Source organism: Meles meles, unplaced genomic scaffold, assembly GCF_922984935.1.
Source record: "Meles meles unplaced genomic scaffold, mMelMel3.1 paternal haplotype, whole genome shotgun sequence".
NCBI lineage: Eukaryota > Metazoa > Chordata > Mammalia > Carnivora > Mustelidae > Meles > Meles meles.
Genome location: NW_025721582.1, coordinates 1,492,721 through 1,564,809, shown reverse-complemented (window position 1 = coordinate 1,564,809; position 72,089 = coordinate 1,492,721). Strand labels below are relative to the sequence as shown.

At 38.5% G+C, this 72,089-nt stretch overlaps 1 pseudogene; it reads left to right on the top strand.

The window, feature by feature from the left end:
- The first annotated feature begins 16,914 nt into the window (after positions 1-16,914).
- LOC123936519 lies at positions 16,915-68,767 on the top strand (annotated as a pseudogene).
- Positions 68,768-72,089: the final 3,322 nt, after the last annotated feature.

Below are 72,089 nucleotides of genomic sequence, written 5' to 3'. Positions count from 1 at the left end.
CTGTACCCTAAAGTGAGCTGATTACCTACCAAAGAACTCCAACCACCCATGAAATCAGCCTGAGATCAGAATTATACATGTCTGGATCTCTACAGGAGCAGAAGACGCCAGTGGCAGGTAAAGCAGACTGGGAGCATCAGACTGATATCAGAAGATAAACAAAAGGGGGGAGGGAGCCACCAGAAGTGACCCATTGGAAAGTAATACCCCAATATGAGAGTGCCCGGCGTCTGGGGACCAGCATTAACTTGGAGTCTGGTTGAAAGCACTCAAAAAACAAAGAGCAAAGGATCAGGGGGGAAATAGTGGGAACCTGGGCGGTTAGGGTCAGGGACCTAAGTCCCCGGACCCAGGACAGCCTCTCCTGGCGCTGAGCCAGAGAGAGTGCGGCGGAGAAATCAGGTCTCTGTCCCTGAGCCGCCAGTGTGCCTGAATGCCAGCCCGCCCAAGAACGAGTGGGGTCTTGCTCTCGTGAGAGGCTGGGAGCCTGGCCAGACGGCAATCCTGAAACGCGCACATCCCACACCCTCCCTTGGGATAGGTGCTCATAGGCGCTAGCCTGGAGCTCTGGCATCTGGAAAAACCAGACATTCCCAGCCCAGGAAAGCGGGAAAACCTCAGTGTGCAATCTCTGCTCAGAACCTCTCTGGCAGTCTGGAGCTGCCCAGACAGCCACCGCTGCCCTGCTTTTGGGTACAGCGAGGAGCTCCTGCATCCCCAGGGACAGTGACTCAGAACCAACTCTGCCAGCATCTCTTGCAAAACATTCTGAGGCTTCTCTCTGAGAGGGAGGTCGGGGTGCAGTTTGCTCTCCTCTAAACTTCCAAAAACCATCAAAAGCTGTCAAGGCGAGAGAAAGCAGATGAAAGAACATAAAAACCCCCAGAGAACAAAAGCCTGAAAAAAAAAAAAGTTACCTCAGAGCCTACCCCCTTGAGGGGAGCGGGAGGACCTAACTCAGGGAACATCATTGTCTGAAAACCCATGTGGCAGACCCCTCCCCCAGAAAACCAACCAGGAAGGAAGAAAAAAAAAAAAGACTACAAGAGAAACACCACCACTACTTCATAAACACAACTTTTATTTTTAACTCTTTACCAATATTCTGTTTCTTTTTTTTATACATACAGAAAATTTTTAACCTATTTACCACCACACTGAGATGTCCAGTACATCAAATTCTTTAATAACCTTCTAACCTGAACTTTTTGACAAATACACCCATGTTTTTCTTTTGCTTTTCTGTTTTTTAATTCTTTTTTTAATTTTAACTTAGTTTAGCCTAGTTTATTTTTTTAATTTTTATTTTCTATGATACATATAGAGTTAAACTTCAAGGTAATCCCCTTTCCCCAATCAATGCTACCACTATAGGCAAACCAGTTTCTAATCCCCTTGTAACTTAGGAAAGTTGAGTCCCTTAACAAAATCATCAAGATACCTTCAGGAAGAATCAAAATAACCTTCCTCGCCCACACTGAGAATTTATAACCACTCTCCCAATTTTTCCTTCTGTCAGTGTTTCTGTGCATTTGTGTTTGCACTGATAATATATAAATCTTATACTTGGGGTTCTTTCTGATGAGGTTCTTCCCTTTTATTTGGTTATATATATATTTTTTTCTCTTGTCATATACTTTTATCAGTCTTGTTGTTTGTCTGTTTTTGTTTGTATACTTCACAAATCTTACTCTGTGGCCCATTTGGGCTGAGCCTTGTCTTTTATCTTCCCGTTTTTTCCTATCTCTCTCTCTCTCTCTCTCTCACTCTCTTTTATTTTCTTTTTTCTTTTCCCTTTTTTTTCTTCCTTCTACTCTATTTCTTTTTCTTTTCTTCTTTCTTTCATTTGGGTGGGGAATCCTAATTGCACAGAAGCGTTCCAGCGTGCACATTGACTGCACCACAATCGATAAGTCCAGCTGCATCTGTTCAGTCGTCTCTTACCAAAATGACTAGGAGGAGGAATACCCAACAGAAGAAAAATACAGAGGATGGACCTTCTGCAACAGAGCTAATGGCTATCGACATAGACAATATGTCAGAAAAAGAATTCAGACTAACAATTATCCAGGAAATAGCTAGGTTGGAGAAAGCCATGGATCACCAAACAGAATTGATTAGGGCAGAACTGAAAGCCACCAGGGATGATGTTCAAAATACTCTCAATGAGTTCCAATCTAATCTAAATTCTCTAAAAGCTAGGGTAACTGAGACAGAAGATAGAATTAGTGATCTGGAGGACAAACAGATAGAGAGAAAGGATCAGGAGGAAGCCTGGAACAAACAGCTCAGAAGCCACAAAAACAGAATCAGGGAAATAAATGATGTCATGAAATGTTCCAATGTCAGAATTATTGGAATCCCTGAAGAGGAGGAAAAAGAAAAAATTCTAGAAGATAGAGTGGAAGAAGTTGTCTATGAAAATTTTCCCAATCTCACGAATGGAAACAACATTCATGTACTAGAGGCAGAGATTATCCTCCCAAGATTTTAGATTCTCGAAAGTCCTCACGACACCTTATAGTTAGAATGAGGAATTATGTTTCACGACAGACTCTCTTAAAATCAGCTAGGACAAAGAAGCTCCTTACCTACAGAGGAAAGCCCATTAGAATAACGTCAGACCTTTCCACAGAGACCTGACAAGCCAGGACTGGCTGGCAAAATATATTCAGAGTACTAAATGAGAAGAACATGCAGCCAAGAATACTCTATCCAGCAAGACTGACATTTAAAATGGATGGAGAGATAAAGAGTTGCCAAGACTGGCAAGGCTTAAAAGACTATGCAACCACCAAGCCGACACTGTAGGAAATATTAAGGGGGGGTCCTATAAAAGAGAAAAAAATCCTAAAAATATCATTGAACAGAAATATAGAAATAATCTACAGACAGAAAGACTTCAAAGGCAACACGATGTCAATAAAAACCTATCTCTCAATAATCACTCTCAATGTGAATGGCCTATATGCGCCCATAAAATGACACAGGGTTGCAGATTGGATAAAACGACAGGACCCATCCATATGTGGTCTACAAGAGACCCATTTGGAACCTAAGGATAAACCCAGACTGAAAGTGAAGGGATGGAGAAGCATCTTTCATGCCAATGGGCCTCAAAAGAAGGCCGGGGTAGCGATTCTCATATCAGATAAATTAGTTTTTAAACTAAAGACTGTAGTTAGAGATACAGAAGGACACTACATAATTCTAAAAGGGACTATCCGCCATGATGATCTAACAACTGTGAATATCTATGCCCCAATATGGGATCACCCAATTACATAAGAAAACTATTGATCAAGATAAAGAATCATATTGATATGAATACAATAATAGTAGGAGATCTTAATATGCCTCTCTCATAAATAGACAGATCATCGAAGGAGAAAATTAATAAAGACATAAGAGCATTGAATGAAACATTGGACCAGACGGACCTCATAGACATATACAGAACATTCCACCCTAAAACAACAGAATACTCATTCTTCTCAAGTGCACATGGAACCTTCTCCAGAATAGACCACATACTGGGTCACAAAGCAGGACTCAACCGATACCAAAAGACTGACATTATTCCCTGCATATTCTCAGATCACAATGCTGTGAAACTGGAACTCAATCACAAGGAAAAGTTCAGAAGGAACTCAAACACCTGGAAGCTAAAGACCACCTTGCTTAAGAATGCTTGGATCAACCAGGAGATCAAAGATGAACTTAAACAATTCATGGAAACCAATGAGAATGAAGACACTTCGGTCCAAAACCTATGGGATACAGCAAAGGCGGTTCTGAGGGGGAAATACATAGCCATCCAAGCCTCCCTCAAAAAAATGGAAAAATCCAGAACACACCAGCTGTCTCTACACCTTAAAGAACTGGAGAATCAACAAGAAACCAAACCAACTCCACAAGCAAGAAGGGAAATAATCAAGATTAGAGCAGAGATCAATGAGGTAGAAATGAGAGATACATTAGAACGTATCAATGAAACTAGAAACTGGTTTTTTGAAAGAATCAATAAGATCGATAAACCATTGGCCACACTAATCCAAAAGAAAAGAGAGAAAGCCCAAATTAATAAAATTATGAATGAAAAGGGAGAGATCACAACTAACACCAAGGAAACAGAAACAATCATCAGAAATTATTACCAACAGTTATATGGCAATAAGCTAAGCAACCTAGATGAAATGGATACATTCCTGGAAAACTACAAACACCCAAAATTGAACCAGGAAGAAATTGACAACTTGAATAGACCGATATCTAGTAACGAGATTGAAGCAGTGATCAAAAACCTCCCAAAAAACAAGAGTCCAGGACCTGACGGATTCCCTGGGGAATTTTACCAAACTTTCAATGAAGAAATAACACCAATTTTCCTCAAGCATTTCCAAAAAAATGAAGCGGAAGGAAAATTTCCAGACACTTATTATGAAGCCAGCATTACCCTGATCCCCAAACCAGGCAAGCCAGCATTACCCTGATCCCCAAACCAGGCAAAGACCCTACCAAAAAGGAGAATTTCAGACCAATATCACTGATGAATATGGACGCAAATATTCTCAACAAGATCCTAGCAAACAGGATCCAGCAGCACATTAAAAAGATTATCCACCATCACCAGGTGGGATACATCCCTGGGTTGCAAGGTTGGTTCAACATTCTCAAATAAATCAATGTGATAGAACAAATCAATAAGAGCAGAGAGAAGAACCACATGGTCCTCTCAATTGATGCAGAAAAAGCATTTGACAAAATCCAGCATCTGTTCCTGATGAAAACGCTTCAAAGTATAGGGATAGATGGAACATTCCTGAACTTCATAAAATCTATCTATGAAAGACCCACAGCAAATATCATCCTCAATGGGAAAAAGCTTGCAGACTTACTGTTGAGATCAGGAACACGACAAGGATGCCCACTCTCACCACTCTTGTTCAACATAGTATTAGAAGTTCTAGCAACGGCAATCAGACAGCAAAGAGAAAAAAAAAGGTATCCAAATTGGCAAGGAAAAAGTCAAACTCTATCTCTTCGCAGATTACATGATTCTTTATATGGAAAACCCCAAAGACTCCACCCCCAAACTACTCGAACTCATACAGCAATTCAGTAACGTGGGAGGATACAAATTCAATGTACAGAAATCAGTGGCTTTCTTATACACTAACAATGAAAATACAGAAAGGGAAATTAGAGAATTGATTCCATTTACTATAGCACCAAGAACCATGATACCTGGGAATAAACCTAACCAAAGAGGTAAAGGAACTGTACTTGAGGAACTACAGAACACTCATGAAAAAATAGAAGAAGACACAAAAAGATGGAAGACTGTCCCATGCTCTTAGATTGGAAGAATAAACATTGTTAAAATGTCTATACTGCCTAGAGCAATCTATACTTTTAATGTCATTCTGATCAAATTTCCACCGATATTTTTCAAAGAGCTGGAGCAAATAATCCTAAAATTTGTATGGAATCAGAAGAGACACCGAATTGCTAAGGAAATGTTGAAAAACAGAAACAAAACTGGTGGCATCACGTTACCCTATTTCAAGCTTTACTACAAAGCTGTGATCACCAATAGAGCGTGATACTGGCATAAAAACAGACACATAGACCAGTGGAATAGAGTGGAGAGCCCAGATATGGACGCTCAACTCTATGGTGAAATAATCTTCGACAAAACAGGAATAAATATTCAATGGAAAAAAGAAGGTCTCTTCAATAAATGGTGCTGGGAAAACTGGACAGCCATATATAGAAGAATCAAACTCGACCATTCTTACACCGTACACCAAGATAAACTCGAAATGGATAAAAGACCTCAACGTGAGACAGGAATCTATCAGAATCCTAGAGGAGAACATAGGCAGTAACCTCTTTGATATCAGCCACAGCAACTTCTTGTCTCCAAGATATGTCTCCAAAGGCCAAGGAAACAAACGCGAAAATGAACTTTTGGGACTTCATCAAGATCAAAAGCTTCTGCACAGCAAAGGAAACAGTCAACAAAACAAAAAGGCAACCCACGGAATGGGAGAATATATTTGCAAATGACAGTACAGACAAAAGGTTGATATCCGGGATCTATAAAGAACTTCTCAAACTCAACCCACACAAAACAGAGAATCACATTGAAAAATGGCAGAAGATATGAAGAGATGCTTCTCCAACGAAGACATACAAATGGCTATCAGACACATGAAAAAATGTTCATCATCACTAGCCATCAGGGAGATTCAAATTAAAACCACATTGAGATACCAACTAACACCAGTTAGAATGGCCAAAATTAGCAAGACAGGAAACAACATGTGTTGGGGAGGATGTGGAGAAAGGGGAACCCTCTTACAGTGTTGGTGGGAATGCAAGTTAGTGCAGCCACTTTGGAGAACAGTGTGGAGATTCCTGAAGAAATTAAGAATAGAGCTTCCCTATGACCCTGCAATTGCACTGCTGGGTATTTACCCCAAAGATACAGATGTAGTGAAAATCTGTACCCCAATGTTTATTGCAGCAATGGCTATGGTCACCAAACTGTGGAAAGAACCAAGATGCCCTTCAACGGATGAATGGATAAGGAAGATGTGGTCCATATAAACAATGGAGTATTATGCCTCCATCAGAAAGGATGAATACCCAACTTTTGTAGCAACATGGATGGGATTGGAAGAGATGATGCTGACCGAAATAAATCAAGCAGAGAGAGTCAAGTATCATATGATCTTACTTATTTGTGGAGCATAACAAATAACATGGAGGACATGGGGAGATGGAGAAGAGAGGGACTTGAGGGAAACTGGAAGGGGAGATGAACCATGAGAGACTATGGACTCTGAAAAACAACCAGAGGGTTTTGAAGGGGCGGGGGTGTGGGAGGTTTAGGAACCAGGTGGTGGCTAATAGGGAGGGCACGTACTGCATGGAGCCCTGGGTGTGATGTCAAAACAATGAACACTGTTATGCTGTAAATAAACAAATAAACAAATAAAAAAAAACCTGCCAGCCTTCTTCACTTCTTTAGGTCTCAATTTGGGCCATTATATGCTGATAATAAAGCTGCTTTTTTCCCCTTCTAGTTATCTGTCTCATCTAAATTGAAATCTTAGTCCAGCTAGAAGGCCTTGAAGGGTCGAGATAAGAATTTTCTTTCTCGACAACTATCATATGATCTCCCTGTATGAGGAATTCGAGATGCAACATGGGGATTTAGGCGGGTAGGAGAAGAATAAATGAAACAAAATGGGATTGGGAGGGAGACAAACCATAAGTGACTCTTAATCTCACAAAACATACTGAGGGTTGTTGGGAGGAGGGGTTTGGGAGAGGGGGTGGGGTTATGGACATTGGGGTGGGTATGTGCTATGGTGAGTGCTGTGAAGTATGTAAACCTGGCGATTCACAGACCTGTACCCCTGGGGATAAAAATACATTATATGTTTATAAAAAATAAAAAATAAATAAGAAAAAAAAAGAATTTTCTTTCTCTACTATAACATTACATATGTTAAAAATAGTGTTAACATTCCTAGGACTCTCAGTTTTGTCATCTGTGAAATGAGAATTAACTAGTTCATTCCAAAATTGTGGTAATTAAATCAGAAATCATTTGTAAGCATGGTGCATATTGTGGTTCCCTTAGATTTCAGAGGCTCAACATATAGAATAAAAAAATAGAAAAGTAGAGAATCAGGATCTTTTATATCTTATTTGTCAAATGTATGATAGATTCCATTCTTGGTTTCCATCAATTAAGTTTTTTTTCCTCTTTTACTGGACACTAGTGCTGTTTTGTTCATAGTAACAAGACCTAAAAAGCAGTAAGTAGAAATTGTACATATTATCTTGGACAGGTTGGATGAGTAGTGCTCTTTTTGGTGTTTTGAAGATATTTGAATGCCCCTAATGCTCTGTCTATGGAATGCTTGCCTATACATTGGTTTTCTATTGCTGTATAACAAGTTACCACAAATTTCCTGCATGTTGGAGGAGGTCATCAAGAGCATGTGACTGTCAGTTGACCCTGGAAGTAGACCTTGGACAATGGGATGCTTGTCACCCTCTCCCATGAACTTGGAATGTACATTTTGCTTCGTGTTCCCATGGTGGGAGCTATTCGAAGGCTATAGCCGTGAAAAAGAAACATGCTGTTTTGACCATCTGTACCCCATATGTGGCTAAACCAAGTAAGGCCCCTGTATGTACTTTTAAGATTCTGGTGGGCTAGCATAGAAATTTACTTGTCCTGCAGCCACCCAAGACAGGTCTCATATGGAAGTTCTCTTGCTCCTTAAACTTGCCATCTGCCAGTCTGGAGTGTTTTGCCTCTATCTTTGGTCTCTGCTCGCCCTCTGTATATGGGGCCATTTTGAAAACCACCAGTGCTTTAAAATATCTGTTTATTACCTGAGATCTGTAGGTACGAAGACCAAGCTGATGATGCTGGTTTTCCTGCCCAGGGTTTTACAAGGCAAAAAAACAAGTTTTAAGCTGAGTTGCTTTATCACCTGAACTCAGATTATTTTCCAAGCTCACATGATTGTGGCTGGGTCGAGTTTTTGGCAGTTAGAGGGCTGAGCATTTTGTCTCCTTTCTGGCTTTTAGCCAGAGGTCCCCTCATCTTTTGGAGGCAGCCTGCATTCTTTGTCCAGTGGCCCCCTCTGTCGTCAGAGCCAGTGACAGAGAATTTCCTTCTGATGTTTCAGATTTCTCAGGAAACCAGTCCACACAGTCCAGTCACGCAGAAGGGATTCTGCACGTTCTTGTCTGTTTCTAATGGGCAAATTCTTTTTTCTTTTCACTTTCCATTAAAATCCTCATCAATTAGTGAGATCTGGGTATAAAATGTCTAAAAGTTTGTATCTTCAGGATATTTGAAGCGACCAAAGGGTATAAAGAGAGGAAACAAAACCATAGAAGCCTTTTTTAACATGTTCAGTAATTTTTAATCCATCTTTCCTTTTTCGATCTTTTTTTTTCCTTAGCTGCATTGATTTGTACTTTTTTTTTTTTTTTTAAAAGATTTTATTTATTTATTTGACACAGAGAGAGAGGTCATAAGTAGGCAGAGCAGCAGGCAGAAATAGAGGGGGAAGCAGGTTTCCCGCTGAGCAGAGAGCCCGATGCGGGGCTCGATCCCAGGACCCTGAGATCCTGACCTGAGCCGAAGGCAGAGGCTTTAACCCACTGAGCCACCCAGGCGCCCCTGATTTGTACTTTTTTTAAACTGAAAGATAAAGTAAATTTCAGGTCTAGTGAATAGTAAACAAAACTGTTTTTCTCTCATATTTTCCTAGTAAGGTCCTCAGTACTTGGCCCCATTAGTGTTTACTGTAGCTTACTGTTCTCCAAAACTTTCAAGTAAATATTATGCCATTGTGCTTAAATAATAGTTTATAGAAAATAGAAATATAGAAAATATAGAAATATAGAAATATAGAAATATATATAGAATATATAGCTATATATATTAGAATATATATATATAGATATATATATATAGAATATATATATATATAGATAGAATATATATAGAAAATAGAAATATAGAAAATATAGAAAAAATAGAAAAATAATTAATTAAATTATTTTTCAGTCATGAAAGTGGTTTTCTTGGAAGGTTACGTTTAGTTTCCAGCTAACAAGTTTGTAATCTTTCAATATTAATGTATAAAGTAGAACAAACTTTATATTGCAGTTTGGATGCTTAAAAGTTAAATCAACACTATTAAATTTCAAATTATCAACTAGTAAGTCCTAAATATAATTTTTTTAAACTTCTGTGATACATACATTTGCCTTATTTGTCTGAGACATCTGAAAATTCTTTGATATAACAAAGATATGGGGTAGGGGGAGGCAATCTACCAAAAGATTTGTTGGTATCTACAGATCACTTAATGTTGGATTTTTCAGTTTTGCATTTTCTTTTTTCTTAGAAGAAATTCTCCAAGGGAATAATGAGTATTCTTATTGAGCATCTTTATATACTCTATTGAACAATAAAGATAAATAAGCATATGTCAGTAACGTCAAACAAAGGACACTATGTGCTCTTCGTGGTGAAGTTTGGTTCTTGACAGTTTGGTTCTCTAAAGCAAATAGAATTGGGAAAATCTATTCTGTATTGTATGGCTCACAATGAAAATCCTGGGGTAAAAAACAGAAACCTCAGCAACTTCAAAACTTCAAAATTACAGACAAATCTCAACCCTGAAGTCAAAATGGATCCAGTAAGATGGACATCCAACAGGATTATAATAAGCTGATTAAAGCAGCATTGAGGGAGCCAATGGGGGAAGTTCCGCAGAATTATCATGGATAGAATTAGCAAATGAATATTTAATTCTCTTTTTAAAAAGATTTTATTTATTTGATATATACAAAGAGATAACAAGTAGATAGAGAGGAAAGCAGAGAGAGAGAGGGAAGCAGGCTCCCCGCTGAGCAGAGAGCCTGATGTGGGGCTCAATCCCAGGACCCTGAGATCACAAACCGAGCCAAAGGCAGAGGCTTAACCTACTGAGCCACCCAGGCGCCCCTGATCACTTAATTCTTATGGGGTATTGGCAGTGACCTCTATTGGAAGGTATTTTATTAATTAATTAATTAATTTATTTATTTATTTATTATTTATTTTTTAAAGATGTTATTTATTTGACAGAGAGGCAGCAAGAGCAGGAACACAAGCAGAGGGAGTGTGAGAGAAAATGTAGGCTTCTCGCTAAGCAAGGAAGCAGATGTGGGGCTCCATCCCAGGACCCTGGGATCATGACCTGAGCCAAAAGCAGACACTTAATGACTGAGTCACCCAGGAGCCCCTGGAAGGTATTTAAAAAAAATCAAATTAGATAGTTCTTATCTTTGAGGAATGTATAGTAACGTCTACACAAACCACCTAAAAATATTTGCAGTACATCTTATAGTCATGGCTATAAAAATGGTAACAGGTATTGCTCTGAATTAAAGATAGTCTGAAGGGCACCTGGGTGGCTCAGTAGGTTAGGCGGCTGCCTTCAGTTTGGGTCATGATCTCATGGTCCTGGGATTAAGCCCCATGTCGGGTTCCCTGTTCACTGTGGAGCCTGCTTCCTCCTCTCCCTCTATCTGCAGGTCTCGCTGCTTTCTTTTTCTCTCTAATAAATAAGTAAAATCTTTTAAAAAAAAATAGTCTTAAAAAAGTTTGGTCATCCTTGGCCTAAACCTGACATGCTTTGAACAACCCTCATGCTGGATTGGTTTGAGTTGCTCCTAGATTTCCTCCTGAAGTCCCTCATGATACCAGAATCAGACTATGTTTTGCTGAGGGTGATAGCATCAAAAAAGATGACACAAATGCTCCACAGTTTATGTTCTTTATGCTTTAATTTACATTTAAAAATCTAAATACTACCAGAAGACATAGTCTTCATTATTTAAAACTTCATAGATTTAATTTTATTTTAATAAACTTAAACATTTGCCTTTTTATTGTTGTTACGAGCTAAGCATAGGCTCCTAAACTAAATAGTTCATTAATTTTTGTGTCAGCCTTGATGCGATTTACATGCATACAAATGAAACTAAACTACCCCAGGGAACTTGTAGAGGGTCAGTTTCAAATCCATGAATTAATGCGAATGGTAAGGTTACATCATTTGGGTATAAGCTATAAGCTTTGGAGAATGGTGAACAAGCAATCAAGGTAAAACAGTCCTGGTGCTTCAATTATTTATGAAAATGAGATCCTGTCATCTCTATTCCAAGGTGCTGTTGCAGGAGATAGAGCAGGGGCACTATAAAGGTCAGTGTGTGTCTAGGACCAGCCTGATGTATGGGCAGAAAAACTCCTCTGTTGCATCTTTATTCAGAGGAAATCCACAGGGCTTTCATTTGACCTGCTGCATTTCTAATATTTATTGCTACTATAACTTAATATTCATTTTATTGTCCCAAATATCATTGCCCTTTTCATCTATTTCTGTACCAATGTTGGCAAAATGCCAACCTTGCATAGTCATTTAAATAACAAAAATAAAACTTCTGTCCTACATACTTTACAAAATCCAATCATTTGTTTCCTTGAAGAAAATTGCCTATTTATTATCCATTAACATGTGAAGAAAATTAGTTCTGATTGTCTGGTATGGTTATATCAGGGTGATAATGGGATAAGATTCAGGAGACCTGGCTTTTGGTGCTATATCTTTATTAAGTCATTTCAGCTAGCTGGGCACTCTGCCACCAATCTCATCAATCCCCTTGAGTCTTAGAACTATTTCTTCTTTTTGTCATTCTTGGAGACAGGATTTTGTCATCTCACTGCAGGATTCCTGTGAATCCTGCAGTGAGAGGAACTCCTGCCAGTTCCTCTGCATCTTTTTATTTCTCGTCATCCACCTTAACAGTCCAGCAAGGTTCAACACCCTGACATATTTTACTGTTTGTGTAGATTTTACTTTAAATAATTCTGTATGTTTACTGTAAAAGCTTCATGGCATTTGAGAATAGCCTGAAACATTCTTGAGATGAGGGATGGTTGAAAAGGTTTTTGAAAGGAGGTGTACTTTCTGCAGGGTCTTTAAAAAAAGTAGAATTTGGGGCGCCTGGGTGGCTCAGTGGTTTAAGCTGCTGCCTTTGGCTCAGGTCATGATCTCAGGGTCCTGGGATCGAGTCCCACATCAGGCTCTCTGCTCAGCAGGGAGGCTTCTTCCCTCTCACTCTCTCTGTCTGCCTCTCTGCCTACTTGTGATCTCTCTCTGTCAAATAAATAAATAAATAAATAATCTTAAAAAAAGGTAGAATTTACCCAGGAACATTTTCTAGGGGAAGAGCAATGTCATGAGAAAAGTTTAAACTCACCTGGCTTTTTCAAGCAGTGGTGAGCAGACTGAGATCAAAGTCCCAGCATCTATGGGAGATAATCTTGTTGAGTGGTGCTAATCTAGATGGTGTAGGAGACAGGGCTATGGTGCTAAATGGTAAGCCTTAGGGAATGGAATATGGGAGGGAAAGATTAGTTAATATACTTTGGTTTCTAGTGATAACACAAGTCCAGTCTAGCTTAAAATACAAAGTGGGAGAGAGGATTTTTACTGGCTCCTATAACTAAGAAGTTTAAGGGGAACATTGGTATTATGTCCTTCTAAGCTCAAACAGCTGTACTTAAGAATACTGGAAATCAAATTCTTTCCCCTTTCTTCAGTGCATTCCCCTTTCCTTTGTAACCCAGAAGAGTTTTGCCATTTTGTTTATAAATCCACAGCTATTGCTTTCTAACTGTTCTAGCAAATGCCATCCCCCCCAATCCACTGTAGAGGAGGTTGCTGCTAATTGGACCTGACAGGATGTAGAGCTCCAATGGTCATATACGTATACTTAAAGATGAAGGTGGTAGGATCTGGACTTATTTTCTCCATCAAATAGACTAAAGGAGAGCAGGACTGACCTCCACCCTCGCCAAAGGGGAAAAAAAAAGTCCTTTATCAGAGGGAGGGGTATGCACAGTTGAAATGAACAGAAGTCATTCTAGGTTTTTCAGCAGGACACCGAGAAAGAACTGTGGTTAACTGACCTATGCAAACTTGGCTGTTCAGAAATTTACAAGAATATATTACTATAGTGTGTGTTAGTTAGAGATAAGTGGACTATATTGCACACACAGCCCCCCACAGCCCCCCCCATGAGCCACTTCTACAACCATGGGGTTGCAACCAGTGAGTCTGTACAAGAAAAGCAACACTCAGGTTACATTCTGCTAAATGAAAAATAATAATAATAATAATAATAATAATAATAATAATAATAAAAGGATGCTAAATGTACACATATTTATTTTCAAGCCAGTGAAAAACTGTCATACTGTCCCTTCTCATAGCTCAGGGGTAGATGTGTTCTCCCTGAGGCATCTGGTGAGCCTGTACATGGAAGGTCTTCTCTGGAGCAGCTTCCATGGTATCTCCCAGCCCGGATTCACCAGCCTTCTACTTGCGTGTTGTCTGCCTGTCGGTCCACCTATCAGTAACCAGTGCTGTTACTGAACTTGCCCTTGGGAGTCCTACCATGACTGCAAGATGCCCTCACTGGTAACTGTCAGGAAACTTTGGTGAGGGTGAGTCTGGAAATGAGGTGGGGCATCCCTGGGCACTCACAGCAGGATCCTGGGTAGGAAGAGAAAGCAGGAATGTGCTAGGGCCTGGGGTTCTGCTTTCACTAGGGGTGAGGGTGGGAGTCTAGAGTTTTCGCAGGTTCACTCCTTATTGGTGAATGTAAAATATGAGGGTTAGATTTTAGAGCATGAAAGAGAAAAAAAATCAGCCAGGGTCTTAGGCTGGGGCAGATGCGGGTGCTTCTGAACACTTTATCCAGTCCTGTGGCCAGTATTGAGCTCAATGGGGATAGTCCTCTCTGAAGTGGACGTCTTTGCAATCAAAGCCAAAGTCAGGCACTCATATCACACAGAAAAAAGCCAACCATTAGGGCTTATACTACATTAGATCAGGTGACTAAGTCATTGTTGAAGTAGAGTGACACAGGACTAATGGGGATCTAGACCTTGACCTGCTGTAATATTTATTATGTGGACGTTTGCCAGACTGATGGCAGGGCAGATCATTCTAACCAACCGTTTATATGGAATACCTCTTATTTCACCAGTGCAATATGATTTTTGACCCCTGACACTCTCTCGTATAGAGTACGGTCATATTTGAGGCCCTCAGTTTTACGACCCTAGGTCTTGTTCCTGTTCAGGCCACATAAAATGGTGACTATCCTGAAAATGTGTAATAAAGTTAATTAAATAAAGACATCATAGCTTAAATCTATTTATTTTTCAAGTTGCAGTGGGTGATCATGATATTAATTCACTGGGTCATTACTACCTTTTTAAAATGAAACTATAGAAAATATCAAGAGAGAATAAAGTAAGATTTTTTAAAATAAGACATGTAATGAGTGTGAGGATTGTTTTGTGAAACTTTAGTTTTGTGTCATTATCTTATCTCTCATTAAGTATATTTTTGGTGGGCTACTGTTAAAAAGGTTGTGAAAGCCACACATTTAAAGCCTGAGGACATTTTATTCCCTTATTTTGTTACTGGCACAGCTGCTGGTTAGAATACATATTATATAAATACATAGTGAATTCTTATATTTTATCATAGTTATTTTATAGGGTTTTATTAAGTTAAACTCAAGTGTGTTTATATTGAATCTGTAGATTATTTTTACACAAAATCATCTGAATTTATCATAGAATAAGTGGGATATTGAATTAATTATATTTAAAAGCACCTGTTCCTCTCTTCTCTCTCACTCACTATAAGGCTTTTCTCCTTCCCTCTCCATTTCTTTACTAATAATTATTGAATGGTAAGTGCTTTATATATATTATGCCATTTAATCCTCTGCCCTTGAGGTGTTATTGTTCCCATTTTACAGATGGAGATATTAAGGATTAGAATCTTGACAGTAGTTTTCTCAACATCACTTAGTATTTAAGCCAGGCAGTTTGATTCTATAGCCTGCTATTTGACTGATTTTTATTTTTCCAATATAAAAAACCAAGTTGGATCACCGCATCAGTGCTTTTTGGATCTAATTGCCTTGAACACAGAGAACATAGGGAAGGCGAGCAGTGGAGGGTTTCTATCCCACTGAATCACAAACGCTTTACCCTGCAAATTTCATGTTCTCGTATCTCTAGGGCATTGACTTTAGGGATTACAGGCAAAGACATGAACAGGGAGATAAAAGATTGAAAGCGAGCTGTGCACCTGATCACTCAACAAAGAGCAAACAGACAGTGTCATGTAGGCCATATTCTGTTGAAAGCCCCTGTCCACCCTCTCCTGCTGGCCATGTTGACCCAGCAATGACCCATGAGTCAACCCAGGGCAGAGGGTACAGCCAGGATGAGGAGTACTGGGTTTTGTTTTTGTTCGTTTGTTTGTTTTTTTTGTTTTGTTTTGTTTTGTTTTGTTTTGTTTTTTAAACTTGAGCTCTCTAAAGGCTCTACTTTGGTCAGAAGCTTTCAGTGACGTCCACAGAGAAATGTGATCTTTCATCTTTATTGTGTGTGTTCATTTTTATTCCTCTTTTGTTCTCATTGTCTGCCTGCAAGGGTCTGTTTACAATAATCCATTCCTTTTTTCTTAACACCTAAGTAGTAGGACTGTTGTATAAATCTCTCCCCTCCAAAAAAAAGCACAAACAAACATGTAGACACTTATCAAAAGTAACAAGGTAATTGTAGGTCATGACTACTCACATTTTGTACATCTTTTTGTAAACTATTTGAGAACTATTAATTCCATAAGTGCATGAAAGTGAAAGACATTGTCATCAGTCTGCCCCAGAGCCTTTTGCGTAGGAGAAGAAATGGACTTTGTGAAGCAGTTCCAGAGAATCAGCACAAATCCCACTATGAGGCCTTCAAGAAGACCAACCTGAAGTCAATAATTCAGAAGTAGCAGGAACTGTGGCAAAGTGTGTTTGCTTGGATACGTGCTTTTGAAAGTTTGTGCTGATACTCTACTTTAAGGGTCTGGCTAGCCAGATTGAGCCATTTTGTTGCAAACTGGAATTGACCCTGCCCCTCCCAGAGAAACTTACTTTCAAACCCCAGATATAGTGGTGGGCCAGGCCGGATGAAGACATCCAATCAGTGGGGCGTGCATGTATTTACTATGGTAAATTGAAATTCAGTTGGCAAGCCGTATTGCCGACCTAGCATGACTGTGCAGTTTTCCCTGTGTATTGCAATCTCATTGGCCGCCTGTGTGTGGGCCGGGCTCGACCACCTCTATAAAGGTTAGTCTGTGAGGCTGGGAAGAGTAGTCATCCAGAGTGTCGTGAGCATCGTGCGTGTCGTGCGCGTCTTAAGCATCGTGGTCTTCAGGAGAAGCATCATCATCAGGAATGGCGGGGTTGCTGGGGAGCGGCTTTGCTGGAAAGCAGCGCCTCCGGGAAGGGTCGTCATCAGGTAGGGTAGACCTCGGGGAGTGGCGTCATCTTTGGGGAGTGGCCTCGTCGTCGAGGAGCGACCTTGTCATCGGGAATGGGCCTCGCCATCGAGAAGCAGCATCGGCGTCAGGTAGGGTCATTTTTGGGTAGTCCAGAGCGGCAACGTTGGGCTCAGTGTCCTGGTCATTGTAGCCTCTTTGAAAGAGAGGGCCCCGACTGGTTGGTTTGATTTTCAATGCTTGGCGTGAAATAAAGCTTTGCTGGACTTCTGCTTTGCATCAGTCTTTGATCATGGACCCTAACACTACTAAAGGAGATGTTCAATAACTGGAAACTGGGTCAAGCTTTAAATCTTCTGTTTGTCATTCTGAAAAGTAATCCTTATAAATGGCTGGTTTGGCAACAGACAGCACATTAAAACTGATACTTGAGTGGCCAGATCAGTTAGGCCTCTTAAGGCAGTACACATGAACAATAGCACAGTTGATCCTTAGATGGACCCTTTGAGGGCACAACCAATAGAAGTAACTACTAGTAAATGGGTACATTGGCATGTTGCCTTTTGCCATAGCTATTCTTGGAGAAAAGGTGACAAACATGTCATGAAATTGGGGCATGTGCTTAAAGATGGTTTTCCATGTTTCTGCATAGGAAAGGAATTTTTACATTAAAGTTAAATAGAAAACCAATTACTAGGCTCTACTTGATATATCAAAACCATAATGATTGTCACAAAATTGAAATACAAACCTTAGTTTTTTCCATTATCTGGTTTAATTTGGGGTGTCTAATGCGCATATTGACTCTCTTCGGCCTCTTGTCTCTCTTTTCCCTGTCTCTCACCTCCATCTGCCTGTGTGCCTATGTGTCTGGTTTCAAAGCTCCTCTGCAGCTCCTGGGTCAGATTGGAAAGCTGCATCCATATTCGGAGGGCAGGGAGAGGTGGAAGAAGCCCGTGCTTCAGATCAGTAGTTGGCAGGTTTAATAAGCAAGGAATTTACATATGAGGCTTGTCTTGCGTGGCTATAAAATGAGTCAGTCTTCAGGCCAGCCTGCCAGAATCTTAAAAATTTATGCAGAGACCTTAACTGGATTTAGTCATGTATATAATTGTCTAGGTCCTCTCAACACCACAGCATTATCTCAAGGCTTGTGTCTGTCAGACAGCCTCTAGGAGTGGAGAAGGCAGATGGGAACACACAGTCCAAGGACCAGGGGACAAGGGATGGAGCCTCCAATGTTGGGATCCAGGTCATGGGTCATCTGGTGGCCACTTCCTCTGAATAACCTCCTCAAACACTGTTTCTCTTCTCTCTGTGTGTCTCTCTGAAGACTGTCCAATCTACTTACTCATCCAGCTCCGATTTCAAATTGATAGGGAGATTTTTGTTTTGTATACATATGTGGTAAGCAGTCATCAGAGCTAGGTTTTTAGTCTGAGTCTTGAGAAGTCTGCTTTGTTGCTTACCCTACCAAGAATGTGGCATTCCCTTTACAAATGTGCACAAATAGTGCTGGGCGGCAGCTTGAGAAGGTGGGCTGTCCTTGGCTTCTACACCTGGCAATGTCCTTTCCCTGTCAACATTGAGAACTGCAGATTGTTCTCGGCCAAATATGTGCTTCATTGTTTATATTTCTACACTTATCTTTTGTTTGTAACTCTGAAAAGAGAAGTTATCTTACAATTAGGTGTGGTCACCTCATATGCAGACTTTTCTAATTCTAAAGTTAATTGCTTTCTTAATAAGGCAAATAGGAACACTGTGAATGAATTTGAGCAATACACGGTACTGAGTAGCCTTGAAAAAGTTTTCCCAGTGGTTTCTGGAAAGTGTGTCCATTTTGTTGTCTGGAGTGTTTATGTGTATCTCACACACCTACAGGTAGAGCATTTGCCCATAAATCTTCCATTTGGTTTGCATTGCTAACAGTTAGTGTCCTAAGAAATAAGTTTTTATAATTTAAAAGGGGGAATGGATGGCGTATCTTTTATATCCCTTCTCCATACTCAAGAATTTAAGCTCAGATTCATAATATCAGTAGTACTTTAAATGTAAATGCATATACTTGGTGTGACTGTCTGCTGGCTGTTCTGCAAGTATGATTTGTGGACCTTTCAGAGAGTCAGAAAGATTGAACTATTTCCTAATAATGGGAGACATTACTTGCCTTACTCATTTTATTGATATTTGCACTGATGCAAACATATTATTACCCACTTCTGCATGAGTCAAGGCATTAGCATCAACCTGTTCTTGTCCAGGTGTTTTTACTGCAGTGCACTCAGAGTGCACTTAAAAAATCAAGGGTAAATTTCCCTTAAAATCCTCACTGAAGCAGTAAAAGTTATGAGTTTTTTTAATTACCAACCCCTGAATTATTAACCTTTTGCTCTTCTGTGAAAAAGTGGGAACCATGCATCAAGCAGCTTTGCCATATACTCAAGTATGATTGTACATCATCTGGGGGAAAGCACTAGGGCAGTTGCTTGAGTTGTGACTTGAGCTGGTTGCTTTCTTCTGTGTTAACACCAATTTTGCTTGGAAAAGAACTGATGAGTTTATACTTGGGTATTTCCATACGTTCTCTGAAACAGACAAGGTAAGTTTGTCACTTTATGATACAGTAGACAGGGACACCTGGCTGGCCCAGTTGGTGGAACAAATGACTCCTGATCTTGGAATTGTGAGTTTGAACCCCCACATGGGGAGAAGAGATGACTTAAGAAAATAGAAATTAAAAAAGGCAGTTGACTGTGTGTGTTAATGACAAAATTTGAGTGTTGAGTTTTGAATTCTGGAAGACTTGTATTTTCCATATTAAGTTTGACAACTTCCCAGGACTTCAAGACTGTTCTGATGAGATGGATGGTAACATTAATAATGAATATGACCTCTATATACTGTTTAACAAAAAGAATCAACATTTGGGAAATCAGCCTGATTCAAATTACTTTCAAATTACTAATCTAGGATATTATGAAATTAGTCATGGGCAAAAAAATCCAACCAATTTTAATGTAACAAAATTGTATTGATATAGTTTTAGATCCATACTGTAACTTAAAACAAATAAACAATACTTTTCAACTTTTGGTTTAGTATGAAAGAATACTGAAAAGCTACTAAAATACCCCTCTCTTTTCCAACTACATATTTGTGAGAAACTAGTTTTTCTACATAATCTTTAATCAAAATAGCATATGGAGCAGAGAACCAAATAGGAGACTGAGACTTTCTCTCTTTAAGGCCTGTAATTCTAATATATATATAATATAAAAGTATATATATATACTTTTATATAATAAAAGTATATATATGTGATTTATATATATGTATGTATATATACATATATGTATATATACATATATACATACATATATATGTGTGTGTATATATATGTATATATATATGATTTATATAATATATATGATTTATATCATATATGTATATAAATCATATATATATATACTTTTATATAATATATATAATATATACTTATATATATATTATATATATATACTTTTATATAATATATATATTATATATACTTATATATATATATACTTTTGTCATTTTTGAAATTTTGGTAAACAGATATTTTTCATAAAGACTTAATATATAATGGGTTTATATTTATTTTTATTTTTTTCCCATTTTATTTATTTTTTTCAGCATAACAGTATTCATTGTTTTTGCACAACACTCAGTGCTCCATGCAAAACGTGCCCTCCCTATTACCCACCACCTGTTCCCCCAACCTCCCACCCCTGACCCTTCAAAACCCTCAGGTTGTTTTTCAGAGTCCATAGTCTCTTATGGGTTGCCTCCCCTCCCCAATGTCCATAGCCCCCTCCCCCTCTCCCAATCCCACCTCCCCCCAGCAAACCCCAGTTTGTTTTGTGAGATTAAGAGTCATTTATGGTTTGTCTCCCTCCCAATCCCATCTTGTTTCATTTATTCTTCTCCTATCCCCCTAACCCCTCATGTTGCATCTCCACGTCCTCATATCAGGGAGATCATATGATAGTTGTCTTTCTCCGATTGACTTATTTCACAAAGTATGATACGCTCTAGTTCCATCCACGTCGTCACAAATGGCAAGATTTCATTTCTTTTGATGGCTGCATAGTATTCCATTGTGTATATATACCACATCTTCTTTATCCATTCATCTGTTGATGGACATCTAGGTTCTTTCCATAGTTTGGCTATTGTAGACATTGCTGCTATAAACATTCGGGTACACGGGCCCCTTCGGATCACTATGTCTGTATCTTTAGGGTAAATACCCAGTAGTGCAATTGCTGGGTCATAGGGTAGTTCTATTTTGAACATTTTGAGGAACCTCCATGCTGTTTTCCAGAGTAGTTGCACCAGCTTGCATTCCCACCAACAGTGGAGGAGGGTTCCCCTTTCTCCGCATCCTCACCAGCATCTGTCATTTCCTAACTTGTTAATTTTAGCCATTCTGACTGGTGTGAGGTGATATCTCATTGTGGTTTTGATTTGTATTTCCCTGATGCCGAGTGACGTGGAGCACTTTTTCATGGGTCTGTTGGCCATCTGGATGTCTTCTTTGCAGAAATGTCTGTTCATGTCCTCTGCCCATTTCTTGATTGGATTGTTTGTTCTTTGGGTGTTGAGTTTGCTAAGTTCCTTATAAATTTTGGATACTAGCCCTTTATCTGATATGTCGTTTGCAAATATCTTCTCCCATTCTGTCAGTTGTCTTTTGGTTTTGGTAACTGTTTCCTTTGCTGTGCAAAAGCTTTTGATCTTGATGAAATCCCAATAGTTCATTTTTGCCCTTGCTTCCCTTGCCTTTGCCGTTGTTCCTAGGAAGATGTTGCTACGGCTGAGGTAGAAGAGGTTGCTGCCTGCATTCTCCTCAAGGATTGATGGATTCCTTTCTCACACTGAGGTCCTTCATCCATTTGGAGTCTATTTTTCGTGTGTGGTGTAAAGAAGTGGTCCAATTTGATTTTTCTGCATGTGGCTGTCCAATTTTCCCAGCACCATTTATTGAAGAGGCTGTCTTTTTTCCATTGGACATTCTTTCCTGCTTTGTCGAAGATTAGTTGACCATAGAGTTGAGGGTCTATTTCTGGGCTCTCTATTCTGTTCCATTGATCTATGTGTCTGTTTTTGTGCCAGTACCATGCTGTCTTGATGATGACAGCTTTGTAATAGAGCTTGAAGTCCGGAATTGTGATGCCACCAACTTTGGCTTTCTTTTTCAATATTCCTTTGGCTATTCGAGGTCTTTTCTGGTTCCATATAAATTTTAGGATTATTTGTTCCATTTCTTTGAAAAAATGGATAGTATTTTGATAGGGATTGCATTAAATGTGTAGATTGCTTTAGGTAGCATAGACATTTTCACAATATTTATTCTTCCAATCCAGGAGCATGGAACATTTTTCCATTTTTTTGTGTCTTCCTCAATTTCTTTCATGAGTACTTTATAATTTTCTGTGTATAGATTCGTAGCCTCTTTGGTTAGGTTTATTCCTAGGTATCTTATAGTTTTGGGTGCAATTGTAAATGGGATTGACTCCTTAATTTCTCTTTCTTCTGTCTTGTTGTTGGTGTACAGAAATGCAACTGATTTCTGTGCATTGATTTTATATCCTGACACTTTACTGAATTCCTGTACAAGTTCTAGCAGTTTTGGAGTGGAGTCTTTTGGGTTCTCCACATATAGTATCATATCATCTGCAAAGAGTGATAGTTTGACTTCTTCTTTACCAATTTGGATGCCTTTAATTTCTTTTTGTTGTCTGATTGCTGAGGCTTGGACTTCTAGTACTATGTTTAATAGCAGTGGTGATAATGGACATCCCTGCCGTGTTCCTGACCTTAGAGGAAAAGCTTTCAGTTTTTCTCCATTGAGAATGATATTTGCGGTGGGTTTTTCATAGATGGCTTTGATAATATTGAGGTATGTGCCCTCTATCCCTACACTTTGAAGAGTTTTGATCAGGAAGGGATGCTGCACTTTGCCAAATGCTTTTTCAGCATCTATAGAGAGTATCATATGGTTCTTGTTCTTTCTTTTATTAATGTGTTGTATCACATTGATTGATTTGCGGATGTTGAACCAACCCTGCAGCCCTGGAATAAATCCCACTTGATCGTGGTGAATAATCCTTTCAATCACAAGAGGAAAGCTGGAAAGAACCCAAATAAATGGAGACTAAACAGCATCCTTCTAAAGAATGAATGGGTCAACCAGGAAATTAAAGAAGAACTGAAAAAATTCATGGAAACAAATGATAATGAAATCACAACAGTTCAAAATCTATGGGACACAGCAAAGGCAGTCCTGATAGGAAAATATATAGCGGTACAAGCCTTTCTCAAGAAACAAGAAAGGCCTCAAGTACACAACCTAACCCTACACGTAAGGGAGCTGGAGAAAGAACAAGAAAGAAACCCTAAACCCAGCAGGAGAAGAGAAATCATAAAGATCAGAGCACAAATCAATGAAATAGAAACCAAAAAGAAAAAAAAAAAAACAATAGAAAAAATCAATGAAACTAGGAGCTGGTTCTTTGAAAGAATCAATAAGATTGATAAACTCCTGGCCAGACTCATCAAAAAGAAAAGAGAAAGGACCCAAATCAATAAAATCATGAATGAAAGAGGAGAGATCACAACTAACACCAAAGAAATACAGACAATTATAAGAACATACTATGAGCAACTCTCCGCCAACAAATTTGACAATCTAGAAGAAATGGATGCATTCCTAGAGACATATAAACTACCACAACTGAACCAGGAAGAAAGAGAAAACCTGAACAGGCCCATAACCAGTAAGGAGATTGAAACAGTCATCAAAAATCTCCAAACAAACAAAAGCCCAGGGCCAGACGGCTTCCCAGGGGAATTCTACCAAACATTTCAAGAAGAACTCATTCCTATTCTCCTGAAACTGTTCCAAAAAATAGAAATAGAAGGAAAACTTCCAAACTCATTCTATGAGGCCAGCATCACCTTGATCCCAAAACCAGAGAAGGATCCCACCAAAAAAGAGAACACAGACCAATATCCTTGATGAACACAGACGAAAAATTCTCGCCAAAATACTAGCCAATAGGATTCAACGGTTTATTTTTATTTTAAAGTGTTTGAATTTGGGGCATCTGGGTGCCTCAGTCATTATGCATCTGCGTTCAGCTCAGGTCATGATCCCAGGGTCCTGGAATCAAGCCCCATATGGGCCTTGCTGCTAAGTGAGAAGCCTGCTTCTCCCTTTTCCCCTGCTTGTGTTCCCTTGCTTGCTGTCACTCTTCCTGTCATATAAATAAATAAAATCTTTTAAAAAATAAAATGTTTAAAATTTTCTAGTCTTTGTTGTGGTAAATATAAATACCTTATAACTTACATAACTTTTGGATCCTCAGTAACTTTACACTGTACACTCATTTTGAAACCAAGTGATTTTAAGAATAGCTGGTCTAATGTATTCATGTTGAAGTAAACGATTTTTTTAAATAACAGAATTGTAAGCATCATAATGGAGGTCACTTAATGAAAAAAGAAATTAAGTTGACTTAACAAGAATATACGAAGTCAGTTAATCTATCACAAGTAATATCTTACAATGGTCTAAATATGTAAAATCTCTTAAACTGTTCTGTTCTCAACCAAGTAGGGCATCAGTCTCTTAATACTACTTCCCTTTTAATTCCAAAGTCAGAATGCATCAAAGGAGCAAGACTGGCATCAAAAAGATACCATGGTCTTGATTTTAAATGAATATCCCAAGTTAAGAATTTTTTCTCTTACACGGCCCCAGCTACAGAACCCATTCCTCTTGAAATGTCAAGGAAGTACACTTTCTTTGAAAGCCAGACATTTCCTTCTGAACAGAATGAACCACTCCTACTTCTAATTGAGAGGTGATTGTCTGAGAAATTAAAGGGATCGAAAGGATTTGTAAGATGACCTAACTCTCCCCAGAGCGCAGATCCAAGTGTGACCCCTGGGCATTTGGTATCTAACAGGGGTCATACTCTGCCCTCACCACGGGGGTCAGAGGAAAGGAAATCATGTAATTGTAACTGCATAACCTTACTTCAGTAGTTCATAGCTATGGCCTAGATGAATTTTCACGTTTTTTTCCCCTATCCATACTATAATGTAGTATAATATAAGTATTTTGTATATTTTCATTACAGATTTAGACATGAACCCAGGAGAAAATCACTGAGAAAGTTGGATGCATCATACTAGATTCCTTTAGAGTTCTATTTAAAATATAGTGTCCTAGCTAAGAGTGTACCCTTGACTCAAACACTATCTCTATCACTATCACTTACTGACCTTGGTTAAAAGGGAGAGTTGCTTAACATTTCCTTGTCTTAATTCAGTCTAGTCCTATAACATAGGGACAATAATCGCTTGTACAACTATCATAAGGGCTTTTTGAAAGTTAAACTGTGTCTGTGTGTGTGTGTGTGTGTGTGTGTGTGTGTGTGTATTTGGAGTAGTGAATAGAACATAATAAAATTTCAGTCAAATTGGCTAGTATAGTTATTGCTGCAGTGCTCTTATCTTATAACGGGTCTTTTTGCCCTTAGGAATTGTTTAAAAAATAAGAAATTGGCTGGGACTCTTTTTTTTTTCTTCTATTTTCTTTTCCACATTTTAAAAAAGATTTCATTTATTTATTTGACAGACAGAGATCAAAGTAGGCAGAGAGGCACACAGAGAGTGAGAAAGGGAAGCAGGCTCCCTGATGAGCAGAAAACCCAATGCGGAGCTGGATCCCAGGACCCTAGGATCATGACCTGAGATGAAGGCAGAGGCTTTAACTCACTGAGTCACACAGGGGCCCCTTTTGTAAGTTTTTTTTTTTTAATTTATTTTCACTGTAATACTATTCATTGTTTTTGCACCACACCCATTACTCCAGGCAACACGTGCCTCCCTAATACCCACCACCTTTTTCCCCCAACCTCCCAACCCCTGCCCCTTCAAAACCCTCAGGTTGTTTTTCAGAGACCATAGTCGCTCATGGTTCATCTCCCCTTCAAATTTCTCTCAACTCCCTTCTCCTCTCCATCTCCCCATGTCCTCCATGTTCTTTGTTCTGCTCCAGAAATAAGTGAAACCATATAATACTTGACTCTCTCTGCTTGACTTATTTCACACAGCATAATCTCTTCCAGTCCCAACCATGTTGCTAAAAAAGTTGGGTATTTATCCTTTCTGATGGAGGCATAATACTCCATAGTGTATATGGACCACATCTTCCTTATCCATTCATCCGTTGAAGTGCAAATTGGTTCTTTCCACAGTTTGGTGACCGTGGCCATTGCTGCTATAAACATTGGGGTACAGATGGCCCTTCTTTTCACTACATCTGTATCTTCGGGGTAAATACCTAGTAGTACAATTGAAGGGTCATAGGGAAGCTCTATTTGTAATTTCTTGAGGAATCTCCACACTGTTCTCCAAAGCAGCTGCACCAACTTGCATTCCCACCAACAATGTAACAGGGTTCCGCTTTCTCCACATCCTCTCCAACACACGTTGTTTCCTGTCTTGCTAATTTCGGCCATTCTAACTGGTGTAAGGTGGTATCCCAATGTGGTTATATTTTGAATCTCCCTGATGGCTAGTGATGATGAACATCTTTTGATGTGTCTGATAGCCATTTGTATGTCTTCATTAGAGAAGTGTCTGTTCATATCTTCTGCCCATTTTTTTTCTTGAATTAGCATTTTTATTGCACTTATAACATCCAAATTCTGAGAATCCAAAGCATACCATACAGTGCTACATATTTTTAAATTTTATTTTCTTAAAAATTCCGTTTATGTTTGTGTCCAAGAAAAAAAAATGCAGCTTTGTTTTCCAACAGATGATAGAGAATTTCACTAGAATTAAAACTAACATTTTTTTTCACTTTTTTAAAATTTCTTTTCAGTGTAACAATATTCGTTTTTGCACCACACCCAGTGTTCCATGCAATATGTGCTCTCCCTATTACCCAACACCTGGTTCCACAACTTCCCACCCACCCCCCCTTCAAAACCCTCAGGTTGTTTTTCAGGGTCCATATTCTCTCATAGTTCATCTCCCCTTCCAATTTCCTTCAACTCCCTTCTCCTCTCCATCTCGCCATGTCCTCCATGTTATTTGTTATTCTCCGCAAATAAGTGAAACCATATGACATTTGACTCTCTCTGCTTGACTTATTTCACTCAGCAAAATTTCTACCAGTCCAGTCCATGTTGCTACAAAAGTTGTGTATTCATCCTTTCTGATGGAGGCATAATACTCCATCGTGTATATGGACCACATCTTCTTTATCCATTTATCCATTGAAGGGCATCTTGGTTCTTTCCACAGTTTGGCAACCATAGCCATTGCTGCTATAAACATTGGGGTACAAAGGGCCCTTCTAGTCACTACTTCTTAATCTTTGTGGTAAATACCCAGTAGGGCAACTGCAGGGTCATAGGGAAGCTCTATTCTTAATTTCTTGAGGAATCTCCACACTGTTCTCCAAAGTGGCTGCACCAACTTGCATTCCCACCAACAGTGGAAGAGGGTACCTCTTTATCCACAACCTCTCCAACACACGTTGTTTCCTGTCTTACTAATTTTGGCCATTCTAACCAGTGTGAGGTGGTATCTCAATGTGGTTTAAATTTGAAATTTTCTGATGGCTAGTGATGATGAGCATTTTTTCATGTGTTTGATAGCCATTTGTATGTCTTCATTGGAGAAGTGTCTGTTCATATCCTCTGCCCATTTCTTTGATATGATTATCTGTTTTGTGTGTGGTGCGTTTGAGGAGTTCTTTATAGATCATGGCCCTTTTGTTTGCACTGTCATTTGCAAATATCTTCTGCCATTCTGTGGGCTACCTCTATGTTTTGTTGACTGTTTCCTTTACTGTTCAGAAGCTTTTGATCTTGAGGAAGTCCTGAAAGTTCATTTTCGCTTTTGTATCCTTTGTTTTTGGAGACATATCTTGAAAGAAGTTGCTGTGGCTGATATCGAAGAGGTTACTGCCTATGTTCTCCTCTAGGATTCTGATGGATTCCTGTCTCACGTTAAGGTCTTTTAACTATTTTGAGTTTATGTTTGTGTATGGTGTAAGAGAATGGTCAAGTTTCATTCTTCTACATATAGTTTTACAATTTTCCCAGCACCATTTATTGAAGAGACTGTCTTTTAGCCACCATATATTTTTTTCCTGTTTTGTCGAAGATTATTTGACCATAAAGATGAGGTTCCATCTGGGGTCTCTACTGTACTCCATTGATCTATGTGTCTATTTATATGCCATACCACTCTCTCGGTGATCACAGCTTTGTAGTAAAATTTGAAATCAGGTAATTTGAGGCCACAAGTTTTATCTTTGTATTTCAACATTTCCTTAGCATTCGGGATCTCTTCTGATTCCATACAAATTTTAGGATTATTTGCTCCAGCTTTTTGAAAAATACCGGTGGAATTTTGATCGGAATGGCATTAAAAGTATAGACTGCTGTAGGCAGTATAGACATTTTAACAATGTTTATTCTTCCAATCCAAGAGCATGGGACAGTCTTCCATCTTTTTGTGTCTTCTTCAATTTCTTTCATGACTGTTCTGTAGTTCCTCGAGTACAGGTCCTTTACCTCTTTGGTTAGGTTTATTCCCAGGTATCTTATGGTTCTTGGTGCTATAGTAAATGGAATCAATTCTCTAATTTCCCTTTCTGTATTTTCGCTGTTAGTGTATAAGAAAGCCACTGATTTTTGTCCATTGTGTTTGTACCCTCCATGTTACTGAATTGCTGTATCTCTTCTAGTAGTTTGGGGGTGGAGTCTTGGGGGTTTTCCATATAAAGAATCATGTTATCTGTGAAGAGAGAGAGTTTGACTACTTCCTTGCCAATTTGGATACCTTTTATTTCACTTTCTTGTCTGATTGCCATTGCTAGGACTTCTAATACTATGTTGAACAAGAGTGGTGAGAGTGGGCATCCTTGTCGTGTTCCTGAGCTCAATAGGAAGGCTGCAAGCTTTTTTCCATTAAGGATGATATTTTCTGTGGGTCTTTCATAGATAGATTATATGAAGTGCAGGAATATTCCCTCTATCCCTATACATTGAAGTGTTTTAATCAGGAATAGATGCTGGATTTTTTCAAATGCTTTTTCTGCATCAATTGAGAGGACTATGTGGTTCTTTTCTGTTCTCTTAGTGATTTGTTCTATCACATTGATTGATTTGCGAATGTTGAACCATCCTTGTAACACACGGATGAATCCCACCTGGTTGTGGTGGATAATCTTTTTTAATTTACTGTTGGCTCTCGTTTGCTAGGATCTTGTTGAGAATCTTTGCATCCATATTCATCAGTGATATTGGTCTGAAATTCTCCTTTTTGGTAGGGTCTTTGCCTGGTTTGGGGATCAGGGTAATGCTGGCTTCATAAAAAGTGTTTGGAAGTTTTCCTTCTGCTTCAATTTTTTGAAACAGCTTCAGGAGAATAGATGTTATATCTTCTTTGAAAGTTTGATAGAATTCCGCAGGGAATCCATCAGGTCCTGGGCTCTTGTTTTTTGGGAGGTTTTTGATCACTGCTTCAATCTCGTTACTAGATATTGGTCTGTTCAGGTTGTCAGTTTCTTCCTTGTTCAATTTTGGGAGTTTAGTTTTCCAGGAATGCATCCATTTCATCTAGGTTGCTTAGCTTATTGGCATATAACTGTTGATAATAACTTGTGATGATTGTTTCTAATTCCTTTGTGTTAGTTGTGATCTTTTCCATTCATAATTTTATTAATTTGGGCTTTCTCTCTTTTCTTTTGGATTACTGTGGCCAATGGTTTATCGATCTTATTGATTCTTTCAAAAAACCAGCTTCTAGTTTCATTGAGACGTTCTAATGTATCTCTCATTTCTACCTCATTGATCTCTGCTCTAATCTTGATTATTTCCCTTCTTATGTGTGGAGTTGTTTGATTTGTTGTTGGTTCTCCAGTACTTTAATGTGTAGAGACATCTGGTGTATTCTGGATTTTTCCTTTTTTTTTTTTTTGAGGGAGGCTTGGATGGCTATGTATTTCCCCCTTAGGACTGCCTTTTCTGTATCCCATAGGTTTTGGACCGAAGTGTCTTCATTCTCATTGGTTTCCATGAATTGTTTAAGTTCTTCTTTGATCTCCTGGCTGATCCAAGCATTCTTAAGCAAGGTGGTCTTTAGCTTCCAGGTGTTTGAGTTCCTTCTTAACTTTTCCTTGTGATTGAGCTCCAGTTTCAAAGCACTGTGATCTGAGAATATGCAGGGAATCATGTCAGTCTTGTGGTATCGGTTTAGTCCTGATTTGTGAACCAGTATGTGATCTATTCTCGAGAAGGTTCCATGTGTACTAGAGAAGAATGAGTATTCTATTGTTTTAGGGTGGAATGTTTTGTATATATCTATGGGGTCCATCTGGTCTAATGGGTCATTCAATGCTCTTCTTTCTTTATTGTTTTTCTGCTTCAATGATTTATTACTGAGAGAGGCTTGTTAAGATCTCCTGCTATTAATGTATTCATATCAATAAGACTCTTTATCTTGATAACTAGTTTTCTTATGCTCCTATATTGGCGACATAGATATTTACAATTATTAGATCATCTTGGTGCAGAGACCCTTTAAGAATTATGTAGTGTCATTCTGTATCACTGACTACAGTCTTTAGTTTAAAATCTAATTTATCTGATATGAGAATCGCTACCCCAGCTTTCTTTTGAGGCCCATTGGCATGAAAGATACATCTCCATCCCTTCACTTTCAGTCTGGGTGTATCTTTAGATTCAAAATGGGTCTCTGGTAGACAACATATGGATGGGTCATATCCTGTTATCCAGACTGCAACCGTCTGTCATTTTATGGGCGCATTTATGCCATTCACATTGAGAGTGATTATTGATAGATACGTTTTGATTGACATCGTGTTACCTTTGAAGTCTTTCTTCCTGTAGATTGTCTCAATATTTCTGTTCAATGGTATTTTTAGGATTTTTTCTCTTTTATAGGACCCCCCTTAATATTCCTTGCAGTGTCGGCTTGGTGGTTACATAGCCTTTTAAGCCTTGCCGGTCTTGGAAACTCTTTATCTCTCCATCCATTTTGAATGTCAGTCTTACTGAATAAAGTATTCTTGGTTGCATGTTATTCTCATTTCATACCCTGAATATATCTTGGCAGCCCTTTCTGGCTTGCCAGGTCTCTGTGAACAGGACTGACATTATTCTGATTGGCTTTCCTCTATAGGTAAGGGACCTCTTTGTCCTAGATGCTTTCAAGAGATTGTATCTACAATTATGATTTCTCAATTTTACTATCAGGTGCCTTGATTTTTTTTTTAGAATCTATAATCTTGGGGGAAACCGTTCTGTCTCTAGTACATGAATGCTGGTCCCATTCGTGAGATTGGGAAAATTTTCATAGAGACCTTGTTCCACTATATCTTCTAGACTTCTTTATTTCTCCTCCCCTTCAGAGATTCTAATAATTCTGACATTGGGACATTTCATGGCATTCTTCATTTCCCTGATTCTGTTTTCATGTCTTCTATGTCATTTGTTCCAGGCTTCCTCCTGATCCTTTTTCTCTGTTTGTCCTCCAGATCACTAATTCTACTTTCTATCTCAGTTACCCTCACTTTTAGAGAATTTAGATTTGATTGAAACTCATTGAGAGCTTTGTGAACATCGTTCCTGGTGGATTTCTGTTCTGCCTTAACATTATGAACATCATCCCTGGTGGCTTTCAATTCTGCCCTAATCAATTATGTTTGGTTATCCATGGCTTTCTCCAACCTAGATATTGCCTGGATAATTGTTAGCCTGAATTCCTTTTCCGACATATTGTCTGGGTCGATAGACATTACTCTTTGCAGAAGGCCCATCCTCTGTATTTTTCTTCGGTTGCGCATTCTTCCTCCTAGTCACTTTGGTGAGAGATGACTGAATGGATGTAGCTGGATGTATTGACTGTGGTGCAGTCAAGGTGCACCCTGGAATGCTTCTGAGCAATCAGGATTTCCCACCCAAACAAGAGGAAAAAAAAAAGAAAAAAAAAAGGAAAGAGAGAGAGAGAGAGGAAAAAAAGGGAAGATAAATGAAAACTCAGCCCAAATGGGTCCCAAGGTAAGATTTATGAAGTATACAAACAACAACAGACAAACAAAAAGACTGATAAAATTATATGACAAGAGAGAAAAAAATATATATATATATGGAAAAAAGGGAAGAACCTCGTCAAATAGAACACCAAGAATAAGATTTATATACTACCAGGACAAACACAAATACACATAATACTGGCGGAAGAAAAAGACGGGAGAGTGGTTATATATTCTCAGTGTGGGCGATTAATGTTATTTTGATTCTTCCTGGATGTACCTTGATATCTTTGTTAAATGACTCAACTTTCCCAAGATAAAGGGGGATTAAAAATTGGTTTACCTATAGGGGTAGCATGGATTGTGGAAAGGGGATTATCTTAAAGTTTAACTCTATATGAATATTAGATAGTAGAAATAAAATAAAGAATAAACTAGACTAAAACTAAAATTTAAAAAAAAATTAAAAAATAGAAAAGCAAAACAAAAACACGGTTGTATGTATCAAAAGTCCAGGTTAGAAGGTTATTATGAAATTTGATGTACTGAACATCTCACTGTGATGGTAAATAGGCTAAAAATTATCTATATAAAAACATGAACTAGAATAGTGGGAACGAGTTAAAAATAAAAGTTGTATCCCTTGCCTTTGCCGTTGTTCCTAGGAAGATGTTGCTGCGGCTGAGGTCGAAGAGGTTGCTGCCTGCGTTCTCCTCAAGGATTTTGATGGATTCCTTTCTCACATTGAGGTCCTTCATCCATTTGGAGTCTATTTTCGTGTGTGGTGTAAGGAAGTGGTCCAATTTCATTTTTCTGCATGTGGCTGTCCAATTTTCCCAGCACCATTTATTGAAGAGGCTGTCTTTTTTCCATTGGACATTCTTTCCTGCTTTGTCGAAGATTAGTTGACCATAGAGTTGAGGGTCGATTTCTGGGCTCTCTATTCTGTTCCACTGATCTATGTGTCTGTTTCTGTGCCAGTACCATGCTGTCTTGATGATGACAGCTTTGTAATAGAGCTTGAAGTCCGGAATTGTGATGCCACCAACTTTGGCTTTGTTCTTCAATATTCCTTTGGCTATTCGAGGTCTTTTCTGGTTCCATATAAATTTGAGGATTATTTGTTCCATTTCTTTGAAAAAAATGGATGGTATTTTGATAGGGATTGCATTAAATATGTAGATTGCTTTAGGTAGCATAGACATTTTCACAATATTTATTCTTCCAATCCAGGAGCATGGAACATTTTTCCATTTTTTTGTGTCTTCCTCAATTTCTTTCATGAGTACTTTATAATTTTCTGTGTATAGATTCTTAGTCTCTTTGGTTAGGTTTATTCCTAGGTATCTTATAGTTTTGGGTACAATTGTGAATGGGATTGACTCCTTAATTTCTCTTTCTTCAGTCTTGTTGTTGGTGTACAGAAATGCAACTGATTTCTGTGCATTGATTTTATATCCTGACACTTTACTGAATTCCTGTACAAGTTCTAGCAGTTTTGGAGTGGAGTCTTTTGGGTTTTCCACATATAGTATCATATCATCTGCGAAGAGTGATAGTTTGACTTCTTCTTTACCAATTTGGATGCCTTTAATTTCTTTTTGTTGTCTGATTGCTGAGGCTAGGACTTCTAATACGCAGCAACATCTTCCTAGGAACAACGGCAAAGGCAAGGGAAGCAAGGGCAAAAATGAACTATTGGGATTTCATCAAGATCAAAAGCTTTTGCACAGCAAAGGAAACAGTTAACAAAACCAAAAGACAGCTGACAGAATGGGAGAAGATATTTGCAAACGACATATCAGATAAAGGGCTAGTATCCAAAATCTATAAGGAACTTAGCAAACTCAACACCCAAAGAACAAACAATCCAATCAAGAAATGGGCAGAGGACATGAACAGACATTTCTGCAAAGAAGACATCCAGATGGCCAACAGACACATGAAAAAGTGCTCCACGTCACTCGGCATCAGGGAAATACAAATCAAAACCACAATGAGATATCACCTCACACCAGTCAGAATGGCTAAAATTAACAAGTCAGGAAATGACAGATGCTGGAGAGGATGTGGAGAAAGGGGAACCCTCCTCCACTGTTGGTGGGAATGCAAGCTGGTCCAACCACTCTGGAAAACAGCATGGAGGTTCCTCAAAATGTTGAAAATAGAACTACCCTATGACCCAGCAATTGCACTACTGGGTATTTACCCTAAAGATACAAACATAGTGATCCGAAGGGGCACGTGTACCCGAATGTTTATAGCAGCAATGTCTACAATAGCCAGACTATGGAAAGAACCTAGATGTCCATCAACAGATGAATGGATCAAGAAGATGTGGTATATATACACAATGGAATACTATGCAGCCATCAAAAGAAATGAAATCTTGCCATTTGCGACGACGTGGATGGAACTAGAGCGTATCATGCTTAGTGAAATAAGTCAATCGGAGAAAGACAACTATCATATGATCTCCCTGATATGAGGACATGGAGAAGCAACATGGGGGTGGAGGGGGATAGGAGAAGAATAAATGAAACAAGATGGGATTGGGAGGGAGACAAACCATAAATGACTCTTAATCTCACAAAACAAACTGGGGGTTGCTGGGGGGAGGTGGGATTGGGAGAGGGGGAGCGGGCTATGGACATTGGGGAGGGGAGGTGAACCATAAGAGACTATGGACTCTGAAAAACAACCTGAGGGTTTTGAAGGGTCAGGGGTGGGAGGTTGGGGGAACAGGTGGTGGGTGATGGGGAGGGCACGTTTTGCATGGAGCACTGGGTGTTGTGCAAAAAGAATGAATACTGTTACGCTGAAAAAATTAATAAAAGGGGGAAAAAAAAAAAAAAAAGTTGTATCTATGAAGTAGTGGTGGTGGTTCTCTTGTGTCTTTCCCCGCCCCCCCCCGGTTGGTTTTCTGGGGGGAGGGACATGCCATGTGGGTTTTCAGTCAATGATGTTCCCTCAGTTAAGTCCTCCAGCCCCCCTCAAGGGGATGGGCTCTGAGAAAACTGGTTTTTCAGGCTTTTTTTTTTTAAGATTTTATTTTATTTATTTGACAGAGAGAGAGAGATCACAAGTAGGCAGAGAGGCAGGCAGAGAGAGAGAAGGAAGCAGGCTCCCTGCAGAGCAGAGAGCCCGATTCGGAGCTCGATCCCAGGACCCTGAGATCATGACATGAGCCGAAGGCAGCCACCCAGGCGCCCCCAGGCTTTTGTACTCTGGAGGTTTTTATGTTTATTCATTCTTTTTTTTTTTCCTCTTGCCTTGACATCTTTTGATGGTTTTTGGAGGTTTAGGGAAAGCAAACTGCACCCCAACCTCCCTCTCAGAGAGAAGCCTCAGAATGCTCCCCTGTGGTGCTGCAGAGCTGCTGACAGTGTAGTTCCAAGTCACGGTCCCTAGTGACACAGGATCTCTTCTTGTACCAAAAACCATGGTGGCAGTGGCTGTCTGGGCACCTCTAGACCACCAGAGAGGTTCCAAGCAGCGATCACACACTGAGATTTTCCCTCTGGCCCGGGCTGGGAGTGCCTGGGCTTTCCCAGTCCAAGAGCATTGGGTGGTGGTCACCTCTCCCAGGGGAGGGTGTGGGGTTCACGTGTCTCAGTCTCTGAAAGTGTGCAGCAGCATTCTGCCATCTGGCGAGGCTCCCAGCCCCTCAAAGGAGCTGGAGTCCACGCGTTCTTGGGTGTGCTGGCAGCTCAGGGACCAAGACCTGGTTTCTCCGCCGCACTCTTTCTGGTTCAGCACCAGGGGAGGCTGTCCTGAGTGTGGAGACTTAAGCCACTGTCCCTAACCACCCCAATTCCCACAATTTCCCCCGTGATATTTTGCTCTTTTTGAGTGCTTTCAACCGGATTCCAAGTTAATGCTGGTCACCAGTTGCAGGGCACTGTTGTATTGGGGTATTACTTTCCAATTGGTCGCCTCTGGTGGCTCCCTCCCCCTTTTATTTATCTTCTGATATCAGTCCCACATTCCCACTTCACTTTACCTGCCCACTGACATATTCTGCCCCCGTAGAGATCCAGACGTGTATAATTCTGATCTCAGGCTGATTTCATGGGTGTTTGGAGTTCTTTGGTAGGTAATCAGCTCACTTTAGGGTACAGGTTGAAAGGGCGCCTCCTCCTACTTCCCCGCCATCTTGTCTCCAACCCCCTTTGTGAGGTTTTTAATCTTCAATAGATATCATCGCTTATGTAATCGTTATCACCTACTGATAAATTTTTAAGGAGTAATCCTAATCACTATCTCTAATTTTTCTCCCCTTTACTCAAATTCATTGGTTTAAGCACTTTTTGACCAGATTCTATTAACAAGGATTTGTGACAACTGCTCTCACAAAAGTCTTTAATGACTACCTATATGCTGAATCTAAAAACAACTTGGACTTTGATTTATAATCATTTGGCTTTCCACGGCCCATTGTTTAGTACCTCCTTCTACTTTGGTTTTCCTTTTTCTCTCTGGACCTCGTCCTCAGTGTTGGATGGAGTCTTTCTCCAGTCACACATCAGCCTTGAGGTTATTTTCTGGAGGCCTAACTGAAGTCATCTTTTCTTCCTGTTTTATATACTCTACATGTGTGAGACTGCCAAACCTTTTTTTGTTTAATGATCACAGTAAAACTATTTATTCCCTAATCTGTATTTCCCTTTTAAAGCTCTAGACTTACACTTCCAGAGGAACCATTATATCTTTATATATACAAATTTTCTAAAGTACATTCATAAATATAATTTTAATCAGATTATTTTTATCTAAGGAAGAAGAAATAAACTTCTAAATATTAAAAGGCAAATTTACATATATATATATATATATATACATATATATATATATATTTAATAATCACAGAATACTGAAAACAATATTAGTGTCCAATGCGAGAAGACTTGCTGGGGAATACTGAAGTATGCTTGTTGACCTAGAAAGATCACAACATACTTCTGATTGAAAGAATAGGTTATAACATATGACTGATTGGAAGAAGAGTACAATACTGTCCATTTATTTATTTTTTGACACAGAGAGAGAGATCACAAGTAGGCAGAGTGGGAAGCAGAAGGGGGAGGAGCAGGCTCCCTGCTGAGCAGAGCGCATGATGTGGGCTCATTCCCAGGACCCTGAGATCATAACCTGAGCCAAAGGCAGAGGCTTAACCACTGAGCCACCCAGGCACCTTTAATTAAATGGATATTATCAGACTTTCATCAAGGAAATTTTAATTTGGCTCATGACTAGTAGAACATGAAGGGCATATGCTGCCAGCCTTCCTGCCTAAAACAATTGCTTTTATTTTCTTGCCTCTGGAGTACATATTATATTTCGGTTACTACAGCTTCAGGGTAGGGATACTTTCTTGAGGGTAAATTCTGATTAGTAAAGCCAACTGTATTTTATTATCTTCCCTTTGTCCGTGAATGTTTTAGGGATAGCACCATAAAACAGTTTTGGCCAAAATCTTTAATTTTGGGGTGGGGAGGCATCTGGGTGGCTCTGTGTGTTAGGCTTCTGCCTTTGGCTCAGGTAATGGTCTCAGGGTCCTGGGATCAAGCCCTGCTTCAGGATACCTACTCTGCATGGAACCGCCTCCCCACCCCCCCGCCTGCCTGTCTACTTGTGATCTCTCTCTCTCTGTCAAATAAATAAATAAAATCTTTAAAAAAATTTTCTTTGCTCTTATAGAGAAATGGTGAATTTTTCCTTCCCTCCCCAAATTATATTTATCAATATTTGATGATTTTTATAGAGTTTAAGTTTTAATTTCTTATTCCTTTAAATTTTCAAGTTGAACCCTGCCTTTTTAAATCCCATCACCATGAGGTCACACAGTGTGTCTCATGCTTGAGAGTGTCTTATTGGATCATTTCATAGATCATTAAAAGAACCATATTTTGAATGGTTCAGCTGAGAATAAAAACCACAATGAAGTACTACAAAGCTGTTCTGTAAGTTTAGCATAACTACTCAGGCCTCTGATTTTAGCCATAAAATCATTAGCTGTGACTGGTTCTTTAGTAACGATAACATCTCCTTTGATAACATACATCAGTCCAAAGAAGTTTTATTTTAGGTATCTCCCATAACAATCAGTATTTATGAGCTCTTCTCTTGAAGAACCATTCCAGATGTGGTTTTAGTTCTCCCCTAAGTGCTCTGGGGGATGCTGTACCTTCTACAGTGACCAGTGCTAGAGATGGATGTGATTACTGGATTTCTGTCTTGGAATACACCTTGCAGACTTCCCCTTTCTTTCTTCCTCTCCCTCTCTCTCTTTCTCTCTCTACCACCAACCCTTTCTATGCAATCAGTCTACACTGCTGAAGTTTTTCTAAACCACATTTTGTATCTTTCTAGTTTACATATACATTTTTTCTTTCTAGATATTTTCCAATTTTGAACTGCGGATTCAGAGATGTATAGAATACTTTGCAAATTTTAGAAAGCATGAAAACTATTTGGCTCTTTTCCAATTTTTGCATTTAAAATTTTAAAACTTATATTTTAAGTTCACAGTTTGGGGAATATTACTTAACAGTTAATTGTAAATAGAATAAAAACTGCCAATGTAAGATCTCTCCTGGCAAAGATTATGTGTGCAAAGGAAACCAAATATTCCTTTCTAATTACTAGTGAAAGGCTAAGGAATTGGGGCAGGTTTTGTTGTAAAATTTGCAGAATTAAAAACTCTTAAGGAAGTTTGTTCAAGCCTCAACAAATCATACTGTCCAGATCTAGTTAATCATAAACAAAAATCTGAATTGCTGGAATTTAAAAAAATGCACTTTTATGTAATGCTTGATATACCTTGATTAACTTGAAAGTTTAGTGCAGGCTTTCCCCGAAAGCAATGATCAGTTTTTACTCAACATAAATTGAACTGTTGTATGAATTCATGCCACAGTCCACAATTTTAATAAGTTTTGAAGAAGCTGAAATTAACCATTTAAACGTGGCTTTGAAATTGTCTTTGCTTAACTTTCTTTCCTCAAACAATGTCACTGTTTCTGAGGCATTTTCCTGGACCACAAGCCTTGACTGTGAACATAACTTAGGCACCCTAACAAGAACAACAACCATCTTTCAACTTTGGGGATATCTTAGGGGTTTTCTGTTTTGTTGCAGGTGCAGGTTTTCATCTTTTAATTTCTTTTTTATTATGGTCCCTACAGTAGCTGTGTGAGGTTGGTTCTTTTTACTTCTATTTTACAAATTAAGAGAAATAACCAAAGACCAGAGATTTTAATTGCATTTTCCTGCCGAAGGTGTGTGTTGGAGCCAGTACTTGAACTCAGGTTTGCTCTGCTGCAAGTGCCTGATGCTGTGTTCGAGTTAGACACCCCCAGGCTGTCAACATGCCTGTCCAAACATCACACTGACCCACTCTGGTACAGTTTCTCACCATAAAATGGAACCAATTAATGATGTGGTTTCCCCTCCAACTTTAACATTTCTATCTTACTGTGCAAATAAAATATAATAAAGTGACATTGGCTTGATTTTTCAGAGCATAATTTTCAGAGCATAATTCCACTGTGGGGGTGGAAAGAAAGCATATTGAAGTAAATTAAAATATTATTTGGGATCTGAATCATAAAAATTTGTGAAATTTGTTTTAAGGGTCTTTGATCTTGAAGTTTAAGTTGTCAGGTTCAAGACCAATTATTTTTTTTTCCAAAATGGAGTTTGTTTTCTACAGTATTAACTCTTCTTGGTTACTTGTACCTAATATCATCATTTTTGTATCTTACCAAAAACTTAGTAAATATCTTAGATCATATTATAGAAAGGATAAATGTTTTAGAGCACTTTAAATATAAGAGTGTCTATTTGGAGGGAACTGTACATCTCTGGTCTGGAAATTTGGTTGTTTTGTACTCTGCATTTAGAGAAATTAATGTATAAATATTATCTAGAATTCTTAAATTCTTGGCATGATCACTGTGAAAAATCAGTTAGCTTCTACCTTCCCCTTGTTGGAGATAACTTTGCTTTTTCCATTATAACTAAACAGTTTCAAAAAATATTGAAGATACTACTTCTAGATAGAAACTCATTTTGATGAAAAACAATGTTCAGTTTTTTAGTGGCTGTTTTTATTAGTAAACTTGAATATTCTAGGTGCTGTGGAAGATAGGCATCTATCTTATTGCTTATTCATTCATTCTCTTTTATATTGTTCACTTCAGCCTGAAATATCATCACTTTGCCTTCAAAGTTGGAACTCTCTATTCCTCTTCATAGTATTTGATCATGACCTGAGCTGAAGGTAGCTGCTTAACTACTGAGCCACCCAGGCACCAGACTGTCTTTTTTTTAAGTCTAGTCAGAATTATTACCTATGTCATTTCAATTTGTATCAGAATTATTACCTATGTCATTTCAATTTGTATCACCTATATTTGGCATACTACATCTCAATATTTCAATACCACATACATAGACTATTTATATTATCCTCTCAAGTCATCAGAGATTTGTATCTTCTAAAAGTGGTCTAGAAGGAAAGGAAATTTTTATACTTGTCAACCTACATGTTTTATGGAATATTTAACCACATAAATGTTTCTTTTAAAAAGATAAAGCGATTTTTAACTTTTTGATTTATAGGTTTACTAAATAGGCACTTTTGTACTCCTCTGCTGGAAAAATTTATCTGGGAAGACTTCCTTTCTCCCCATCTTACCTGCCTTTAATTATATCTGGGTTTTCATGAGATTTCTATAGAAGTTAATTAAATACATATCTTTACCTGGGAGGGTGTAAGGACTGGAGTTCCAATTTTAGTGCGTGTAGACATTTTTGACCATGTATTTTTGAGATTAAATAAAAGGAAGATACATGACAATTTATACTATTCTTTTCCAATTACAAGCTAGGGTTAGAGAAGCCAAGTTCAGTCAGCTGATGATGAGATATCTACAAATGAGCTTACTTGGAAACAGATTAGCAATTTAAATGACTAAGTTAATAAGATCCAATTATAGCTAATTTGCCCATCCTTTCTTTCCCTTGCCCTCCCACAGGTTTCAGAGTGTGAAAGCCTTGCATGAATTCCTGGGAGCAGAGGGGGAGGATCCTAGGTCAGGGGAGTTTGTAAGGAAAACAGTCACAGTTTTCACACCTGTGTCAGCTCTATGGGCTCTGCTGTCCATATATATTTATTAACAAATAAATATGTATTTTAACATATGTATGTGTATATATATGTTTAAAAATGTGTGCATATATACAACATGTAGTTACACATATGCATGTATATACGTATGCATGTTATAAAACGTGTGTATTATATAATGTGCATACATGAGTATATACTCATATACATATACAGTCTATGTATAGTATGTATACATATATGTATGAGTTTGTATACATATACATACTCATATACAGCCATATTCCAATTCATATTCTGATTTTTTTTCCTTTCTTACATCGCTGCCTCATCTTTTCCTAACTGCTCCTTCAAACTTACATTTTTCCCAGTTTGCTGGAATACTGTCAATTATCCTTTATATATATTTTTTCATAGCTTTTTCCCCTTATCACTTGTTTTAGTAAACCCTTACCACCTTTCAAATACTAAATCTTCCTGCTCTGTGGCTTTTTTTTTTTTGAAAAATATACTTTTGTTCATTTATATATAAGTATGTATCTTTGATATGTTAGCTCATTGATATTAATAACACATTGTTACTTTAAGAATGGCAGCATTATCAGTAATATATTTTAAAGAATTTCAGATTTTAGAGAATTTCTCATTATTGCAGGATAGGTTAAACTTTACATCGATTTTCTCATTACCTCTCCTCAAATGCAGATACTATTTCCCCAAGCCCTGTCTTGTTCAAAGAAGACACTTACATGTTCCTATTACATTTTTGCAACGGAAGAGTTACAGTATGTAAAGCCAAGTGGGGGAGGGATTTCAGCTAGGCAATACAGAGGGAAATTAAGAAATGTAGCTTCCAGAGTAAAGAGGCAACCTGTATTGATAGAGTACCAGGTGGGATGAGGGAAGTATTGATACAGAAAAGCCATCTGAATTTAATGTTTAGGGATATAATAGAAAGACTATACTATCATTAAGAATTGTTAGGAAACAAAATGTTTCAGATTTAAAAATTAAAAATTGGATGATAGGGGACAATTTTTTAAAAAATGAAATAGTGATGATTTGTCAGTGATGTCCTGCACTTAAATCATGTCCAAATGACTTTTGGTGCAAGAACAAAGTTTCAAGTTTCCTGGTTTTTGCTTTTATTTTTTAAATGATGTGTCATTTGTTTTAGACAATATTTCCTCAATTCAGGAATTGATAAACATCTCACTAAAGGTGTTATTAACACCTTTTTAAACACCTTGAATTAAATCAATCCTATCAGGTCAGCCTTCAAAAAATTTACTAGGTGTAATAGTTTATATATGTATAGGTCACTTATAGTTTAACATTATCAAATGGGTTTTATAAACTGGTACATGATGGCAGAGAATGCACAGAGAGAATTGGAGAGCACCTGATGAATGTGGACATTTCCCCCTGTTATACCATTTCATCAAAACCAGTCCTCTCCCACTGGAGAAAGCGTTTTTTTGTTGTTGTTGTTGTTATTGTTTATTTGTTTGTTTTTAAATGAAGGAGAAAAAAACACAAATCCTTAAGAAATTAATGTAAGGAGATAATGAAATAACCTACAGACTTTTAAAATATATACTTATTGACCTTTATGCTTAAAAAGTTTTTGATAAAACAGGTTTTATGATTCTGTTTATGTTATATATGATTATCAAACAACTATGAAAATTAAAAAATGCTGCCACATCAACAGAGTTCTTTTCTTAACTATTAAAATATATTTTATGATAATTCATTACTAGTATGCATCCATTTTCTCAATGGCCTGTATTAAAGATAAGCTGTCTTGATCCTGTTTGTATAGTAGACCTAAAGTACATGGAAATGGATTTTGCTTTAATCCAAGGCTGATTTCTTCATAGGGATTCTGCTCTTAAGTCACTAATACATACCGATTTTCTATCTATCTTTTCTTTTTGTATCTGAGGTTAAGGATTAGAGCAAACTGTCTTTTTTCCCAGGACTAACCTCATAGATCCTCTGTATAGATGAGCTGGGACATGCAGTAGATCTGTTTCTGTCCCAGCCCAGTGAACCCACAACTCTAAAGAACAGTGAGGTCACAACAGCATTAACAATCCCTCCAAGATTCTTGCAGTGAAATCCAGATAAGAACCAATAAGTGAAGGAAGCAAAAACCCCAGAAAAAAAAATGAATGTCCTTAATGAGTGGTGATCATCTCTTTTTACCTTTTTTTTAAATTTTAAGGTCACACCTTCAAATACACTGTTAATTAGGAAAATAATGCCCTTGTATTTGCTTGTTTATTTAATATTCTAGTAACCAATTTAATGAATCCGAGGGAAGCTGATTTTTATGCAGTTCAGTTGGTCATTAAGTAACTCCTTAGCAAGAAGACCTTGTTCTTCAATTCTCCTTTCCTTTGCTAACCAGAAAACTGTACTGCCTATGAGAATGTCCAATGTGCATCTCATGTATAAATAACTCTAGACCTTTAGAGTAATACTAGAAAGGAATGGCAAATCTAGGATATCCACACCACTACTCCCTCCTCCCACTTGGAGAAGACACTCCTCATCAATCACTGTTTTCTTCACCCACTGAAATTTACAGGAATCCCAGTTCTTGACCTTGTGTTCAGACAACTAATGCTGATCAGTGTTAGCAAATACAAACCTAGTTCTTATCCCTTCCTTTAAGCATGTTAAACTCTGTAGTCCTGGGGCACCTGGGTTTTTCAGTGGGTAAAGCCTCTGCCTTCACCTCAGGTAATGATCTCAGGGTCCTGGGATCAAGCCCCAGATCAAGCTCTCTGCTCAGCAGGAAGCCTGCTTCCCCCTCCCCCTTTGCCTGCCTCTCTGCCTACTTGTGATCTCTCTGTCAAATAAATAAATAAAATTTTAAAAAACAAACAACAACAACAACAAAACTCTCTTGTCCCAAAACAAAACCAAACCTTGAGCCCACCTTGCTACTATCCCTTAATCTCTTCATTCCTTAACTAAACTTCATGAAAGAGTTTCTCCGCTAGCTGTCCTAACTTCCTTACTTTCTGTTCTTGGCTTAGCCTATTTGTGGCCTTCTGTGTCCACTGCTCCATTGAAGCTTTACTGGTAGGTCTCTGGGAACCCTGAGGCTGCACTGCCATTCATCTTTTATCTTCCTGCCACAGGGTTTATCCTTCATACTCTTTCTCTGCACTCTCCCACTGGTTCTTCATTTCTCCTCCTGATTATCTTCTGATAACTCATGAGCTCCTCATGCCACTTATTTTCCTGGGATGTCCTTGACCTCCAGTGGGTCTGAATATCCACTGTCCTCTGTCATTCTCCCTCAGGTTTTTATTATTATAGCTTGAAGTCTATATGTCTTCCTTAGCCTTTTCTGATATTTATTTAGTCTTGTATGACAAAATTCCTTGGGGCCATGTCCTCCCAGATATCCTACAAGAAACCAATATATAACATTCACCTCCTGAATTCTGTCTTTCAGTGGATATGGTCATCTATATGTGGATATGGTCAACCTAACCAAAAAGGCAAGGAATCTATATGCAGAAAACTATAAAGTACTATAAAGTACTCATGAAAGAAATTGTGGAAGACACAAAGAAATGGAAAAATGTTCCATGCTCTGGATTGGAAGAATAAATATTGTGAAAATGTCTATGCTACCTAAAGCAATCTACACATTTAATGCATTCCCTATTAAAATACCGTCCATTTTTTTTCAAAGAAATGGAACAAATACTCTTAACATTTATATGGAACCAGAAAAGACCTCGAAAAGCCAAAGGAATATTGAAAAAGAAAGCCAAAGTTGGTGGCATCATAATTCCGGACTTCAAGCTCTATTACAAAGCTGTCATCATCAAGACAACATGGTACTGGCAAAAAAACGGACACATAGATCAATGGAACAGAATAGAGAGCCCAGAAATAGACCCTCAGCTCTATGGTCAACTAATCTTCGACAAAGCAGGAAAGAATGTCCAATGGAAAAAAGACAGCCTCTTCAATAAATGGTGCTGGGAAAATTGGACAGCCAAATGCAGAAAAATCAAATTGGACCACTTCCTTACATCACACACGAAAATAGACTCCAAATGGATGAAGGACATCAATGTGAGGAAGGAATCCATCAAAATCCTTGAGGAGAATGCAAGCAGCAAACTCTTTGACCTCAGCCGCAGCAACATCTTCCTAGGAATATCAGCAAAGGCAAGGGAAGCAAAGGCAAAAAGGAACTACTGGGATTTCATCAAGATCAAAAGCTTTTGCACAGCAAAGGAAACAGTTAACAAAAGCAAAAGAGAACTGACAGAATGGGAGAAGATATTTGCAAACGACATATCAGATAAAGGGCTAGTATCCAAAATCTATAAGGAACTTAGCAAACTCAACACCCAAAGAACAAACAATCCAATCAAGAAATGGGCAGAGGACATGAACACACATTTCTGCAAAGAAGACATCCAGATGGCCAACAGACCCATGAAAAAGTGCTCCACTTCTCTCGGCACCAGGGAAATACAAATCGAAACCACAATGAGATATCACCTCACACCAGTCAGAATGGCTAAAATGAACAAGTCAGGAAATGACAGATGCTGGCAAGAATGTGGAGAAAGGGGAACCCTCCTCCACTGTTGGTGGGAATGCCAGCTGGTGCAACCACTCTGGAAAACAGCATGGAGGTTCCTCAAAATGTTGAAAATAGAACTACCCTATGACCCAGCAATTGCACTACTGGGTATTTAACCTTAGGATACAAACATAGTGATCCGAAGGGATATGTGCATCCGAATGTTTATAGCAGCAATGTCTACAATAGCCAAACTATGGAAAGAACCTAGATGTCCATCAACAGATGAAATCATAAAGAAGAGGTGTTATATATACACAATGGAATACTATGCAGCCATCAAAAAATGAAATCTTGCCATTTGTGACGATGTGGATGGAACTAGAGGGAATCATGCTTAGTGAAATAAGTCAATTGGAGAAAGACATTATCATATGATCTCCCTGATATGAGGACGTGGAGATGCAACATGGGGGGTTAGGGGGATAGGAGAAGAATAAATGAAACAAGATGAGATTGGGAGGGAAACAAACTATAAGTGACTCTTATTCTCACAAAACAAACTGGGGGTTGCTTGGTGAGGTGGTGTTGGGAGAGGGGGAGAGGGCTTATGGACATTGGGGAGTGTATGTGCTATGGTGAGTGCTGTGAAGTGTGTAAACCTGGCGATTCACAGACCTGTACCCCTGTGAATAAAAATACATTATATGTTCATAAATTTAAAAAAAATAAGAAATAAAAAATTAAATAAAAAGAATGCTTGAATCAACCAGGAGATCAAAGAAGAACTTAAACAATTCATGGAAACAATTGAGAGTGAAGACACTTCGGTCTAAAACCTATGGGATACAGCAAAGATGGTTCTAAGGGAAAAATACATAGCCATCCAAGCGCCCTCAAAAAAATGGAAAAATCCAGAATACACTAGCTGTCTCTACACCTTAAAGAACTGGAGAATCAACAACAAATCAAACCAACTCCACAAGCAAGAAGGGAAATAATCAAGATTAGAGCAGAGATCAATGAGGTAGAAATGAGAGATACAGTAGAATGTATGAATGAAACTAGAAGCTGGTTTTTTGAAAGAATCAATAAGATCGATAAACCATTGGCCACACTAATCCAAAAGAAAAGAGAGAAAGCCCAAATTAATAAAATTATGAATGAAAAGGGAGAGATCACAACTAACACCAAGGAAACAGAAACAATCATCAGAAATTATTACCAACAGTTATATGCCAATAAGCTAAGCAACCTAGATGAAATGGATGCATTCCTGGAAAACTACAAACTCCCAAAATTGAACCAGGAAGAAATTGACAACCTGAATAGACCTATATCCAGCAATGAGATTGAAGCAGTGAACAAAAACCTCCTAAAAAACAAGAGCCCAGGACCTGACAGTCTCCCTGGGGAATTCTACCAAACTTTCAAAGAAGAAATAACACCTAACTGCTGAAAGTGTTTCAAAAAATTGAAGCAGAAGATAAACTTCCAGATCCTTTTTATGAAGCCAGCATTACCCTGATCCCCAAACCAGGCAAAAAGCATAACAAAAGGGGAATTTCAGGCCAATATCACTGATGAATATTGGTGCGAACATTCTCAACAAGATCCTAGCAAACAGGATCCATTTAAAAGATTATCCACCATGACCAAGTGGGATTCATCCCTGGGTTACAAGGATGGTTCAACATTCACAAATCAATCAATGTGCTAGAACAAATCAATAGTAAAGCAAGAAGAATCACATGGTCCTCTCAATTGATGCAGAAAAAGCATTTGACAAAATCCAGCATCTATTCCTGAATAAAATGCTTCAAAGTATAGGGATAGATGGAACATTCCTGAACTTCATAAAATCTATCTATGAAAGACCCACAGCAAATATCATCCTCAATGGGAAAAAGCTTGCAGACTTACCGTTGGCATCAGGAACACGACAAGGATACCATTCTCACCACACTTATTCAACATACTATTAGAATTCCTAGCAAAGCTATCAGACAACAAAGAGAAATAAAAGGTATCCAAATTGACAATGAAGAAGTCAAACTCTCTGTCTTCACAGATGACATGATTCTTTCTATGGAAAACCCCAACGACTCCACCCCCAAACTACTAGAATGCATACAACAATTCAGTAACGTGGCAGGATACAAAGTCAATGGACAGAAATCAGTGGCTTTCTTATATACTAACAATGAAAAGACAGAAAGGGAAACTAGAGAATCGATTCCATTTACTATAGCACCAAGAACAATAAGATACCTGGGAATAAATCTAACCAAAGAGGTAAAGGATCTGTTCTTGAGGAACTGGAGAGCATTCATGAAAGAATTTGAAGAAGACACGGAAAGATGGAAGACAATTCCATGCTCTTGGATCGGAAGAATAAACATTGTTCAAATGTTTATACTGCCTAGAGCAATCTATAATTTTAATGACATTCCGATCAAAATTCCACCGGTATTTTTTCAAGGAGCTGGAGCAAATAATCTTAAAGTTTATATGGAATCAGAGGAGACCACGAATTCCTAAGGAAATGTTGAAAAAAAAAAACAAAATTGTTTGCATCACGTCACCTCATTTCAAGCTTTACTACAAATCTGTGATTACCAAGACGGCATGGTACTGACATAAAAACACACACGTAGACCTGAGGAATAGAGTAGAGGGTGCAGATATGGACCCTCAACTCTATGGTTATATAATCTTCGCCAAAACAGGAAAAAATATACAAGTGGAAAAAAACTCTCTTTAATAAATGGTGCTGTAAAAATTGCACAGCTATATGTAGAAGAATGAAACTCGAACATTCTCTTACACCATACACAAACAGCAACTCAAAATGGATAAAAGGCCTCAATGTGAGACAGGGATCCATTAGAATCCTAGAGGAGAACATAGGTAGTTTCCTCTTCGATTTCAACCACAGCAACTTCTTTCAAGATATGTCTCTAAAGGCAAAGGAAACAAAAACAAAAATGAACTTTTTGACTTCACCAAGATCAAAAGCTTTGGCACAGCAAAGGAAACTGTCAAGAAACAAAGAGGCAACCCACGGAATGGGAGAAGATATTTGCAAATGACAATACAGACAAAAGGTTGATAACCAGGATCTATAAAGAACTTCTCAAACTCAACACACACAAATCAGATAATCATATCAAAAAATTGGCAGAAAATATGAACAGACACTTCTCCAATGAAGACATACATATGGCTATCAAACACATGAAAATAATGTTCATCATCACTAGCCATCAGTGAGATTCAAATTAAAACCACATTGAGATATCACCTTACACCAGTTAGAATGGCCAAAATTAGCAAGACAGGAAAGAACGTGTGTTGGAGAGGTTGTGGAGAAAGGGGAACCCTCTTACAAATTTGGTGGGAATGCAAGTTGGTGCAGCCACTTTGGAGAACAGTGTGGAGATTCCTGAAGAAATTAATAGAGCTTCCCTATGACCCTGCAATTGCACTGCTGGGTATTTACCGCAAAACACAGATGTAATGAAAAGAATAGCCATCTGTACCCCAATGTTTATTGCACCAATTCCCACGGTCACCAAACTGTGAAAGATCCAAGATGCCCTTTGTCGGACGAATGGATAAGGAAAATGTGGTCCATATACACGATGGAGTATTATGCCTCCATCAGAAAGGATGAATACCCAACTTTTGTAGCAACATGGACTGGAGTGGAAGAGATTATGCTGAGTTAAATAAGTCAAGCAGAGAGAGTCAAATGTCATATGGTTTCACTTATTTGTGCAATGTAACAAAAAACACGGAGGATATGGAGAGATGGAGAGGAGAAGGAAGTTGAGGGAAATTGAAAGGGGAGGTGAACCATGAGAGACTATGGACTCTGAAAAAGAACCTGACAGTTTTGAAGGGGAGGAGGGTGGGAGGTTGGAGCAACCAGGTTGTGGATATTAGGGAGGCCACGTATTGCATGGAGCAGTGGCTGTTCTGCAAAAACAATAAATAGTGTTGTGCTGAAAAATAAATAAATAAATAAATAAATAAAGGGACTTTACAACCACTGTGATGGCAGTAAATCTTTTAATATCTTTCAGTAGTCACCCTCAATGTGAACAGTCAAAATGCAACCAGGAAATAGCACAGGGATGCAGATTGGATAAAATGGCGTGCCCCATCCACATGCTGCCTACAAGAGACTCATTTTATTTTTTATTTATTTTTTTAAGATTTTATTTATTTATTTGACAGAGAGATATCACAAGTAGGCAGAGATACAGGCAGAGAGAAAGAGGATGAAGTGTGGCTCTCCACCAAGCAGAGAGCCCAATGTGGGACTCATTCCCAGGACCCTGTAATCATGACCAAAACTGAAGGCAGTGGCTTAACCCACTGAGCCACCCAGGCACCCCAGAGACACATTTTATACCTAAAGATACATCCAGAATGAAAGTGAGAGAATGGAAAATAGGTTTGCATGCCAACAGACCTCAAAAGAGAACTTGGATAGCAATTCTTATATCAGAAAAATTAGATTTTAAGCCAAAGACTGTAAAAACATGGAACATCATTCTATGCTCATGGATCAGAAGAATAAACACTGTTAAAATGTCTATACTGCCCAGAGCAATCTGACTTGCCATGACATCTCAATTAAAATTCCACTACCAATTTTCAAAATGCTGAAACAAACAATCCCAAAATATGTATGGAAATAGAATACACCCTGAATTACTAAGCAAATGTTGAAAAAGAAAAACAAAACTGGGAGCCTCATATTGCTTGATTTCAAGCTTTACTACAAAGCTGTGATCACCAACATAGCATGGCACTGGCACAAAAACAGACACAGACCAGTGGAACAGAGTAGAAAGTCCATATATGGACCCACAGCTCTATGATCAAATAATCTTCGATAAAACAGGGGAAAATATCCAATGGATATTGGATATTTCCAGTCTCTTCAATAAATGGTGCTGGTAAAATTGGACAGCTATATGTAGAAGAATGAAACTCGACCATTCTCTTACACCGTACACAAAGATATACTCAAAAGGGATAGAAGACATCAACGTGAGACAGGAATTCTTCAGAATCCTAGAGGAGAACATAGGCAGTAACCTCTTCGATATCAGCCACAGCAACTTCTTTCAAGATATGTCTCCAAAAGCCAAGGAAACAAAAGTGAAAATGAACTTTTGGGACTTCATGAAGATCAAAAGTTTCTGCATAGCAAAGGAAACAGTCAACGAAACCAAAAGGCAACCCACGGAATGGGAGAAGAGATTTGCAAATGACAGTACAGACAAAGGTTGATATCCAGGATCTATAAAGAACTCCTCAAACTCAACACAAAAAAAAACAGAAAATAATATCAAAAAATGGGCAGAAGTTATGAACAGACACTTCTCCAATGAAGACATACAAATGGCTATCAGACACTTGAAAAAAATGTTCATCATCATTAGTCATCAGGAGATTCCAATTAAAACCACATTGAGATATCACCTTACACCAATTCGAATGGCCAAAAGTAGCAATGCAGGTAACAACGTGTGTTGGAGAGGTTGTGGAGAAATGGGAACCCTCTTCCACTTTTGGTGGGAATGCAAGTTGGTGCTCCCACTTTGGAGAACAGTGTGAAGATTCCTCAAGAAATTAAATTAGAGCTTCCCTATGACCCTGAAATTGCACTGCTGGGTATTTACCCAAAGATACAGATGTAGTGAAAAGAAGAGCCATGTGTACCCCAATGTTTATAGCAGCAATGTCCATGGTCGCCAAACTGTGGAAAGAACCAAGATGCCCTTCAGTGGACGAATGGATAAGGAAGATGTGGTACATATACAGAATGGAGTATTATGCCTCCATCAGAAAGGATGAATACCCAACTGTTGAGCAACATGGACGGGACTGGAAGAGATTATGCTGAGCAAAATAAGTCAAGCAGAAAGAGTCAAGTATCATCTGGTTTCACTTATTTGTGGAGCATAACTAAGAACATGGAGGACATGGGGAGATGGAGAGGAGAAGGGAGTTGTGGGAAATTTGAAGGAGAGATGAACCATGAGAGACTATGGACTCTGAAAAACAACCTGAGAGTTTTGAAGGGGCGGGTGGTGGGAGGTTGGGGAACCAGGAGGGTATTACCAGAAGGGTAATAGAGAGGGCATGGAGCACTGGGTGTGGTGCAAAAACAATGAGTACTGTTACGCTGAAATAAATAATTAAAGAATTAAATAAAATATATAAATAAAGTAAAAAAATAGAGCATAATCCAATCAGAAGAAGACAAATAATAAAGATTAGAGTAGAAATAAATGATCTAGAAACCATAAAAACAATAGGACAGATCAATAAATACAGAAGCCAGTCCTTTGAAAGAATTAAAGAAGATCGACAAATCTGTTGGCCAGACTTAACAAAAAGAAAAGGGAAAGGACCTAAATCAATAAAATTATGAATAAAAGGGAAGAGATAGTGATTAATACCAAATAAATTAAAATATCTCTTAGAAGTTATTACCAGCGGGGCTCCTGGGTGGATCAGTGGGTTAAGCCTCTGCCTTCGGCTCGGGTCATGATCTCAGGGTCTTGGATCGAGCCCCACATTGGGTTCTCTGCTCAGCGGGGATCCGCTTCCCTTGCTCTCTCTCTGCTTGCCTCTCTGCCTGCTTGTGATTTCTCTCTGTCAAATAAATAAATAAAATCTTTTAAAAAAAAAAAGAAGTTAATACCAGCAACTGTATGCCAACATATTAAGAAATCTGGAACTAATGGATGCCTTTCTAGAAACTGATAATTTCAAAGACTGAAACAGGAATAAATAGACAATCTTAACAGATGAATAACCAGGAAGAAATTGAGGCAGTCATCAAAAACCTCCCAAACACCAAGAGTCCTGGGCCACATGGCTCCCCAGTTGAATTTTATCAATTTTTTTTTCTACCAAATTCTACCAAACATTTAAAGAAGAAATCATATCGATTTTATTAATTAAAAGATGACTAAAAAGTAGGAAGAGCCAATGGAAAAAAGACAGTCCCTTCAACAAATGGTATTGGGAAAATTAGACAGCCACATGCAGAAAAATAAAACTGGACCATTTCCTTACACCACACGAAACTAGACTGAAAATGGAAGAAGGACTGCAATGTGAGAAAGGAATCCATCAAAATCCTTGAGGAGAACACAGGCAGCAACCTCTTCGACCTCAGCTGCAGTAACTTCTTCCTAGGAACATCGCCAAAGACAAGGGAAGCAAGAGCAAAAATGAATGCTGGGACTTCATCAAGATCAAAATCTTTTGCACAGCAAAGGAAACAGTTAACAAAACCAAAATACAACTGACAGAATTGGAGAAGATACTTGCAAATGACATGTCAGATAAAGGGCTAGTATCCAAAATCTATAAAGAGCTTATCAAGCTCAACACCCAACGAACAAATAATCCAATCAAGAAATGGGCAGAGGACATGAACAGACATTTCTGCAAAGAAGACATCCAGATGGCCAACAGACACATGAAAAAATGCTCCACATCACTCAGCATCAGGGAAATACAGATTAAAACCACACTGAGATACTACCTCACACCAGTCATAATGGCTAAAATTAACAAGTCAGGAAATGACAGATGCTGGTGAGGATGTGGAGAAAGGGGAACACTCCTCCACTGTTGGTGGGAATGCAAGCTGGTGCAACCACTCTGGAAAACAGCATGGATGTTCCTCAAAATGTTGAAAATAGAGCTACATTAGGACCCAGCAATTGCACGACTGGGTATTTACCCCAAAGATACAAATGTAGTGATCCAAAGGGTCACATGCACCCAAATGTTTATAGAGCAATGTCCACAATAGCCAAACTATGGGAAGAACCTAGATGTCCATCCACAGGTGAATAGATAAAGATGAAGTGGTATACATACACAATGGAATATTATGCAGCCATCAAAAGAAATGAAATCTTGCAATTTGCGACAATGTGGATGGAACTAGAGGGTTTTATGCTTAGCAAAATAAGTCAATCAGAGAAAGACAACTATCATATGAACTCCCTGATATGAAGAAGTGGAGATGCAATGTGGGGGCTTGGGGAGGGTAGGAAAAGAATGAAGTAACATGGGACCGGGAGGGAGACAAAACATAAGGGACACTTAATGTCACAAAACAAACTGAGGGTGCCTGGGGGAGGAGAGTAGGGAGAGGATGGTGGGGTTATGGTCAATGGGGAAGGTATGTGATATGGTGAGTGCTGTGAAGAGTGTAAGCCTGGCGATTCACAGTCCTGTACCCCTGGGGCTAATAATAAATTATGTGTTTATTAAAAAATTTAAAATGTCTATAGTACACATTTAGTGAAATCTACACATTTAATGCAATCTACATATTTATTGCAACCTACACATTTAGTGCAATAGCTGTCAATATAACAACACCACTTTTTCACAGGACTATAAGAAAAAATCTTAAATTTTGTATGGAGATAAAAATCCCTGAATAGCCAAAATAATCTTGAAAAGAAGATGAGCATTAAATAGGACATGTGATATGATGAGCACTGGGTGATATAGTCAACTAATGAATTATTGAACATTATTTTAAAATAGCAATGTACTATATCTTGGTTAATTGAATTTAAATAAAAAAGCACTTCTACCTTAAGGATGAAAAAAAAAAGATAGACCTGGAGACATCAAAATTCTGATATCAAACTATATTTCAAAGTCATCACCACAGTCTGGAACTGGCACAAAAAGAGAAACATAGATCGATAGAGCAGAATAGAAAACCCAGAAATGGACCCTCATCTCTATGGTAAACTAATTTTCAACAAAGAAGTAAAGAATATCCAATGGGTAAAAGGCAGAATTTTCAACAAACAGTATAGGAAAAACTGGACAATAACATACAAAAGAACGAAACTGGACCATTATCTTACACCACATACAAAATCAAATTCAAAATGGATAGAAAACCTAAATGTGCCATGAAAGTATAAAACTCCTAGAAGGGGATACAAGCAGTAATCTGTTTGAGATCAGCCATAATTAAGTCTTCAAACTGATGGAAGAAACTTTCCTAAAATTTGTATGGAACCATAAAATAACCTGAATTGCCAAGAAACTGTTGAAAAAGAAAAACAGCTGGGAGCATCACATTGCCTGATTTCAAGCTATATTACAGAGCTGTGATCACCAAGACAGCATGGTACTGGCACAAAAACAAACAGATCAGTGGAACAGAATAGAGAGCCCAGATATGGACCTTAAACTCTATGGTCAAATAATCTTCAACAAGGCAAGAAAAAATATCCAATGGAAAAAATACAGTCTCTTCAATACGTGATGCTGGGAAAATTGGACAGCTATATAAAAAAGAACGAAACTTGACCATTCTCTTACACCATATACAAAGGTAAACTCAAAATGGATGAAAAATTTCAATGTGAGACAGGAATCCATCAAAATCCTGGAGGAGAACATAGGCAGTAACCTCTTTGATATCGTCCATAGCAACTTCTTTCAAGACATGTCTCCAAAGGTAAGGGAAACAAAAATTAAAATGAACTTTTGGGATGTAAATGGTCAACAAAACAAAGAGGCAACCCACAGAATGCAAATGAACTACAGACAAAGTGCTGATATCCAAGATCTTTAAAGAACTTCTCAAACTGAACACCCAAAAAACAAATAACTCAAAAAATGAGCAGAAAACATGAGCAGAAAGTTCTCCAAAGAAGACATGCAAATGGATAATAGACACACAAAAAATTGTTCATCATCAATAGTCATCAGGGAATTCAAATCAAAACCACATTGAAATACACCTTACACCAGTTTGAATGGCAAAAATTGATAAGGCAAGAGACAACAAATGTTGGAAAAGTTGTGGAGAAAGGGGAGCCTACTTACACTGTTAGTGGGAATTTAAGTTATGCAGCCACTTTGGAAAAAAGGAATTTATCAATAACAAACCTCATCAACTCCCATAATGGGCATGGACAAACCAGGATGATGTCACTCTCCTGTTTATCTTTGTGTACAAAGTTATTTAAACATGGCCACACACTATTAACCAGATGGGTAAGGGCTGCACCATCTTCAGATGCTGAGGTCAATCATATAGAAAGAACTGCAGGAGCAAAAGCGTAATTAAGGTTTTTGACTTGTTCTCCTTCTGATATATGCTGTTAGTCCTTGACCATGTTTCTCAGTTATTCCCTATCATCTATTTCTATGAAGAAAAGCAAATGTGTTTTTTAAAAATTCAAGCATAATTAACATACAGTGTTACAATAGGCTAAGTCGTATGATATCATGATTCAATAATTCTAGACATTTCTCTGTGATAATCAAGATAAGTGTACTCTTAATTGCTCTTTTTTGATTGAATCAGGTAGCAATAACTTTCTGCCATGTAGGAAATAGCTTTTTGGCTTCCATTTTTGTATAGACAAAAGAATATGCATACCTGCCATATTTTGAATGATATGTTTGTTTTATCGAGGCTGAAATGTCACAGAAGTAACGAAACTGATTTTACTTTGAGTGGGCATTATTTCTGGTAGAGAAATGAAACAGATGTCTCAAATATATATATATTTCTTATATGAAACTGACAGCGGTGGGTGTGCCCAAATTGTAGAATGTGAAGGGAAGAAAGGGTTCTATAAAGCTATGGCAGCATTATAGGCTCTGGGTTCTATCACCTGATTGGGATTGAGACACAAATTCTCCCTCAGGTAAATTGTGTGATGCTACCCAGTTACCCTGATAATTTTTGAAAGAATTTTCTTTTATATTAATCTTACGTTAAAATGTCTATATTGGGAATTTGAATTGTTTTATTTCTAAAAGGTATAAATATGATTAAATACTTCATTGACTCATGGGGAAGGTAAAATACAGAATGATATAGAACAATTTCTGGGTTTTTGTCAACTTCAAGTAAAGATTTGATATTCTTTTTTTTTTTTAAAGATTTTTTATTTACTTATTTGACAGAGAGAGATCACAAGTAGGCAGAGAGGCAGGCAGAGAGAGAGGGAAGCAGGCTTGCTGCTGAGCAGAGAGCCCGATGCGGGACTCGATCCCAGGACCCTGAGATCATGACCTGAGCCGAAGGCAGCGGCTTTAACCACTGAGCCACCCAGGCGCCCCTGATATTCTTTTTTTAAAGATTTTATTTATTTATTTGACAGAGAGAGATCATAAGTAGGCAGAGAGGCAGGCCAACAGAGAGAGGGGGAAGGAGGCTCCCCGCTGAAGAGAAAGCCGGATGTGGGGCTTGATCCCAGTACCCCAGGATCATGACCTGAGCCAAAGCCAGAGGCTTTAACCCACTGGGCCACCCAGGTGCCCCAAGATTTGATATTCTATCACCACAATTGAAAAACAAACAAACAGGATGTCTGGGTGGCCCCTTGGTTAAGTGTCTGCCTTCAGCTCAGGTCATGATCTCAGGGTCCTGCGATTGAGTCCCACATTGGCTCCTTGCTCCATGGGGGTCTGCTTCTCCCTTTCCCTCTGCCCCCACCCCTGCTTGTGCTCTCTCTCTCTCTTTGAAAAATAAATAAAACTTTAAAAAATAAAAATAAAAAAGCAAAAAATAAGGTGATAGGATAAAAATTAAAAATATGTATTTAAATTTATTTTAAATTTAAGCTAAAATGTATATATTTATATATTTTAGTAAACACTATACTCAACATGGGGTTCAAACTCACAATCACAAAATCAAGGGTCACATGACTTTCACTGAGCCATCCAGGTGCCCCAACCACCACTATTAATAATTCCACAATTTAAATATGCACTATTTTATTTACATTAAACACAAACAATTGAACAGAGAAAATAAGAATGAATGGAGTGGCCTGTTGTCTTGTGTGGTACAGACACTATTCCATTGTCTGGTGTGCCAGGAAGACTTTTCAGTGTGGCTTGATCACAGTGACTCCCACTAACCAAAGTACAATAGAGATTTGCTTCATTTGATTTCAAAAATTGACTCAGAGGGCGCCTGGGTGGCTTAGTGGGTTGAGCCGCTGCAATTGGCTCAGGTCATGGTCTCAGGGTCCTGGGATCGAGTCCCGCATCGAGCTCTCTATTCAGCAGCGAGCCTGCTTCCCTCTCTCTCTCTCTCTTTCTCTCTCTCTCTGCCTGCCTCTCTGTCTACTTGTGATCTCTCTCTGTCAAATAAATAAATAAATAATTAAAATAATTGACTCAGAAATCAGGTAGGTCTCATTTTTACTGGTCTGTTTTAAAATACTGCATGGAGGTCAGCTTTCATCTGCCTAGTGGGAGTGGAAAATTAGAATAAGTTTGTATTTTTAATGCAACATGTAGCAGGGTTTTTTTGAGTATTTATATTATACATCAGATATATTTTCAGTGTTTTCTACTGCTTTGGAGCCCAGATTTTGGGACTGCTAATAAGCTGAATATTGTAATTAGACTTTATAATCATTAGAGGAGTATATAATGTTTTGAAAGTCAGAATTTATTACTGAATACCCTGTATCATAACCACTCCTAAACTATTCCTAGAGAGAAGAGCCAGTATTTGTTTATTCTTTATTTTTTTTTATTTTTATTTTTTCCATTTTATTTATTTTTTCAGCGTAACAGTATTCATTGTTTTTGCACAACACCCAGTGCTCCATGCAAAACGTGCCCTCCCCATTACCCACCAACTGTTCCCCAACCTCCCACCCCTGACCCTTCAAAACCCTCAGGTTGATTTTCAGAATCCATAGTCTCTTATGGTTCGCCTCCCCTTCCAAATTTTTTTTTTAATAAACATATAATGTATTTTTATCCCCAGGGGTACAGGTCGGTGAATCGCTAGGTTTACACACGTCACAGCACTCATGATAGCACATACCCTCCCCAATGTCCATAGTCCCCTCCCCCTCTCCCAATCCCAACTCCCCCCAGCAACCCCCAGTTTGTTTTGTGAGATGAAGAGTCATTTATGGTTTGTCTCCCTCCCAATCCCATCTTGTTTCATTTATTCTTCTCCTATCCCCCTACCCCCCCATGTTGCTTCTCCATGTCCTCATATCAGGGAGATCATATGATAGTTGTCTTTCTACGATTGACTTATTTCACTAAGCATGATACGCTCTAGTTCCAACCACGTTGTCGCAAATGGCAAGATTTCATTTCTTTTGATGGCTACATAGTATTCCATAGTGTATATATACAACATCTTCTTTATCCACTCATCTGTTGATGGACATCTAGGTTCTTTTCATAGTTTGGCTATTATAGACATTGCTGCTATAAACATTCGGGTACACGTGCCCCTTCGGATCACTATGTTTGTATCTTTAGGGTAAATACCCAGTAGTGCAATTGCTGGGTCATAGGGTAGTTCTATTTTCAACATTTTGAGGAACCTCCATGCTGTTTTCCAGAGTGGTTGCACCAGCTGGCATTCCCACCAACAGTGGAGGAGGGTTCCCCTTTCTCCGCATCCTCGCCAGCATCTGTCATTTCTGACTTGTTATTTTTAGCCATTCTGACTGGTGTGAGGTGATATCTCATTGTGGTTTTGATTTGTATTTCCCTGATGCTGAGAGACGTAGAGCACTTTTTCATGTGTCTGTTGGCCATCTGGATGTCTTCTTTGCAGAAATGTGTGTTCATGTCCTCTGCCCATTTCTTGATTGGATTGTTTGTTCTTTGGGTGTTGAGTTTGCTAAGTTCCTTATAGATTTTGGATACTAGCCCTTTATCTGATATGTCATTTGCAAATATCTTCTCCCATTCTGTCAGTTGTCTTTTGGTTTTGTTAACTGTTTCCTTTGCTGTGCAAAAGCTTTTGATCTTGATGAAATCCCAATAGTTCATTTTTGCCCTTGCTTCCCTTGCCTTTGCCGTTGTTCCTAGGAAGATGTTGCTACGGCTGAGGTCGAAGAGGTTGCTGCCGGCATTCTCCTCAAGGATTTTGATGGATTCCTTTCTCACATTGAGGTCCTTCATCCATTTGGAGTCTATTTTCGTGTGTGGTGTAAGGCAGTGGTCCAATTTGATTTTTCTGCATTTGGCTGTCCAATTTTCCCAGCACCATTTATTGAAGAGGCTGTCTTTTTTCCATTCGACATTCTTTCCTGCTTTGTCGAAGATGAGTTGACCATAGAGTTGAGGGTCGATTTCTGGGCTCTCTAATCTGTTCCACTGATCTATGTGTCTGTTTTTGTGCCAGTACCATGCTGTCTTGATGATGACAGCTTTGTAATAGAGCTTGAAGTCTGGAATTGTGAGGCCACCAACTTTGGTTTTCTTGTTCAACATTCCTTTGGCTATTCGAGGTCTTTTCTGGTTCCATATAAATTTGAGGATTATTTGTTCCATTTCTTTGAAAAAAAAATGGATGGTATTTTGATAGGGATTGCATTAATGTGTAGATTGCTTTAGGTAGCATAGTCATTTTCACAACATTTATTCTTCCAATTCAGGAACATGGAACATTTTTCCATTTCTTTGTGTCTTCCTCAATTTCTTTCATGAGTACTTTATAGTTTTCTGCATATAGATTCTTAGCCTCTTTGGTTAGGTTTATTCCTAAGTATCTTATAGTTTTGGGTACAATTGTAAATGGGATTGACTCCTTAATTTCTCTTTCTTCAGTCTTGTTGTTGGTGTACAGAAATGCAACTGATTTCTGTGCATTGATTTTATATCCTGACACTTTACTGAATTCCTGTACAAGTTCTAGCAGTTTTGGAGTGGAGTCTTTTGGATTCTCCACATATAGTATCATATAATCTGCGAAGAGTGATAGTTTGACTTCTTCATTACCAATTTGGATGCCTTGAATTTCTTTTTGTTGTCTGATTGCTGAGGTAGGACTTCTAGTACTATGTTGAATAGCAGTGGTGATAATGGACATCCCTGCCGTGTTCCTGACCTTAGCGGAAAAGCTTTCAGTTTTTCTCCATTGAGAATGATATTTGCGGTGAGTTTTTCATAGATGGCTTTGATAATATTGAGGTATGTGCCCTCTATCCCCACACTTTGAAGAGTTTTGATCAGGAAGGGATGCTGTACTTTGTCAAATGCTTTTTCAGCATCTATTGAGAGTATCATATGGTTCTTGTTCTTTCTTTTATTAATGTGTTGTATCACATTGATTGATTTGTGGATGTTGAACCAACCCTGCAGCCCTGGAATAAATCCCACTTGATCGTGGTGAATAATCCTTTTAATATACTGTTGAATCCTATTGGCTAGTATTTTGGCGAGAATTTTTGCGTCTGTGTTCATCAAGGATATTGGTCTGTAGTTCTCTTTTTTGGTGGGATCCTTCTCTGGTTTTGGGATCAAGGTGATGCTGGCCTCATAAAATGAGTTTGGAAGTTTTCCTTCCATTTCTATTTTTTGGAACAGTTTCAGGAGAATAGGAATTAGTTCTTCTTGAAATGTTTGGTAGAATTCCCCTGGGAAGCCGTCTGGCCCTGGGCTTTTGTTTGTTTGGAGATTTTGGATGACTGTTTCAATCTCCTTACTGGTTATGGGCCTGTTCAGGTTTTCTATTTCTTCCTGGTTCAGTTGTGGTAGTTTATGTGTCTCTAGGAATGCATCCATTTCTTCCAGATTGTCAAATTTGCTGGCATAGAGTTGCTCAGAGTATATTCTTCTAATTGTCTGTATTTCTTTGGTGTTAGTTGTGATCTCTCCTCTTTCATTCATGATTTTATTTATTTGGGTCCTTTCTCTTTTCTTTTTGATGAGTCTAGCCAGGGGTTTATCAATCTTATTGATACTTTCAAAGAACCAGCTCCTAGATTCATTGATTATTTCTATTGTTTTTTTGGGGGGGGTTCTATTTCATTGATTTCTGCTCTGATCTTTATGATTTCTCTTCTCCTCCTGGGTTTAGAGTTTCTTTCTTGTTCTTTCTCCAGCTCCTTTACGTGTAGGGTTAGGTCGTGTACTTGAGACCTTTCTTGTTTCTTGAGAAAGGCTTGTACCACTATATATTTTCCTCTCAGGACTGCCTTTGCAGTGTCCCACAGATTTTGAACCATTGTGTTTTCATTATCATTTGTTTCCATGAATTTTTTCAATTCTTCTTTAATTTCCTGATTGACCCATTCATTCTTTAGAAGGACGCTGTTTAGTCTCCATGTATTTGGGTTCTTTCCAGCTTTCCTCTTGTGATTGAGTTCTAGCTTCAGAGCATTGTGGTCTGAAAATATGCAGGGAATGATCCTAATCTTTTGATACCGGTTGAGACCTGATATATGACCCAGGATGTGATCTATTCTGGAGAAGGTTCCATGTGCACTAGAGAAGAATGTGTATTCTGTTGCTTTGGGATGAAATGTTCTGAATATATCTGTGATGTCCATCTGGTCCAGTGTGTCATTTAAGGCCTTTATTTCCTTGTTGATCTTTTGCTTGGATGATCTGTCCATTTCAGTGAGGGGTGTGTTAAATTCCCCTACTATTATTGTATTATTATTGATGTGTTTCTTTGATTTTGTTATTAATTGGTTTATAGAGTTGGCTGCTCCCACGTTAGGGGCATAGATATTTAAAATTGTTAGATCTTCTTGTTGGACAGACCCTTTGAGTAGGATATAGTGTCCTTCCTCATCTCTTATTATAGTCTTTGGCTTAAAATCTAATTGATCTGATATAAGGATTGCCACCCCAGCTTTCTTCTGATGCCCATTAGCATAGTAAATTGTTTTCCACCCCCTCACTTTAAATATGGAGGTGTCTTCACGTCTATAATGAGTTTCTTGTAGGCAACATTCTGATGGGTTTTGTTTTTTTATCCATTCTGATACCCTGTGTCTTTTGATTGGTCCATTTAGCTCATTAACATTCAGGGTAACTATTGAGAGATATGAATTTAGTGCCATTATTAGTCTGTAAGGTGACTGTTACTGTTTATTGTCTCTGTATCTTTCTGATCTACTACTTTTAGGCTCTCTCTTTGCTTAGAGGACCCCTTTCAATATTTCCTGTAGAGCTGGTTTGGTGTTTCCAAATTCTTTCAGTTTTTGTTTGTCCTGGAAGCTTTTTATCTCTCCTTCTATTTTCAATGATAGCCTAGCTGGATAGAGTATTCTTGGCTTCATGTTTTTCTCGTTGAGTGCTCTGATTATATCATGCCAGCTCTTCCTGGCCTGCCAGGTCCCTGTGGATAAGTCTGCTGCCAATCTAATATTTTTACCATTGTATGTTACAGACTTCTTTTCTTGGGCTGCTTTCAGGATTTTCTCTTTGTCACTAAGACTTGTAAATTTTACTATTAGGTGACGGGGTGTGGACCTATTCTTGTTGACTTTGAGGGGGGTTCTCTGCATCTCCTGGATTTTGATGCTTGTTCTCTTTGCCATATTAGGGAAATTCTCTCCAATGATTCTCTCCAATGGACCTTCTGCTCCCCTCTCTGTTTCTTCTTCTTCTGGAATCCCAATTATTCTAATGTTGTTTCGTCTTATGGTGTCACTTATCTCTCGAAATCTCCCCACCTGATCCAGTAGCTGTTTGTCCCTCTTTTGTTTGGCTTCTTTATTCTCTGTCGTTTGGTCTTCTATATCACTAATTCTTTCTTCTGCCTCATTTATCCTGGCAGTGAGAGCCTCCATTTTTTATTGCAACTCATTAATAGCTTTTTTGATTTCAACTTGGTTAGATTTTAGTTCTTTAATTTCTCCAGAAAGGGCTTTAATATCTCCAGAGAGGGTTTCTCTAATATCTTCCATGCCTTTTTCGAGCCCGGCTAGAATGTTCAGAATCATCATTCTGAACTCTTGATCTGACATATTACCAATGTGTGTGTTGATTAGGTCCCTAGCCTTTGGTACTGTCTCTTGTTCTTTTGTTTGTGGTGATTTTTTCCGCCTTGTCATTTTGGCCAGATAAGAGGATATGAAGGAGCAAATACACTACTAAAAGGGTGGCAAAGACCCCAGAAAAATGCGCTGTAACCAAATCAGTAGAGACCCCTAATTGTCGGGGGGAGAAAGGGGATAAAAACAGGTTCTGAAAAAAAAAAAGAAAAAAATTTAAAAAATAAAACAAATACAGAAAAAATATAAAAAAGAATATATATATATATATATATATATATATATATATTTAGATAAACTAGTCAAAAAACAAAAGGGTAAAAGTTTTAAAAAATTTAGCAGAAGAAGAAAAAAGAAAAAAGAAAAAAAATTTGAAAAAAGAAAAAAAAATTGAAGTAGCCACAAGACTAAAGAATCATGGGGAGAAAGCCATGAGTTCCGTGCTTTGCTTTCTCCTCCTCTGGAATTGCTCTGCTGTCTTAGGAATTGAATCTACTTTCCTTGATAGATGAACTTCGTCCTGGCTGGATATTTTGTTGATCTTCTGGGGGAGGGGCTTGTTGTAGTGACTCTCAAGTGTCTTTGCCCGAGGCGGGATTGCACCGCCCTTACCGGCGGCTGGACTAAGTAATCGGCTCGGGTTCGCTTTTGGGAGCTTCTGTTCCCTGAACGCTTTCCGTAGAGTTCCGGTGGACGGGAATGAAAATGGCGGCCTCCTAGTCTCCGGCCTGGAGGAGCCGAGAGCCCGGGGCCCCACTCCTCAGTGCGCCCCCAGAGGACAGCACCCAATCACTCCCGTATCCCCAGCCTCTAGCCGCGCTCCGAGCTCACCCAGCCCGTGACCAGTTCAAGGTAACCCCGAGCTGAATGTTCAGTCCTCAGCTCTGTCTCTGCAGCCGGCTTCTCCGTTCTAATACCTGCGAGCTCTCCGACACTCTGACACCCCCGATCCTTCTGTGACCCTGCAGGACCTGGGGCCACGCTGACCCCGCGTGGGCTTCACCCCGGTTTAGCCTCTGGAGCAATGTCCCTCAGTGGAACAGACTTTTAAAAGTCCTGATTTTGTGCTCTGTTGCTCCGCCGCTTGCCAGGAGTCAGCCCCTCCCCCCGCGGTCTATCTTCCCGTCGTTTTAGATTCACTTCTCCGCCAGTCTTACCTTTCCGAAAGTGGTTTATTTTCTGTTTCTAGAGTTGCTGTGTTCTTCTCTTTGCTCTCCCATTGGATTTGTAGGTGTTTGCAATGTTTAGATAAGCTATCGAGCTGATCTCCTGCTACCTGCTGTAGTCTCAGCCTGCTACTTCTCCGCCATCTTGACTCCTCTCCTGTTTATTCTTTATTTTTGTTGGTAAGGAATTTAAAAATTTAACACTTAACACGTCCGTAGTTGGGAAGTTGTGAAGGTTTGATCTCTTGAAGAGAAAATGTAAAAGAGGTTATTACTGATTTTTTGCAGAATAGACAGATATATTTTATTTCCATTTTTTTTTCTTATTTACTTTGAGCCATTTTAAAATTCTACTGTAAATACACACACACACACACACACAATACTTTAGCCTAAATAGAGGGACTGTGAGCTCCTTCAGTGTAACCAACTTACCTTTTTTCTTTTGTCTTCAGCACTTAACACAGATATAGGTTTTGAGGTTTTGAGTAGCCAGATTTGGTATTATATAGGGAGTTGTATTATAGTCAGAGACAAACACAACATTATTCAGTTTTGCTCTATACATCTCAGTTTTGATGAAAAACTGGTTACTCTACACAAAAAAGTGGATTATGCTTGTAAAAGCAACTAAAGCTTATCTTGTAAATGAAAAAGATCTTGTAAATGTGAATTCTTCTTCCTGAATTTTAGAACAAATAGCAGGACATTTAAGTAGATAAAGCTGGAGAAGTGCATACTAGATAGTACTAAGATTTTCCATAAAGATCTGCTTAACCAGAATAAAAATAATAAATATATCATATATAAATATAAATATATATTAGTCTGGGACTACAGAAATTGAGAAATCTAAATTTTATATAGATACTAAAACTGGCTAACTGAAATAATTCATCTATGTCATAGAACTCAAATCATAACAGCCATCTCTTACCCAGATTTTGCATGATAATCACCATAGATATAGATATTAACTCTTTAAATTAACAATATATGTGCTTATTCATCTGTACCTTGTAATGCTGTAAGCACTTTCAGTATGTTTCATAATTTAATCCTGAACATACTTGAGATCTAACATTATTATCCTGTTTTTATGTAAAGTTAACAAAGGTACTGTGGGTACAGTATATTCTGGACCCATAGTCACAATCCTGTCCCAAATTGTGGGCTCCTAAATTGATGTCCCTAAGATATCTAAGAGGTTGGTCATTGGTGAGGACCCTGATTTGCTCCTGTGGATACATGGAACACTATGCACAACCACAGAGCATCACACCCTGGCTTGTACAGAAAGTGGGGGCTCACATTTTTGGTATGAATATTCCCTAAGTTATGTTTCAGTTACTTTCTAAATACTTCTCATACAGAATATATACCTAAGAATTTTTAAGATCCAATTGGATCTTTAAACCTGAAAAGTTGATTCAATTTGATTTCCATAATAAAAAATTCTATAAGTAGGAGATTTTATTTTTTCCATAATTCACTTTTTGTGTTTTTCTATGGCAGTTATTCCAAAAATTTCCATACGAATTGATAAACAACTAACCATCATCAGGAAATCTCATGATCTTGAACTGTGGCAACTTTACTGTAAGTTACCAATATTAACTTCACAGACAATGTTATAGTAATTTCAGGTATACAACATTGTGATTTAACAAATTATATGTTATGCTATGTTTACAAGTGTAGGTTACAGCTGTCACCATACAGACTATTATGATATCATTGACTATATTCCTTAATGCTGTGTTTTTTATTCCCGTGACTTATTCATTCCATAACTGGAAGATTGTATGTTCCATTCCCTGTTGACAATCGTGTCCATTACCCCACACTTCTCCCCTCTGGTAACCATCAGTTTCTTCTCTATATTTCTAGGACTCATACTGTTTTTTCTTTATTGATTTATATTTTTAGATTCCACATATGAGTGAAATTATGTAATATTTGTCTTTCTCAGTTTGACTTATTTCACTTATAATACACTTGTGGGTCCAACTGTGTTGTAAAAGGGGGAAGAATCTCAATCCACTATGATAATGGTATAATATAATATATATATATATATATATATATATATATAATATAATATATAATGGTATAATGCATACAATATATATATATAATATATAATAATATTTACACACCATTCCTTCCTTATCCACTGAGGTTGTTTCCATATCTTGTCTATTGTAAAAAACATTGCAATAAACATATGGGTGTATATAAAAATATATAATAAAAATACACAACGAAATATTATTCAGGCCATAAAAATGAAATCTTGCCATTTGCAATGACATGGATGGAGCTAGAGAGTATTATGTTAAGTGAAATAAATCAGAGAAAGAGAAATATCATGTGATTTCACTCATATGTGGAATTTAAGGAACGAAGCAAATGAGTAAAGGGGGAAAAAAGAAGAGAGAGAGAGACAAACCAAGAAACAGACTCTTAACTATAGGGAACAAACTGGTGGTTATGAGAATGCAGGTGGCTGATGGGATGGGTTAAACAGGTTATAGGGACTAAGAGTGCATATGTGATGAGTACCAGGTGTTATACGAAAATGTTGAATCACTGTATTCTACACTTGAAATTAATATTACACCATATGTTAAATAATTTGAATTTAAATACAACTTAAAAAAATGAATATCATCTGGAGATTTGAAAAAAAAATAAAGTAAGGGTGCATATACTCTTTTGCTTTCCTTGGGGGAAAATGTATACCCAGAGGTGGAATGACTAAGTATTGATATCTTTGAACCATAGTTGTGAATTCTTAGATTTCTAATAAATTTGGTCAATTATAGGTAATTTATAATCCAAAAATTTACAGGTCCTTGGAACTTTCCCTTATTGGCACCCAGGTTGCTGTGTGTAAACATGCACAAGTGCACACGTGCATATGTGCATACACACACACACACACACACACACACACACACACACACACAGTTATTTTGGGTGGTCATATCCCATGAGTGATCTGTCAACTCCAAGTTCTCCTAGGTGATCCAACGGAGAATACAACATGGGTGGCCAACCACACTGGACGATCAGATTTTGACCTAGTGGGACTCTTCATTCAATCCAAGTACCCAGATCTCCTTTGTTTGGTGATTTTTTTAGTTTTCCTGATGGCCTTGTCTGGAAACACCATCCTGATCCTTCTGATACACTGTGATGTTCACCTTCACAACCCCATGTACTTTTTTATCACCCAGTTGTCTCTCATGGATGTGATGTACATTTCTGTCACTGTGCTCAAGATGCTCATGGACCAGGTCACAGGAGTGAATAAGATCTCAGCCCCTGAATGTGGGTTGCAGATATTTCTCTATCTGACACTAGGAGGTTCAGAATTTTTCCTTCTAGCTGCCATGGCCTATGACTGCTATGTGGCCATCTGCCATCCACTCCATTATCCTATCCTCATGAACCATAGGGTGTGTCTCCTCTTGGTGTCTTCTTCCTGGTTTCTAGGATCTGTGGATGGATTTATACTCACACCCATCACCATGAACTTCCCCTTCTGCAGATCCAGGGAGACCACCATTTCTTCTGCGAGGTTCCTGCTGTAATGAAGCTTTCCTGCTCAGACACTTCCCTCTATGAGACCCTCATGTACCTGTGTTGTGTCCTCATGATCTTAATCCCTGTGACAGTCATTTCAAGCACCTATTTTTTCATCCTCCTTACCATTCACAGGATGAACTCAGCAGAGGGACAGAAGAAGGCCTTTGCAACTTGTTGTTCCCACATGATGGTGGTCATCCTCTTCTAGGGTGCTGCTATCTATACCTACATGCTACCTACCTCTTATCACACCCCTGAGAAGGACATGATTGTATCTGTCTTTTACACTACACTCACTCCTGTTCTAAATCCTTTAATTTATAGTCTTGGGAATAAGGATGTAACAAGGGCCCTAAAAATATTGTTGAATGTGGGATCTGTCCTACAGGAAGCTATGAAGTAGGGGATATTTGTACTAATGTGTTTTTCCCCCTTCACTCTACAAATTAAAACTTTAGGACCTTATGGCAATATTTTTCTTCAGATTCTTATAACATAATTTGTCATCATCTCTTTGTCGCTTTTGAAAGCATTATGTCCCTGTACTGGAAAGTTATTCCTTTTTACACTTCTGCATTCAAAGTAATTGTACAATTGCATTGTATCCGTGTTGTATTTTTCTCAATATTCATATTCTTAAGAAGTAAGTGATAAAATATTTAGAAACAAAGATCATAAGGTGTACAACTGATGAAAGAGAGATGGCGAGAGAGGTGATAAACCAAGTGGGGTATAAACTTATAGGAGAATCTAGGCAAAATGTTATATGAGTGTTAATTGTACTATTATTATTCATACTAACCTTCCATAAATTTGAACTTACTTAAGAATAAAACATAAAGGATCAGAATTTTGACTATTTTAAAATTTGTCCTTGCAGCATGGTGGCAGTGTGACAAAATTTGGAAATCATGCACAAGTTAACATGGCTGATCAATACTGCCACAACTCAGTTATTGGTCTGGTTTTTTTTAAAAACCAATTATTGTGTTATGTTAGTAACCATAAAATTCATCATTAGTTCTTGATGCAGTATTCCAAGATTCATTGTTTATGGCCTGTGTTTAACTAGGGCAATATTGTTCTTAGGTTCTAAACCTGAAGATATCTTGTGGCCATTACTTCTAAAATAATCATTAGTACATTGTGGTAGAAGGTATTATTGGGAAAATATTAACCTTAACAAGGAGGTCTTAGGGAAGCTTTCCAGCATAAAGTGGTAGTAGAGCTGATATTTGAAGTATGTAGCTTAGGCTCCATAGCTCAGTGGTTAGAGCACTGGTCTTGTAAAGTATTTAGCTTAATACACAAACAAGAAGAGGAAGATCATCAAATATTCAGTCCTTAATTTATTCAAAAAAAATCTTATCCTACAATAAAAAATAACAAATAGGAGAGTCAAGATGGAAGGGAAGTAGGAGGAGGTGCCACTTCAACCTGTACCCTAAAGTGAGCTGATCACCTACCAAAGAACTCTGATCACCCATGAAATCAGCCTGAGGTCAGAATTATACACATCTGGATCTCTACAGGAGCAGAAGATGCCAGTGGGCAGGTAAAGCAGAGTGGGAACATCGGACTGATATTAGAAGATAAACAAAAGGGGGAGGGAGCCACCGGAGGCAACCGATTGGAAAGTAATACCCCAATATGGGAGTGCCCTGCATCTGGGGACCAGCTAGCTTGGAGTCTGGTTGAAAGCACTCAAAAAAAAAAAAAAAAAAAAAGAGCAAACCATCGAGGGGAAATTGTGGGAATTGGGGCGGTTAGGGACAGGGGCTTAGTCCCAGGACCCAGGACAGCCTCCCCTGGCTCTGAGCCAGAGAGTGTGCGGCGGAGAAACCAGGTCTTTGTCCCTGAGCTGCCAGTGCGCCTGAGCCGCCAGCGCCACCGAGATTGCATGGGGTGCTCCTGTGAGGGGCTGGGGGCCTCATCAGACGGCATCACTGATACACATGCGTCTCACACACACCCCTGGGAGAGGTGCTCACAGGCGCTAGCCGGGAGCTCTGGCACCAGGAAAAACCAGGTATTCCCAGCCCAGGCCAGCGAGAAAATCTCAGTGTGCAATCGCTGCTTGGAACCTCTCTGGCGATCTGGAGCTGACCAGACAGCCACCACTGCCATGGTTTTGGGTACAAGGAGGAGATCCCCTGGGACCGTGACTCAGAATCGACTCTGCCAGCAGCTCTGCAGAGGATTCTGAGGCTTCTCTCTGAGAGTGAGGTCTGGGTGAAGTTTGCTCTCCTCTAAACCTCCAAAAACCATCAAAACCTGTGAAGGCGAGAGAAAACAGATGAACAAACATAAAAACCTCCAGAGAACAGAAGCCTGAAAAAAAAATGGTTTCCTAAGAGCCTGCCCCCTTGAGGGGGTCGGGAGGACTTAACTCAGGGAACATCATTGACTGAAAACCCAAGTGGCAAGCCCCTCCCCAAGAAAAACATCCAGGAAGGAAGGAAAAAAAAAAGAAGAAGATGACAAGAGAACAACCACCACTACTTCATAAATACAACTTTTAGTTTTAACTCTTTACCACTCTTCTGGTTCTTTTTTTTATACATATAGATAATTTTTTAACCTACTTACCATGACAGTGAGATGTCCAGTACATCAAATTCCTTAATAACCTTCTAACCTGAACTTTTTGATACATACAACCGTGTTTTACTTTTGCTTTTCTATTTTTTTAATTTTGTAAAAAAATTTAATTTAGTTTACGCTAGTTTATTCTTTTTACATTTTTATTTTCTAATACATATAGCGTTAAACTTCAAGGTAATCCCCTTTCCCCAATCAATGCTACCCCTATAGGCAAACCAATTTTTAATCCCCCTGTACCTAGGAAAGTTGAGTTCCTTAACAAAGACATCAAGATACATGCAGGAAGAATCAAAATAAGCTTCCTCGCCCACACTGAGAATTTATAACCACTTTCCAAACTTTTCCTACTGCCAGTGTTTCTGTGTATTTGTGTTTGTCCTGATAGTTTATAAGTCTTACACATATACTTGCGGTTCTTTTTGACTTGCGGTTCTTTTTTGATTAATGAAATATATATATATTTCTCTTGTCATATATTTTTATCAGTCTTTTTGTTGGTCTGTTTTTGATTGTATGCTTCATAAATCTTAACTTGGAGCCCATTTGGGCTGAGCCTTCTCTTTTATCTTCCCTTTTCTCTTCTCTCTCTCTCTCTCTCTTTTCTTTTTTTTTCTCTATTTCCTTTTTTTTTCTTTTTTCTCTCATTTGGGTGGGGAATCCAGATTGCACAGAAGCATTCCAGGGTGCACCTTGACTGCACCACAATCGACACATCCAGCTGAATCTGTTCAGTCATCTCTTACCAAAATGACTAGGAGGAGGAATACCCAACAGAAGAAAAATTCAGAGAATGGGCCTTCTGCAACAGAGCTAATGGCTCTGAAAAGGAATTCAGGTTAACAATTATCCAGGCAATAGCTAGGTTGGAGAAAGTCACAGATGACCAAAAGTTATTGATTAGGGCAGAACTGAAAGCCACCAGGGATGATGTTCAATGCTCTCAATGAGTTCCAATCTAATCTAAATTCTATAAAAGCTAGGGTAACTGAGACAGAAGGTGGAATTAGTGATCTGGAGGACAAACAGAGAGAAAGAAAGGATCAGGAGGAAGCATGGAGCAAACAGCTCAGAAGCCACGAAAACAGAATCAGGGAATTAAAGGATGCCATGAAACGTCCCAA